Below are 72,089 nucleotides of genomic sequence, written 5' to 3' on the forward strand. Positions count from 1 at the left end.
CCAAATGTGTCTAGCACAAAACTAAAACAAGAAACCATTAACTGTACCTGCACTAAATAGACGACTGGCCCTCTTGGCCTAATGAAATAAAGCACTTCACTACAAAACTTGATCGGCCCTCACGGCCTAATGAAATAAAACATTCAAAACCTTGCAAAACGGGCCCTCTTAGCCTAATGAGATCAAACAGAATAGCACCTACACATCCTTCCCTGGAATAGCACAGATATACAATAACAAGCTCCTTTCCAAGGAGGAAAACCACAAGGCTCCCAGCCCTAAACTAAATGCATAAGGTTATGACTCATCCCTCCTGCATATACAACAAGAGGCGTATGCATAACATGTTGTCTAATCAACCTATGGGTCTAGGATAATAACGATAGATTGGTCTCGGCTACTCTTTGCATCACCCATATCAACCATCGTCTGCCATATATTGCATGCTCTGATAACATTCCCCACAAGCGATTGGGTCATGTTTCATCATTGATAACGATATCCAGACTAGGACCACAGTTAAAGAAAAGGTCTTCTTCATAAGCAAGATTTGCCAGTGAATCCGCAAACAGATTCCAATAACATGGAATCAGCTGAAAATACACTCTCTCAAAATATTCAAGTAGGGTCATCGCAGTTCGATGATACATACAAAGAATGGGATTCCGCACTGTGTATGTCCCATCTAGTTGATTCAGGATCAACTGGGAATCCCCTTTTACTAACAACTGACGAATACCACCTTGTTTGGCAATATACAGTCCCATAATCAAGGCTTTATACTCTGCCATATTGTTAGTGAATCCTACCCCCAGATAAACAGCTAACTTTATCATCACTCTACGTCGGGGATCTCGGATTACTACTCCAATACTCCCTTTTTTATTAGGGCCCCTGGACACTCCATCAAAATATAATGTATACGTCCACAATGGGTTTACACAGCCTGCCAATCACGAACTCCTCTATTTGTAATTATGGTACTCAAAGTTTAGCATGTTGAGAGGATGAACTGACGGCTCCATCCCACCTTCTTCATTGAACTCAACAAGGATACTTGTCAACAGTCGTAAGCAGTGATGGTAGAAGACTTTAATCTCCCACACAAAGGTTCCGTCTTCTTGCTCAATCACTTTATATCCTTTACTCCACCAGATAAGTTTCCCCTGATGGTATCTTTGCTCTAGATATGGGTGCTCCAAATAAGGGATTAACCGACCCATCAACCAGCTTGTAAGCTCTTTTTTGCAGGTCTCAAATCATCCCCAGCATGGACTTGCAATGCATTTTCTTTGTATTAGTATACTAATTAGAAATAATAAGGTTTAATCTTATTAAGATTAACCTTATTCTTAAACTCTACTTCTTGTAGATCAGCTAATAGAGCCGTAGACCTATTTTTCCCTAATCTGACAATCTTGTAGGGGCCATCCCATTTAGGTTCCAGCTTCCCTAGAAACAGCTCCCTACACGCATCATAATATAGAACTAATTGCCCTTTTTTAAAGGTATATTTCTTTGCTCTAAGGTCATGCAACTGCTTCATCCAAAGCTTGGCTACCTCTCCTGGTGTAATAAGCTCTGCAAATTCAGCTCATCCAAGAGGGCTATGGTCGTGAAACGTTTAAAAAGGGAATCCTCATCGCCCAAAGAGTGGTTAATTGCAAACTGTATGGTTGGCAACTCGATTTCTAGGGGTAATACACACTCTTCTCCATAAACTAATTTAAATGGAGTATAGCCAGTAGCTCGCTTGAACGTTGTATTGTACGCCCATACTGCCACATACAACTTCCTGTCCCAGTCTCGTTTCTTCTCAGAGACTATCTTAGACAAGATACCCACAAGCTGCTTATTAGTACTTTCGACTTGTCCGTTTGCTTGCTAATTATAAGGAGTCATTTTATTATGCTTGATTTGCCAAGCTTCTGTCAGGCTTTTGATCACTTTGTTCAAAAAATGGGTTCTACGGTCCGACACTAATTCTTTCGGTGGACCGAAATGGTAGATAATCTACTCTAAAAGGAAACTTGCAGTCTCTTTTGCGTTGTCCTGCCTAGTCGCCCGCGCTTCTGACCATTTTGTAAAATAATCAGTGGCTACTATAATGTATCTCTTCTGGGTAGTAGATGACGGGGTAATAGGACCCACAAAGTCAATGCCCCACTTCTCAAATGGAAGGATAGCCATGATAGGCGTAAGTGGACGTTTCCTATTCTCTCTATTGTCGTGTCTTTGATAGGTATCACATTTCTTTACATACTCAAAGGAAACTTGGAAGATGGACAGCCACCAATATCCAGCTCTTGACACTTTCTGCGCCGTCAATTGTCTAGTGAAGTGCCCTCCACATACAGAGTCATGACACTCCTCCAAGATGAAAGGAACCTCTTCAGGTATCACACATCAGCGATAGATATCATCAACACCCTGCCGATATAGTGTTCATGCGATCAAGGAAAACTTCAAAGCCTGTTGTTTGATTTTCCTCTTTTCAGCTTTTGATAGACCAGCTCCCATCTCTCGTGTTGATAGATAATGCATAATAGTAGCATACCAAGATGGAACAGAAGCTGTATCAATTTTAAACATTTCTTCAATATCACTTCCTTCAGCCAAAATCTCTTTCGGCTCCCCGAAATCCACAAGGCATTCCACAATACCCTGCAACCTCGATGGCTTACTCTTAATCTCATAATCAAACTCCTGAAAAGTGATTAACCACTTTGCCAACCGATCAGGCGGCTGTAGCTTGTTGATAAGCAATCTAAGCCCTTACGCCTTCGTATAGTACACTACCTTTTCATAGAGGATGTAGTGCCTAAATTTCTTACTCCCAAAGACCATCGCAAGACACAACTTCTCCATGTAGGTATAGTTAATCTCTTAAATGCCCAATCTGTGACTAGTAAAAGCTATCAGATGATACCACTTTCCCTCCCAGATTTGGGCTAAACAGAGCTGATACTATGCATGGTGGCTGCTGAAAATATATAGAACACCTCACCTCTTTTAGGTGCTTTTAAAATGGGTGCTTTTACTAGCTCCTGTTTCACATCCTCGAAAGCTACCTTACAAGGGTCGCTCCATTCAAATAGATAGCTAAAGGATAATAAGTTCGTTAATGGCAACGTCCTTTCTGCCAAGGCATTTATAAACCTCCGATACTACCCTATCAATGACAGAAAGCTATGAACCTCTTCGGAGTGCGTGATGGACTCGTAGCAACTATAACCTTGATCTTTTCAGGGTCAATTGCTATTCCTACTGAACTGACCACATGGCCTAGCAATAGCCCATAAGGTACTCCAAGGACACACTTTTGTGGATTAAGAGCGATACAAAATTGTCTGCAATGCTCAAAGCACTTTCTTAAAATAACCAATATCATTTCCCTTACAATGGCTGCCCCCAAGTCATCAATAAATACTTTCAACTCATCTGGGAAAATGCCACCAAAGGTCTTGTCTGTTGTTCGTTGCCACGATCCAGGTGCATTGCATAAACCAAAGGCCATCACATGGTATGCAAAAGTACCAAAGATAGTAATAAAAGTTATTTTCAACTTGTCTTCTTCTGAAATTGCCATCCGGTTGTATCCCACAAAGCAATCCATGAATGAATATATCTCCCTACCCGCTAATTGATCCAAAATCTGGTCAATAAATGGCAACGGGTAGTAAGCTTTAACCGTCTGCTTATTCAGCTCTCTAAAATCCACACATAATCAGATCTGGTTATTTTTATTCTTCCTGATAACAACTGGTGAACACCATTCTGTGTGTTGTATAGGGAAGATTAAACCAACTTTCCTTAACTTCTGTAACTCCTCAAATTCAAAAGGCGTACGCCTTACTTTGTGACGCACAGGACGACTGCCTTCTTTTACAGGAATAGTATGAACAGTCAGGCTGGGAGGAATATCTCTCAGCTCATCATAGCTCCAAGTAAAGATGTTGCGGAATTCTTGAATCAAGGACACATAGTCCTCCCTTTCTGCTAAACTAATCGTGGAACCTAATTTTATTGGCCGCGAATCATTCGGCGTGCCAAGGTCTAACTCAATCACATCCCCATCTCTTGTCCTATCTTGCGGCTCTATCGGTTCATTTAGAGTTATCTGATAAATATCCTCTGTGGTGGACTCCTCTTTAGATTCATCACTAGATGATGTCTCACTACCAGATGGATCCTCTGCTATTTCTAATTCAGTAGAGGATAAAGGAGCTCTCTCACTTTGAGGAGACTTGGGATAAGCATCGACTATTATTCGATTAGCACCTCTACCTAGAACCACTCAGCCGGCGGGTATATCAACTTGACAATCTTTTCGTAAGTTCCAAGGCCTACCTAGCAAAACTCGATAGCTAGGACGTCCTACAAATCTGATCACCCTAAAGTCCAAGAACCATTCTACACTCGCAACTATAACATGGACCTTAGTAACGAAACCTTCTGGTTGTCTTAGACTATCATCAGCCATTCTCAGAAGGGTAGAGCTGTCTTTCTGGATGCCTAGACCCAACCTCTCTATCAATTCTGAACTCATGATATTGACGGAGGATCCAGTGTCTACAATGGCATGTTCCACTAATATTCCATCCACATATGCTGGAACCCTAGGGCAATTCTTTTTAGCATGGTCAAACCAATCTTTCCCTACTCGCACTATGCCCAAGGGTTCTACAATATACCCAATACACAGGATCTTCTTAAATTCCTTGCGTACTCCTGGAGATAATTTGATCAATTGCAAGAGGTTCACATCTGGTTTAACTTCGCAAAGGGAACTTGCTAAATCAAAATCATGATAGGTAGCCAAAGCTCTCTTTTCTCGCCAAACCATCCTCTCGTTGGGTCTTTGGACCGGTTTTGATGCTTCTTTCTTGGCACTTCCTCATCCTTCTTAGGGTCGCCTTTCCTATCAGCCGGCCTTAGCGGTCCCCCTTTCATGCTAGGACTCTGGACTTGCGTCCCCTTAGCCCCTTGTTTAGGGTTTGCCTCAACCGGTTTTTCCTTGTCTTTGTCAACCTCTTTAGCCTTTTGGCCTTTTGTCACAGCTCTTAAGTTAGAGGTTTCAGCATCATGGACTCGTACAGCCTCAATAAGGCTGACTCCATTGCCTTGTGGCAACTCTTCTATAGTTTTTTTCCCCTCTGTAATATTTGTCTTGGTGCATCATTCTGTTGCAAGTTAATTCCTTGCGCTTTATGATTCATTGGGCCCGGCTGTTTACTCCCTTGTTAGAGGGAACTAATCTTACTCCAACAGGTAGCAGCTAAATGGCCCGACTTCCCACAAATGTCACATTTCACATTTGGACAGTTTTTGGGGAAATCCTGTCCACCACACCACTTACAACTGAATCTAGAGGGTCCACCCTCTTCAGGGCATCGACTCCCTATCAGATTTTGTTGCTTCTTTAAGAAATTAACATTGATAGCTACTTGTCGATATTTTTCAGAAATCATGTCGGTATAATGCTTCATCATGTCCTTAACTTCGCCAAGGACATTAGATGCACTCGACTCATAGCCTCGATCGTCAACCCATCATTCCATTGGCCTAACAATCTGATTTGGTATTGGCTATTGACCCACAGGAACAATATTAGAATTTGAAACTTGGCCTCCAACATTTGGTGGAGCCAATTGACTTGCCATAGGCATAGTCACACTAGGAGGAGCTGGCAGCAAATGTACATTCTGAACCACGCTCCCTCTCCCATTAGGGTTAGTCATACGCATCCCTTGACTTCCATTCGTCAATGGTAGGTTGCCTCTAGATACTAAACCCCCATTAACATTCATTTGAGAGGAGTAGGCCGTTTGTAATCATGCTTCTACTCCCTCTGCCCACGTAATAACAGTGTCTATATCTACCAAGGTCACATTGCTCAATTGTACTTGGATATTAAAATCCAACCCATGCAAAAAGTATTGCAATTGGGCAGCCGGCGGAATAGGAATGTAAGTTTGTAACTTTTGAAATACTTCCTTCAGCTTCTTGGCATATGCTTTCACATTCTCATGAGGGTCTTGGCGCGTTACATTCGGGACACGCAACCAATATTGGCCACCTCTTTCAGGGGCATATTCTCCTTGGAAAGCTGCATAAAATTGATCAATTGTGGTTATGGTTCCAGACTCTATGCTGTGATATCATACCGCATCCCTTCCTTTTAACGTCATATTAAAGAACATCATGAGATGTCCCTCGTCTTGGATGCGATAATTGAACATCAATCTTTGAAATTCACAAATGTGAAATTCTGCATCCTCTTCTGCTAACCCATTAAAAATGGGTAAGGGAACTCCTAAGGATGGTAAATTCAGCGTCCCTGCAGGAATTGCAATAGGCTGTGCCATGGTGATAGTTGGATTAGCAATAGGAGTTTGACGGGTGAATTCACCCACCCACTTGAAGTGGGTAGACTTGGTGCAGGAGAGGAAGAACTTACTCTTCCTTCTGCACCTGACGAACTATGTAGAGTAGTTGGGTTACTAAGACCACTGCCTCTTATACGTACCAGGCTACTCCTTTGAGGAGAGTAATGACTTACTAACTCTAACCGCCGCCTAGGCCTCTCAGCACGTTCTGCTTTTTGGATTTCAGCTTGACGGTCCTTGTCAGAGGACATAAACCAACTTCCTTTTGGTCCCTAGAAACCCTAGATCTGAAAACCACCACTTATAGGTGGCTCTGGGCAGACGCACCACTCATGGGACCTGAAATGGGCCGGCATTGGCTATAGCACTAGCCAGACCTCATCCTCATGCTCATGACACACAAACACCCTCACGGCCTCGCGGACTAGGAGCGTCAATCTAATGCTGAAGGACAAATTGCCCTAAAGCTTAATTCCTGCGTTTATAGTTTATAGTCCAACGTTTCCCTTAAACTCCTCAGAGGGAGATCCCAAAGTGCTTAGTCATAATGCCTCATCACACACATATAGGAGGCACTCCAACGACTAATAGTCCGAGCCCCACTGCAGCTCTCCTACATCGCAGGGATTGGCCCCTTGATGCGCTGCTAAACATATAACACAAACGAGCACAAACTCCTCTCAAGGTACCAATATTTTACATTCCAAGATGTACCATTCCTCACAACAATTTCCCTTTAGGACCCAACGACTAACCTACGGCTTGGGACGTCCTCTCACGCTCATCGTTGGTCACAACCTAAGGAAGACAGGTGCCATGCATCCAGGAGGTTTTTTTTATACATTTTAATTATTATGCTTAATGAAAATCGTGTATGGCTATGTGATCAGACAAAAGAAAGATCAGCACCGTGCATGGTGCATAAAGCATTATTTCCATGAATTTTACTAGCGCATGCTGCGTTGAAAGGAGGCACCGAGCCATATGCTCATGCTACCATACTCTTTATTTAAATCGTTTCCTATTTGCCAAGTATAATTCATAAATCAAATCTTTTTTTATCTTTCAATGTTTCAACTCCTTTTCATCCAACTCTTAGCATTTTGCATCATTGATCAGTTAGATAGGGTTTCTATGCATTTCTCCCTTTTAAAAAACCCAATAAGTACACACGAAACATAGAAACGAGGACAAACTGAGGCCAACCTCATACTTTGCCATCGTTATACATTGCACAAACATAGATATGATTTTTCGTAATTTTTCTCAATCCTTTTCCATTTTTTCCTAATGTTAAACCCATTTTTTCCATTTTTAGGCATTTTTTCCTATTTTTCTTTAATAAATAATGATTGAAAATTAAAATTAATTGTGGGCTGTGGCCCTTAGGTTCATTGACAGTAAAAACTCAAATTTACTTGGTGTGACATATCATATTTCTCATTTATATAGAAAAAACCCCAATTTTACCCTTAAAACGCGTGTTTTTCATGTATTTTAATACTAATTCCAGCCATGTAGCCTTATAATTTCTGATTTTTAGAGCATAAACTGATCAAAATCATGGCAAACAATGTCATAAAGAACTTTCATCCCATATGAACAAGGTTTCATAAATAAATCAAAATATCATTTTTCTTCAAAAAAATAGCATTACCGCTCATTTTCAGGTCTCGGTTTCTTGGTCTTGATTACGGGACTGATTTCCAGCATGCATTTAATTCTCAACATCTTTAAGAACATCACTCTTCATGTGTTTCCCTTGGTTCAAAGATAATGAAAAATGAGAGGGATGGGCCGCTCAACCTCTCTACTGCCGATAGGGCATAGCCCCATTCTGGTCCCTTAAAATGGCATGGATTGTATTCTAACCTATGGATTCTAACCTAACAATACCTAAAGGTTGTACGAATGTAGAACCTTGTGAGAAGCGTGTAGAGCCTATGCGGAAAACCTTTGACTAGCTCACCCTAACCATATTTGTCAATGGGGAGTTTACAATGCTACAAACAATCTCAAGTTAGTGCAAGGATTACTTCCTGAGTTTCACTCACACTTACCACATTTTCCCCTAGCATCTAATCATTGGAAGAATCCCCTTGATTGCTATGTGGTGAGAGATTGAATCGAACATATCAACCTTGATTATTAAGTACAAGAGTTGCAAAAGTATGATTTCTTTTTACGATGATTATGCTTTACTTTTCCGTTCATTAGACGTCGTAATAGTACATGGTTTTGGAGTGTCAAATTAGCATTAAAACCTTCAAACCCATTCATATTAGTGATGACATCCTTGCCCGATTCTCCTTCCATGGTTGTGGCCTTTCTAGTTACTTGGGAGAGTTTGCGATTCGGGGCCATTTGGGAGCTTTGAATATGGCCTTCACTTTTCTCGGAGTGCTCCTTTGTCCTAGAGTTCCCTATATCTTGCTTTGACTTTTGTGATCTTTTTATCAACTAGAGGCAGTTGGAGAGATCTCAACAAATGGCGATGGGAAGAGAGGGTACTCGAGGCTTCGTCCAAGTAAGGAATTGTCATTGGGCCTCTTCTCTCTCTCTCTTTCTCTCTCGCTCTCTCTCCTTCACTTCCTCTCCCTCTCCTTCTCTCCTTCACAAGTTGGCAGCAAGGGGAGATAAAAGAGGAGAATAGTGTGTCCGTTGCTTAAGGAGGGTGAAGGGGGGGTTTATAGGGAAAATATGGGTGTTAGTTTGGGGGAGTGGGACAGGGAAAACCTTGTGCTAAGGTGTTCTTAACTTCATAGTACCCCCGGATTATCTGTCACCCTGTGGCTATTAAGGTGAAGAAAGGAATAGTGGGGGAGGGGGGGTTAGAGATGGCACATGTGTGCCCCTCCCCCCATCAAAATTGTTGTCTTCGTCGTCTCCATGCCTTGTGATCCTTGGAAGCTCCACCACCACCACGTCAACTCCCTCTTGCTATCACAATCTCCTCCTTTACCTTCATCAACTACCTATTTTTCTCCCCCCTCCCTCTGCCTGGTGGTGGCATGGCCAAGGAGGGGGTTGTTAAAAAAATATTTTTTTATTTGATCTTAAGGGGGGTTCTTATAGTGAAATATTACATCCTTCCCCCCTGAAGGAATCGAGATGTCCTCATCTTGAAAGAAATTGGCGGTATTGTTGATTGAGAGTACTCTCATCAATCCAGGTGGCACCCTCTTTTGGAAAGTTCTTCCATTAGATGAGGTACTCTTTCATGGTTCTACTCCTCAATCTATTTTCCCGAATGTCTAGGATTCTATCTAGCTAGAGCTCAAGGACTCGTTGGCTTGGCATTACAACATGTTGATCATTGAGTATATGGATAGGATTGGATACATATTTCCTTAGTAGGCTAACATGAAATACATTGCAAACCTTTACATTCTCAATGAAGTTTGTAGGCACTAGGCCTTTGCCCTGATCTCAAAGTCATATTCTTGCAAAACCTCAATCCAACGATGTTGCCTCATATTGAGGCTAGTTTGGGTGAAGAGAACTTGTTGCCAAGCAAATAGTGTCACCAAAGTTTGAGAGCATAAATAACTGCTAGTAGCTCTAGGTCATGGGTAGCATACTTCCTTTAATGGGTTTTTAGATTTCTTGAAGAATATGTTATAGGATGACCTTCTTGCATTAGTACACAACCTAGTGCAAGTGAGCTGGCATCGGTGACAACTTCAAATTCCTTACTCAAGTTAGGGAGTTTTAGAATTGGCGCTATCACTAAGCTATGCTTGAATTGATCAAAACTTGATTATTCCATGGGTGTCCACACTATGGCAACCTGCTTTTTTAGCAAATTTGTGAGGGGTCTTGCGATTAAGGCATAATCCTTAATGAAGATCCTATATCAACATGTTAATCCAAGAAAGCTACGCACTTCTTTAATAGTAGTTGGTGGAGACCACTCTTGGACATCTTTAACCTTTGTAGGATCTACAAAGATTCCTTCATTTGACACAATAAATCCAAGATATTCGATCTGCCTCTTGAGGAAGGCACACTTTTTCTTCTTAGCATAGAGCTTATTAGTCCTCATGGTCTCAAGGACGATGCAAACTTGGGATTCATGATCCTCCTCTTCCTTGGAATAAACCAAGGTGTCATCAAAGAAGACAAGTACAAAATCATCAAGATATGGTCTAAAAATGTCCTGCATTAGCTTGCTAAAGCTGGTAAGGGCATTAGTCAATCCAAAAGACATTACTATGAGCTCAAAATGACCATATCTAGTATTGAATGCCGTCTTAGAAATATCCTCTTCCTTGACGTGGATCTGGTAGTATCTTGACCTCAAGTCAATCTTGGAGAAGTAATCCATCAAGTAACTGATCTATCCTTGGGATAGGATATTTATTCTTGATGGTTACTTGGTTTACGCCTCTATATTCGATGCAAAGGCAAAATGTACCATCATTCTTTTTCTGGAATAAGATTGGAGCCCCCTAAGGAGAACTGCTAGGGCATATGTATCCTTGGTCTTCTAATAGCTGTTTGAGTTGTTCCTTTCATAGCTTCAGGAATGGATGCCTTGTAGGGTCTTTTTGTGACTGGTGCAGCTCCTGGTATTAGCTTAATCTCATGATCAACTTCCCTTGGTAGTGGTAATTCGTTCAACTCTTCTAGAAACACATTCGCAAACTCTTTCAACCATGATAGTTATTTATTGGATTCCTCTACCTATTCTAGTTTGTTTAGCTTGATCAAATAGATGAGTAATTCTTTCCTTATTCCTTAAGCTATTCACATTGTCTTAGCTAGCTAGATCTTTGGTTTATCTTCTTCTCCTTGTGTTGTAACTAGCTCACCTTTAGGATTTCAAAAGGAGACTTGTCCTTTCCCACCATGGATGTGAGCATAGTTGGGGATTAGTCAATCCATCCCGAGTAGGCAATCATGGACTCCTAGGTTCATTACCCTGAACTTAATGGATGAGGCCTCCTTTTCTGAGAAGGAATTCCACCTTAGCAGTTTGTCTAATGCAAGTGATTTCTTGCCCATTTTCTAGTTCGACAAGCAAAGTAGGTGCAGCTACAGTGGCTATCCCTAATCTTCTTGCACAAGCTCGTGAAATGAAAGAATGAGTGGCGCCAGAATTAATCAGGGTTTTGAATTTCTTACCTTGGTAATTCGATGGTGTTTGGATCACCGAGAACTCGCAGTTTGGCCCCTTTTTCTAGCGAGGGGTATGAATGGATGCCCTCTCAATATCGGTTTCCATGGACAGCGGGCCTTCTTCTTTGTTGATTCCCTTAGTGGAGATATTGGAAGTTTTTGCCCTTCCCATTGTTGCACGACCACGGCCATGGGTAGCTTTAGCTTGGCCACTAAATTTTCTTTGACAACAATCTTTGCCGAGTTTTGGGCATTTTCTTTTCAAGTGCCCGGGCTCATTGGAGTGAAAACATCGCACGCTTTGGTCACTCCTTTGGGTGGGGACAAAGTTAATGATTGCATTTGCCCTCCGCTTCTTCCCTTGGCTTTGAATTTGTCCTTGTGCCCTTTAAAATTGAGTGTTCAACATCCTTTGATTATGGTCTTTGTGAGACCACGACTTGTTATTTTTACACTTTGGCTCGAGTTCTTGCGCGATGGGTCCCCTTCTTATCAATGTATGTTGTAAATCCAAAGGACCCATTGATTCCAACCGAGTATTCATTGGTGGGTTAAGCCCATCACAGAACTTTGAGACTTGTTGGGGAATACTCATTTTCGGAGTGTATTTCAATAAGGAGACAAATCTCTAGTGGTATGCCTCTAGAGAAAGGCCCAATTGATTCAATTTGAACAACTCATTCATCTTCTGAGTTGTATGCAAGTGCAATTGATGGACCTAAAAACGGGCCGGCACTGGCTCATGTACTAGCCGGGCCTCGTCACTACGCACAAGACAACCCCTCGGCCTCGCGGCCAGGAGTGTCTATCAAAATCTCTGCCTTCCTAAACATTGCGTTTGTAATACGTTGTAGTCCAACTGATCCTAACCCAATATTACTCCTCAGAGGGAGTCCCTTTCACATAGCCAAAAGGCTCGAATCACATACACATGGGGTTTCTCCTATGGCTGAATGCCGTCAACCCTGTGCGACTCTCCTACACCTTGGGGATTGGCCCCTCGATGCGTCGCTCAACATTTAGACATTTAGCACAAACATCACTCAAGGTACCCAATAAACGTGTCCAGGAATGTACCATTGTCCTCACTTGTTTTCCCCTTTAGGATCCCACGACTATCCTACGGTTTAGGGTATCTCACTGCCTCTCAACATAGGTCATGTCCTCATAAACCAATTGCAATGCATGTCCAGGAGTTGATCACTGATACTTTTAAATCTTTTTCCATGCTCCATGCATTTGGTAGATGTCTAGTGCTCAAACATTTAGCAAACAGTATTGTGCACAAGTGCAAAAACATTCTTTTAATGGTTTCCAAGTACCGTTCGTGCTTCGTTGCATGGGCTTAGCACCGAGGTGTTCCTCGTGCTACTAAGCTCTTAATTTTAATTATCATCCGTCCTAAAATTCTATGCATAGAAATCATCAACTTTTCCATCATCTCACACGGCATTTAGACATATTTCAACTTCTCTACCCTTCCCCGTTTAAGTATTACATCGTTGGATAGGTTTATAGGGTATTTTGACATCACTTTATGTATAAAAAACGGGAAAAACCACACTAGAACAAGAAGGTGGGGTTGAACTGAGGCAAATCCTCATGCTTCAGTCCCCACAAACATTCACAAACATTGTTCTTATTTATCCTTATTTTTCGGAACCCAAAATGCATTTTTTCCCTATTTTTTAGGGTTTTTTCACCATTTTCTTGTATTTTCCCTTATTTTCCTGCATTATTTAATTACTAAAAATTAAGAACAGGTTGTGGGCTATGGCCCTTAGTTCCTTCTTGCAGAAAAATGAAAGTTTAGTTGATGTTCCTATTCACTTTCCCATTTTTATGCCAAAAACCCTCATTTTTCCTTGTTTTTTCATGTTTGACGTGTTTTAGCATATTATTTTGAACCACAAAATGCATATTTTTCTGATTTTTTTATTATGACCAGCAAGAACTCATAGAAAACAACAACATGAACAATTATTATCCCACATGAACAACATTTCATCAAACAAAAGCCATTAAAGCTCAAATTTCCTTTGAAAATTTTAAATTACTGCTTATTTGCATGTTTCCGGTTTCATGTCCATGGCTGTAGATTTGGAAAACAGCAGCACTTCATGTCCAGCACCATCACCAATCACCATTTCCAGCCCATGGAGCAATCCGATCCATGCCGGACAAGCCTCCATCATTCTTTCTTCTTCCTTCTTCTTCCCACATGAACTTGCCTTTAGAAGAAAGAAAGGGAGGAGAGAGAAAGACTGAAATCAGAATTCTTCATAGAGACCACCATTTCTCGGGCGAGAGGCGGCGATAGAGTCCACAGACAGAGGGGAATGAAGCCCCATAATCCATTGGGGGGGTTGTTTGCAGCAGCCATGATGCCCTCTCTCCATCCATGGCTAAAAAAATGGCGCCCTCTGTTGATCACGGTTTTTCATCCCTCTTCATTCTCTCTCCACGTTTTTTGCTTCATAAGATGCATAAAATTTTTGGGGGGGGTCCAAACTCAAAAGGCATGCTCAAATTTGGCCTCCCAAGTGTCCATCTTTTCATATCTTGACCGTTTCCTTGGCCATTTCCCCGTCCGGACTCCGAATTGAGCTCTAAAAAATCCTGGGCATCCAGCTTAGCATCCCGCATTGGCCAGTAGCTCGTGTCAACCAGCACGACTATCTGAAAAATTATGAAAAATCAACAAGTGTCGCTCGGGCGCCTTTAAAGCACTTTGACGCTTAAAATCGTCCTAGATCGAGTTGCCGCCTTTGACATTGAATATTTTTCCCTTGATATTCATAATTTTTAGCTATTTTTAAGCACTTCCCGTCACCTAAATTCCGCTCTCATTGGCGACCACGGGATAGGGCAACTCAGCCCGTCGAATCCACGAACATATCTGCACATAAACAACCAAAGAAGCATCAAACTGATACAAAACAATTATATACTAAAACTCAGCACAATGCTTCCCCTACCCCTGGACAAAACCAAGGCATGACATCCATAAGGAGAAGGCCTAGCATCATCTAATAGAAGATCTGAAGTGAGTCTCTAACCAGCTGCGCCAACACAGCCAAACTAAAAAAACCTATCAAAGAGGTTGCCCTAAGTGGTAGTCTACGCTACTTACCAACTAACGACAACACAACTAGGAGCTCCTACAAGGCGAGGACTCCTATAGCCTGATCAAGGAATATTTTCGTTCAGTACATGTCTTCTTTTAGGGTTTTTATTGGATGAACAGACTTGGGCATGTAAAAAGGAGGGAGCTGAGCGTAGTGACCCAAGGAGAACAGGGCATCGGCCTCAGGACATGTCTCGGCACCCAAGAACCTACCAAGCCCTCGCAAGGCGACACTTAATCCTTTTCTAACGCTCACTTTTATTTTCGCTCCAACCTTCCTTGTTTTGGTATTATTTTTCCAGTAAGAAGCCACCCATAGGAAGACAAGGTATCGGCCCCGGGTCTGACTCGTCCCCAGGAACCTACCAGGCCTTCGCAAGGCAATGATCAACTGCTTATATATTTTCATTTCATTTCTTTTCTTTGCTTTTCTTTGAGAGGGGTTAGAACCCCTTTTTACACACCTTCGTATTTATATTCATCTTTTAGGATGTACAGAGTTTCTGGGCATCATCATTATTATCTTCTGGCAGACTTCTCTAACTGCCTCACTACTAACAAGAACTCCTAGAACGGCTGCCTAGCAGGTTAGCAGAACAGAGCCACTAGGACGTCCTTCTAAAACAGGTCTTTCAATGTCTAACAATGTCGTTGCAGGAGGCAATGACTACTCCGATCTCCCTCAAACATACTTAGCCTAAACTTGGGACTTCATGTCTTGGTTGCCGATCCCTAACAAAAATAGATCCCCTCGACAAGTACAGATACACATATAACAGAAAAGAAAGGTAGTCGTAAAGGAGAAATATCACCTGGATTGGCCACAAGAAATTTCCATCGCAGCAAAGGCTACCCCAGGCTCCATCAAATTCCACGAAACACAAAACCTGTCCAGCACAACACTAAAACAAAAACCCAATTAAACGCACCTGCACTAGACAGGGAAATGGCCCTCTTGGCCTAATGAAATCGAACACTTCACTACAAAACTGCATCGGCCCTCTTGGCCTAATGAAATCAAACATGACTATGCAGAACATCCTCCTAGAAACAACTATGATAGACAGCAAAGCATACCATTCCCAGGGGAACAAAGGCTCGTAGCCCTAGACTAGGTGCATTAGATTATGACCTATCCCTCCTGCGTATATTGCAAGAGGTGTTCGCATCATATGTCGTCTAATCAGTCTATGGGTCCAAGATAATAAAGGCAGATGAGTCTCGCTTACCCTCTGCATCACCCAAATCAACCATCGTCTGCCAAAGAGGGCATGTTCAGAAAGCATACCCCACAAACGACCAGGTCCTGTCTCACCATCAATAGATATATCGGGACAAGGGCCACAATTAAAGAAGAGGTATTCTTCATACGCGAAATTAGCCAATGAATCGGCAAACTGATTCCAATTCCGTGGAATCAGCTGAAAAGACACTCTATCGAATTCGTCTAGCAAGGCTATGGTAGTATGATGGTACATACAAAGGATGGGATTCCGTACCATGTATGTCCCATTGAGTTGATTTAAAACCAACTGAGAGTCCCCTTTCACCAATAACTGGCGGATACCACCCTTCTTCGCAATATTCAAACCCATAATCAGGGCTTTGTATTCTGCCATATTATTGGTAAAATTCACCCTGAGATAAGCAGCTAACTTCATGACAATGCGTCGTTGGGGGTCTCGGATGACAACTCCTACACTTCCTTTTTTGCATGCACCCCTGGACGCCCCATCAAAGTACAAGGTGTACGTCCATAAAGGGCTTACATATCCCACCATCCGGAACTCTACTCGTAATTATGGTAATCGAAATTCAGCATATTCAACGGGTGGATTGTAGGCTCCATCCCTCCATCATCATTGAATTCAACAGGGATGCTCGTCAAAATTTGTAGGCAGTGATGGCAGAAGACTTTGATCTCCCAAATAAATGTCCCGCCTTCTTGCTCAATCACCTTGTATCCTTTGCTCCACCAAATGAGCTTTCCCTGATGATACCTCTGTTCCAAATATGGGTGTTCTAAATAAGGGATCAGACGACCCATCAACCTCTATCACGATTTCCTTGCAGATGTTTGATCGATCTCGCCTAGACCTGCAAGGCAGTCATAGCATTAGTACAATCAGAAGTAATAAGGTTTAATCTTATTAAGATTAACCTTATTTTTAAATTCTACCCCCTCAAGGTCAGCTAACAAAACTGTGGATTTATTCTTTCCTATTCTAACGATCCTATAGGGCCCATCCCATTTGGGCTCTAGCTTGCCTGGAAATAATTCACGTCGTGCATCATAATACAGAACAAGCTGTCCTTTCTTGAAGGTGTATTTCTTGGCTTTGAGGTCGTGTAACTGCTTCATTCGGCGCTTCGCCACTTCTTGGTGCAATAAGCTCTACAGCTTAAGCTCATCTAAATGTGCCAGTGTCGTCAAACGCTCAAAAAGTGTGTCTTCATCACTCAAAGAATGATTGATGGCAAACTGAATAGTCGATAGCTCAATTTCTAAAGGCAAGACACACTCCTCCCCATATACTAACTTGAACGGAGTATGGCCAGTGGCTCGTTTGAAAGTTGTATTATAAGCCCACACTGCCACGTATAACTTTTTATCCCAATCCCGTTTCTTTTCCGACACAATTTTGGACAGGATGCCCACAAGCTGCTTGTTGGTGCTTTCAACTTGCCCATTTGCTTGCGGGTTATATGGGATTGTCTTGTTATGCTTGATTTGCCACATCTCTGTCAAACCTTTAATCATCTTATTCACGAAATGGGTTCCGCGATCCGACACTAATTCTTTCGGTGGACCAAACCGGTGTCGTGTTGCTGCGCATCTAAGCCGTGAACACCTCCATTTTTGTTGTGCATTTGTGTTAATTTCTGCGTGTGATTCATTGTTTGTGTGATGCTTTTTAGTAATTCGCATCCAATGTATATATTCCCTTAGAGCATGCACATGATTTTGTTTGGATGCATGATGTGTCATCATTGCTCCTTTCTCACTGAAATCCTCATGAGAGATTGATAATATATACACTGTCAGAGGCCGTCATAGTGGCTGAACAGGTTGCGAGGAGGATGAATTCCGTCAATAGGACTGAAATGCTGATTGCAAAGAGATGTCAGACATCAGATGTTGTGGAAAATCACTACGTCAGAAGCAAGGAGATGAACAGAGGGTAATATGTGAAAGCTTTTACATTGTAAAGTCTTATGGATACATCCATTGCTTGTTATGAATCAAGCTAACAGAAGAAGCAATTGATCTTTTGGTTATCTGACAAGAATGTATGGGGTCGAAAACCGTGAAAGCTTTATGCAGAACATGATCCAAAATGAATGCCCTTATTACGAGATTAAGTGGATGATGATGCTGTGTCTTAGTGGGGGGGTAAAAAGGAAGGTCGCTTGCCTAATTCTGACATGTGAATAAGAGAAAGAAAAACTAAAGATAGAGGAGAAAAGGAAGGGAAAAAGGAGACTAATTGGGGAAAAGAGTATTCGAATGGCAAACGGGAGGGAAAAAGACAGATTGTCATGCGCTTGAATTGGAGGAGAGGTTCCTTCTTTTTGGGCTCTCTGTGGCGAAAGGAGAGGGAGCAATGCTAAAGGGGAAGGAGAAAGCTCTAATTTGGGAAAACCGTGTGTGGAGAAAAACCTTGAGCAGGAGAGGTTCAGAAGGGGAGAAATAACTTAGCGCAGCACGGAAGATTCGTTTTTGGGATGCAGAGTGTGGGTTTGCAGATTGCTATCGTTGATGAAGAAGAGAGGATGGCTAGCAAAGACAGAGAGATGGTGGTGAACGTGAGCGAATACGAGGCCATCGCCTAGCAGAGGCTGCATGAGGTTGACGTCACGAGGAGGGTTGATCCTGGACAGAAGGAGAAGATGAAATAGAGAAGAGTGAAGGGGAGATTGATCAATTTGGGGAGTACCACCATAAAGACAGGACTGCCTGGAGAATTCGGGTGAGAGTTACGCATGGCCAACAGTTATTGCTTGTTTTCAATTTGGGGCTGAGGATGAGGGTCATGGGAAGCCCCTCGACGATGACCAGGCATGGCCGCACTCGGTGGAAGATCGAATGTGGAACCTGGTGGCTAGTAAGTTGGCATTCGATGACCAAATGCGCACTAAAATTGACAGAGAGGTTACGGGCAGCGAAGTGAGGAGGGGTCTTTCTGACATGCAACCCAAGATCGCTCGAGGACGACAGAACAAGCTGAAGTCTGATGCGGCCAAAGACGAGCTCGTGTTCAAGCTTCTGAGCATGGACTTGAAACTCAATGGAGCTGTGCAGAAACCAGGGTTGCTTAATGTTGTTCCCATTCTAGCGTTTCTCCTATTTCTGCAAACAGCACTGAGAAGAGATTCAAATCCCTGCCATCCTCTGAAACGCTGCCTCGCAATGAAACACTCGGTGGCTATATCTTTGTTTGCAACAATGATACCATGCAAGAGGATTTGAAAAGGCAGCTTTTTGGCTTACCACAGAGATATCGCGATTCAGTGCGAGCTATCCAGCCTGGTCTACCCTTGTTTTTATACAATTACACAACTCATCAGCTTCATGGATTTTTTTGAGGCAGCTAGCTTTGGAGGTTCAAATATTGATCCTACTTGCTTGGGAGGATAAAAAAATGCAAAGGAGAATCGAGATTTCCAGCACAGGTGCGGATTCGAGTCAGGAAAATTTGCAAACCCTTGGAGGAAGACTCTTTCAGGCCAGTGTTGTATCACTATGATGGGCCAAAATTCCGTTTGCAGCTCTCAGTCCCTGAGTCTTTGGAGTTGCTGGATTTGTTCACGGAGGGTGGCTCTGCATAGGGACTGGAAATGTGATATGCTAGCCAAGTGTTAACATGCCAAAGCTGTACTTGAAACAAAGCTAGTAGTCCTGGTTACAAATACAGGCTGATACTGTGGTGCTGAACAACAGGCATATGATAAAGGCTCTTTCCCAGCAAGCTAAGATGATGTCCTAATGAGTAGTTACAATTCCCATTCTCACTGTTCTTCAACTCCTATGTGTGAAGTTACAGTGGACAGAACTACAATTGGTGGAGTTTTGAGGGTCTTAACACATAGCATCTGATTACAGGGCAGATTCATACATGGATGCATATGTACATGTGATATACATCGTTTGGATAGACATGCAGTTGAGTCATAGACAGCCAGAATAATGAGCAGTGAGAGCAGGGAGTGGATGGCTGCATGGCCACAGCACAAAGCTTGAAAGACCAGCAGAGTAGCAACATGTCTGTGGCTTAAATTGTTCCTCATTTGTGCTTGACTGAGCATACTTCTTTTGATGCCTACTAGACTCCTACTTTGTATGGAATCCTGAAAACTAGTTCATACACTTATTGAAAAACAGAGGACAGATTGACATGCTTTGTCATTTATTTTTGACTCTTCTTTTGTAAAAGATTGGATAAACAATATAATGAACTTGGCATCAAATATTGTGTTATCGAGATCTTCTTGATAGTCTTTATTTCTTGCTGTACCTTGAACCCCGTGTTCTGCAGCCCTTGCACGATCTCTTTGACATTTCTGGTGAACCCGACGTGAAAGTGCTGCGTCATCAGCAAGATGGGAGACTCGCAAGAAGAGATGACAGATGATAATGTCATGAAGAACCTGTTTCAGTCATTTACCATGTATATGCAGCAGCAAGTTCATGCAAAACGAGACAGTGATGCTATGGATGCCTTGAAAGCTGTCCAACAGGAGATGAAGCAGTTTAATGGCCAGCAAGTGTAAACTTACCTGCATTTGTATGAAGAAAAGATGAAGTTTTTTTGTGTTTCTCAAGATGTTTGGAGCCGCTACTTCTTGCGGATTGTGGTTCGAGCTCTTGAAGGTCGAATTGCAGAAATTCAAGAGGCACATGCAGGTTGGGCTGAATTTAAAAAGGCATTAAAAGATGAATATTTCCTGGAGGATACAGGTCTTATGAATCGCAGGAATTTTTTAGCATGGGTTTCTATGCCTAATAAGGGACTTTCTGTTACCGCTCTTCTGCGAGAGTTTGAAAGCCGTTATGATCAGTTGGATGGGACTGAACAACAAGCTTTGGAGATGCAGAAAGTGGAGTTGTTTTTGCAAGCTGCAGATGCTGATTTACAGGAAAAATTGGATGATCTTTTGGAAGATCAAGCTACTGATTCAGGTTTAAAGACTGAGTGGAGACATGTTATTGATGCTGTGAATGCCCTTGTCAAGAAGCAGCGCAGGAGAGTCAGATTGCATCGTAATACAGGATTAGTTCCTGAAAAATCCTTGGAGACTTCTTCTTCTACCCCTGCTACTTCTTTGCCTAAGCCTACTCCTCCTGTTGTGAATCCACCACTACCTGCTGCTCCAGTGCCCTTATCTGTAGATGATGTTATTAAAGGCTTGGCGGATTTGACGATTGAAGCAGTCAAAGCTGAAGTTGGTAAGTTAAAGGAGCAACTTATGTCAGTACCTGCTGTAGCACCTGCTCCAGTGACTGCTTTTCCAGCTGGTCAAAGAAAAGGGTGACGATGTATTTGGTGTGATAGTACAGAGCACCAACATTGCAGAGATTGTGATGCTTTTCAGGAAGCACGTAAGAAGAATGTAGTGTTCTGGGGACAAGATGGGAAGATATGGTTGACAGAGACTGGCGCTCCTCTTGACACGAACTTCGGTAAGGGAGGTATGAAGAAGCTTGTTGATGATATGGCTGCGCGATCAGCTTATGTGAGTGTTAGAGGAGATGCTTCAGCTTTTGGAGTCTAGCTTGAGCAGAAATCTGATGGAGACTCTGCTTTATGGTCTTCTGCCTTGGAGATAGCGAGAAGAGGGAAAGTTCAAACTTCTACTATGACTTGTGTGGGCTCTAGCATCCGAGGAGAAACAGGATGGGATTCTCCTGTTGACAGGTATTCTATTTTTGCTTATATGGCTAAAATGCAGGGTTTAGATGCCATGGTTGAAGAAAAGAGAAGAAGAGATGAGGAGGGTCCTAGCTCCTCCAAAAAGACTAGAGGGGGTGACTTTGTTTCACCACCTGTTACAGCTCCACCTATGTCAAATTCTCCAGCTCAAACAGGTTCTGAACAACCAATGGGAGACAAGCAGAAAGAAAAGAAGCAACCAAGAAAAGAGCCAGGATTCAAGCTCTTGTCAGACCTTGAAATGTAAACAGATATGAGTAAGATTTTTCATGAAAGAATTTTGAATACTGAAGTCACTTTTACTGTTGGAGAGGCTCTTGGGATTGCTAGAAGAGAAATACAGGATCAGATGCAGGATCTTTTGCGGAGGAAACGACATGCGATGGAAGGACCTGCTTTACAGGGATTGTGGCATGGAGCTCTTGGGAAAGAGCATGATGATGCAGTGATGGTTGAGAATGCTTCTGTTAATCCGCAATTGGAGAAAATAGTGCAGCCTATGCAGTATGAAGATGATGAGACCCCTATTCTCATTCCTTGTAGCCATTTTTCACGAAGTCATTGGGCTAGAGCGACCACTGAGACAGTGGTAAGGATTGGAGAGAAACAAATTCCCTTGATTGCTTTAGTTGATCATGGTTCTGAAATTAATCTTATTGCTCGAGGTGTTTATGAGAGTGGCAAGTGGCCTATGGATGCAGAGCATGGTTGGCGCATGAGAGCCGCCAATAATACTTCTGGTGATATGTATGCTGCTTGTCCGAGTATCAGAATTTCTATTGGTAATGTTGAAGAGGATTATCATTGCTTTGTTCAGGATTCATGCTCTTATCCGATTATTCTTGGACAGCCTTTCATTACAGAAGTAAGAATGGAAACAAAAGTGATGGATGATGGATCAGCTTATGCACGGATACGCAGTAAAGATGGTATGCGAGCTGTTCAGTTTATGACTGTTGGGGTAAATCATCCGAGAAACAGGGACTCCTTGCGTGAGGCACCACTACCTGCGAAGGAGTTGGATTTTCATTAGGTACCGCTGTCTTGCGAGACGCCAGTGGTACGGAGCGGAGAAAAGAGGAGATCTCGCCTCCTGGCAGTCAGTCTTTCTCCAATAACTTTGTTGGGTTTACTTCAGATAGTTCGATAAGTTATCAGAAAATTTCAGATTTGCCTAGAGCTGCCAGGCAGTACATTGGTCGTAAGGAGAAAGAGTTGAAGAATACAGGTATTTTGCAAGCAGAAGAGCATGTGGATGGATTGTATGAAGGGATGTCTTATGCAGATACATTGTTTGAGATGAGAGCAATGCTGAAAACTGATGTATGCAAGGGTTCAAAGATCATACCTGTGCAAACCTTGGATATGTTTCAAGAAATTTCTGGTTTTATGCTGCAAACAGAGTTAGAGGCTGAGAAAACTCAACAAACTGAATTTATGGCTGATCTTGATCAGCTAATAGAAGTGCAGAGGGCTGAATCCATTCAGCCAACAGAGTTGAATGCAGAAAAATTTCTGCATACAGAGTTTCAGGATGCGTCTATGCAGTCCATTGAGTCGAGGGCTGAATTCATTCAGCCAACAGAGTTGAATGCAGAAAAATTTCTGCATACAGAGTTTCAGGCTGCACCCATGCAGTCCATAGAGCTAAAGGCTGAAATTTTTCAGCCAACAGAGTTGACAGATGCTGAAAATTTACAGAAATTGCAGCAAAGGAAAGAGTGCTTGAATGATGCCAAGGTTGACACAAAATATAAAACAGTTGATAAGAAGGTTAAGCCGGTTGCAGGCCCGCTTCCTTCTGATAGTGATGAGCAGATTGAAAAAGCTATGAAGCAGCCTATGTTGAGGGATCCTGCAAATATTGGACATAAGTTTACAGCTGAAACACTTGCAGAATTGAAGATTGGAAATGAAGATTTTTTGCTTCCAGTGGAAAAAGAATGTTTTAGAGAGATGCTTGGACGTCATGGCAAGGCATTTACTTTCTTTCCCCATGAAATTGGCTGCATTAGTCCCGAATTGGTAGCACCTATGGTCATCTTCACTGTTCCTCATGTACCATGGAATATACGTCCTATACCTGTGCCTAAAGCACACTTGCCAAAGCTGATAGAGTTGCTGAATGAGAAGATTAAAATGGGGATTTTGGAGCCCTCTTCAGCACCCTATTCTAACAGGTGGTTTACTGTACCAAAGAAGAATGGTACTTTGAGATTTATTCAGGATATGCAGCCCGTGAACAAGGTGACAATCAGAAATGTGGGTACAGGTCCAGTTGTGGATGAATTTGCTGAGGCTTTTGCAGGACGAGCCATCTATTCACTAGGTGACTTGTATTCAGGTTATGATCAGTTTCAGCTTGCCTTGGAAAGTAGGGATATTACTACTATGCGGACACCTATTGGTCTTGTGAGGATGTGTACCTTGCCTCAAGGTGCTACAAACTCAGTTGCTCATATGATGAATGCTATGCATAGAGTTCTTCGAGACTATATTCCGCAGTATACCATGCCATTTCTAGATGATGTGCCTATTAAGGGTTGTGCAGAAGAAGAAAAGAATGAAAGTCTTGATTTGCGTGGATGTAGACAGTTTGTGGCTGATCACTTGAATGCTTGTGAGCAAATTTTGACACGATTAGAGGAGGTAAATTTGACACTTTCAGGGCTGAAATCTGTCTTTGCTGTTAATGAAGTCATCATAGTTGGGCATATGGTTGGATATTATGGCAGAAAGCCTTCTCCTGCAAAGGTGGATGCCATAAACAGGATTGCAGAGTATTGCTCAACTACTTCAGAGGTGCGGAGATTTGTGGGAGCTTGTGTATTTTACATGATTTGGATTCCTCATTTTGCTCATATTGCAGATGTTCTCTATCAGCTGCTTCGAAAGGGGCAGAAATTTCATTGGGATGAGAAGCATTCAAAAGCCATGCGTAAGCTTAAGAAGCTGTTGCAATCAGCTCCTACTCTACGCAAGGCGGATTATCAGTGTGGACGGCCGATCATGTTGACAGTTGATACTAGCCCTATTGGTATAGGTTGGGCTGTGGGACAGGATGATGCTGATGGAAATAGGTATGCTATCCGCTTTGGAGCTAAAGTTCTTAATGAACGACAAAGGAGATATCCGCAGATCAAAAGAGAGTTGTGGGGAGTAGTCACTGCATTGAAGTGTGATAAAGGGTATTTCATTGGAGCTTCAGTTATTGTGGAAACAGATTGCTTACCTTTGCTTGGCATGATAACTAGTTGCTCAACTCCAGATATAGCGATGCTTCGGTGGATTGCCTATATCAAATCATTGAATCCAGAATTTCGACACATAGCAGGGAAAGATAATCCAGTTGCTGACATGCTTTCTAGAGCGAGATATGAGGATGAGGAGTCAATGCTTGCAGAAGATGATGAGACAGAGTTTGCTACTTCTGTCCTTACTCATGATTGTCATGTATCTACTGTTGAAGCTTTTATTGAAGAGCTTTATGTTGATGAGTGGCTGCAAATTGGACAGTATCTAAGTTCATTGACTCGAAGAGCTGATTGGACAGATGATGAATTCAAGAAAATCAGAAGGAAGGCTTATGGGTATTTCTTGAAAGATGGTTTTCTTTGGAAGCATCCAAGAAAGAGACGAGGCTTGCCCTTGAGAGTAGTTTGTGATGTAGTGATGCAAATACAGATTATGCGAGAGTTTCATGAGAGCTCATGGGCAGGACATAGAGGTGTATGGGCTACCTATGAGAAAATCAAAGAAAGATAGTGGTGGAAAGGGATGTATAAAGATGTTTCTCACTTTGTGGAGACTTGCAGGGATTGCCAGCTTTACTCATTAGTGCGACATCGTGATGAGTTGCATCCAACTTATCCACTATGTATGCATTACAAGTGGGTGGTAGACTTGGTTACTTTGCCAGTGGGACTTTGGCAGATGAGATATCTTGTCTTGGCTAGGGAGGATCTTACAAACTATGTTGAAGGTAGACCACTGAGGACGAAGACCACCGCTACAGTATGTAAATTCTTGTTGGAAGAAATATTTTGCAGGTATGGATGTATAGGCAAGATTACAGCTGATCGTGGAGAGCTAGATGCTGATGAAGCTAGAGAATTCTTCTCACGGCTTGGGATTAAATTGGCTCTTACTACTGCCTATAATCCAGAGGGAAATGGCAAAAGTGAAAGAGGACATCCGCCAATAGTTAAAGCATTGGCAAAAGCTTGTAGAGGACGGATTGGAGATTGGCCGAGGTTACTATCTTTTGCATTGTGGGCTGATCGCTCTACACATAGTGTGACTACTGGATACATGCCTGCGGAGTTGATGTATGGGCAAAAACCTGTCATGCCTACTGAAATTTGTGCTCTCACTTGGAGTGTTCTTCCTTGGCATGAGAATTTATCAAGGGAAGAGCTGTTAGCCCTTCGGATTCGTCAACTAGAGAGAAGAACAGAAGATGTGCAGCTAGCTGTTGACCGTTTGAAGGCAGCCCGTCTCAGAAATAAGGACAGGTTTGATTTAAGGCATCGCTTGAGGCCTAGAGCCATAAAAGAAGGAGATTGGGTTCTAGTCTACGACAGTAGTCTAGAAAATCAGCATAGTAGCATGAGAAAAATAATTCAAGGATGGTTTGGACCGTATGAAGTGAAAAAGGTTTTTGACAATGGTACCTATGAGCTGGCTGAATTAGATGGAACATTATTGAGGGTGCCTATTGCTGGAAAATGAGTCAAGATTTTCAAGAGAAGAGAGGATGAAGAATATGCACTTGAAGCATTGACAGAAGAAGAGCAAGTAGAAGAAAGACAAGCAGAAGAGACAGAAAACATAGATGATGAAGTTGATGTGGAAATAGGTCCACTAGAATCAGAAGATGGACTTGACCTGTTTGTGGACTTGAATGATCCTGGATAGTTGGCACATCCGGAGGATGCGCAGGTTTAGAGGGGGTGGATGTCGTGTTGCTGCGCATCTAAGCCATGAACACCTCCATTTTTGTTGTGCATTTGTGTTAATTTCTGCGTGTGATTCATTGTTTGTGTGATGCTTTTTAGTAATTCGCATCCAATGTATATATTCCCTTAGAGCATGCACATGATTTTGTTTGGATGCATGATGTGTCATCATTGCTCCTTTCTCACTGAAATCCTCATGAGAGATTGATAATATATACACTGTCAGAGGCCGTCATAGTGGCTGAACAGGTTGCGAGGAGGATGAATTCCGTCAATAGGACTGAAATGCTGATTGCAAAGAGATGTCAGACATCAGATGTTGTGGAAAATCACTACGTCAGAAGCAAGGAGATGAACAGAGGGTAATATGTGAAAGCTTTTACATTGTAAAGTCTTATGGATACATCCATTGCTTGTTATGAATCAAGCTAACAGAAGAAGCAATTGATCTTTTGGTTATCTGACAAGAATGTATGGGGTCGAAAACCGTGAAAGCTTTATGCAGAACATGATCCAAAATGAATGCCCTTATTACGAGATTAAGTGGATGATGATGCTGTGTCTTAGTGGGGGGGTAAAAAGGAAGGTCGCTTGCCTAATTCTGACATGTGAATAAGAGAAAGAAAAACTAAAGATAGAGGAGAAAAGGAAGGGAAAAAGGAGACTAATTGGGGAAAAGAGTATTCGAATGGCAAAAGGGAGGGAAAAAGACGGATTGTCATGCGCTTGAATTGGAGGAGAGGTTCCTTCTTTTTGGGCTCTCTGTGGCGAAAGGAGAGGGAGCAATGCTAAAGGGGAAGGAGAAAGCTCTAATTTGGGAAAACCGTGTGTGGAGAAAAACCTTGAGCAGGAGAGGTTCAGAAGGGGAGAAATAACTTAGCGCAGCACGGAAGATTCGTTTTTGGGATGCAGAGTGTGGGTTTGCAGATTGCTATCGTTGATGAAGAAGAGAGGATGGCTAGCAAAGACAGAGAGATGGTGGTGAACGTGAGCGAATACGAGGCCATCGCCTAGCAGAGGCTGCATGAGGTTGACGTCACGAGGAGGGTTGATCCTGGACAGAAGGAGAAGATGAAATAGAGAAGAGTGAAGGGGAGATTGATCAATTTGGGGAGTACCACCATAAAGACAGGACTGCCTGGAGAATTCGGGTGAGAGTTACGCATGGCCAACAGTTATTGCTTGTTTTCAATTTGGGGCTGAGGATGAGGGTCATGGGAAGCCCCTCGACGATGACCAGGCATGGCCGCACTCGGTGGAAGATCGAATGTGGAACCTGGTGGCTAGTAAGTTGGCATTCGATGACCAAATGCGCACTAAAATTGACAGAGAGGTTACGGGCAGCGAAGTGAGGAGGGGTCTTTCTGACATGCAACCCAAGATCGCTCGAGGACGACAGAACAAGCTGAAGTCTGATGCGGCCAAAGACGAGCTCGTGTTCAAGCTTCTGAGCATGGACTTGAAACTCAATGGAGCTGTGCAGAAACCAGGGTTGCTTAATGTTGTTCCCATTCTAGCGTTTCTCCTATTTCTGCAAACAGCACTGAGAAGAGATTCAAATCCCTGCCATCCTCTGAAACGCTGCCTCGCAATGAAACACTCGGTGGCTATATCTTTGTTTGCAACAATGATACCATGCAAGAGGATTTGAAAAGGCAGCTTTTTGGCTTACCACAGAGATATCGCGATTCAGTGCGAGCTATCCAGCCTGGTCTACCCTTGTTTTTATACAATTACACAACTCATCAGCTTCATGGATTTTTTTGAGGCAGCTAGCTTTGGAGGTTCAAATATTGATCCTACTTGCTTGGGAGGATAAAAAAATGCAAAGGAGAATCGAGATTTCCAGCACAGGTGCGGATTCGAGTCAGGAAAATTTGCAAACCCTTGGAGGAAGACTCTTTCAGGCCAGTGTTGTATCACTATGATGGGCCAAAATTCCGTTTGCAGCTCTCAGTCCCTGAGTCTTTGGAGTTGCTGGATTTGTTCACGAAGGGTGGCTCTGCATAGGGACTGGAAATGTGATATGCTAGCCAAGTGTTAACATGCCAAAGCTGTACTTGAAACAAAGCTAGTAGTCCTGGTTACAAATACAGGCTGATACTGTGGTGCTGAACAACAGGCATATGATAAAGGCTCTTTCCCAGCAAGCTAAGATGATGTCCTAATGAGTAGTTACAATTCCCATTCTCACTGTTCTTCAACTCCTATGTGTGAAGTTACAGTGGACAGAACTACAATTGGTGGAGTTTTGAGGGTCTTAACACATAGCATCTGATTACAGGGCAGATTCATACATGGATGCATATGTACATGTGATATACATCGTTTGGATAGACATGCAGTTGAGTCATAGACAGCCAGAATAATGAGCAGTGAGAGCAGGGAGTGGATGGCTGCATGGCCACAGCACAAAGCTTGAAAGACCAGCAGAGTAGCAACATGTCTGTGGCTTAAATTGTTCCTCATTTGTGCTTGACTGAGCATACTTCTTTTGATGCCTACTAGACTCCTACTTTGTATGGAATCCTGAAAACTAGTTCATACACTTATTGAAAAACAGAGGACAGATTGACATGCTTTGTCATTTATTTTTGACTCTTCTTTTGTAAAAGATTGGATAAACAATATAATGAACTTGGCATCAAATATTGTGTTATCGAGATCTTCTTGATAGTCTTTATTTCTTGCTGTACCTTGAACCCCGTGTTCTGCAGCCCTTGCACGATCTCTTTGACACCGGCATATTATCTGCTCTAAAAGGAAACTAGCAGTTTCTTTAGCATCATCTTTCCTTGTTGCACGTGCTTCTAACCACTTTGTGAAGTAGTCAGTTGCTACAATGATGTACCGCTTTTGTGCAGTCGACGACGGAGTAATAGGACCCACAAAGTCTATTCCCCACTTCTCAAATGGAAGTATCGCCATAATAGGGGTGAGTGGTCGTTTCCTATTCTCTCGACTATCGTGTCGTTGACAAATATCGCATCTCTTAACATACGCAAACGCATCCTGGAAGATGGCAAGCCACCAATAACCTGCTCTTAAAGCCTTTTGTGCTGTAAGCCGTCCAGCAAAATGGCCACCGCAAGCAGAATCATGGCACTCTTCCAAAATGAATGGCACCTCATCAGGCATCACACATCGGCGATAGATGTCATCAACCCCTTGCCGATATAATGTACCTGCAATCAAAGCAAACTTTAACGCTTGCTGCTTAATTTTCCTTCTCTCAGCTTTAGATAATTCGGATCCCACCTCTCCTGTTGATAAATAATGTGTTATTGTAGCATACTAGGAGGGAATAGATGCCGTATCTATTTTAAATAACATCTCCATGTCACTACCTTCAGCCACAGATTCTTTCGGCTCCCCAAAGTCCACTAGACATTCCACGATGCCTTGCAACCTTGGTGGCTTACTCTTGATTTCATAATCAAATTCCTACAAAGTGATTAACCACTTCGTTAGACGGTCAGGCGGCTGTAGCTTATTCATCAATAGTCGAAGTCCCTCCGCCTTCGTATAAAGCACGACTTTCTCATAGAGAATGTAATGCCTGAACTTCTTGGTCCCAAAGACCATCGCTAGACACAATTTCTCCATGTAAGTATAGTTGATTTCGGATACCCCTAGCTTCCGACTAGCAAAAGCAATCGGGTGGTACCACTTCTCTTCCCAAAATTGGGCTAAACAGTAGCTGATACTATACATGGTGGCTGCTGAAAATATATAGAACATCTCACCTCTTTTAGGTGCTTTTAAAACGAGCGCTCTTGCTAGCTCTTGTTTCACATCCTCGAATGCTACCTTACAAGGGTCACCCCATACAAACGAACATCTAAAGGACAATAAATTTGTAAGCGGCAACGTTCTTTCTGCCAAGGCGTTTATGAATCTACGATAGTAACCAACCGAAGACAGAAAGCTATGAACCTCCTTCGGAGTGCGTGGTGGACCCATGGCAACTATAACTTTGACCTTCTCGGGGTCTGTCGCAATTCCTACCGAACTGACCACATGACCCAGCAACAGCCCATAAGGTACTCCAAAAACACACTTCCATGGGTTTAAGGCGATGCAGAATTGTCTACAGTGCTCAAAGCATTTTCTTAGAATGATCAACTGCCTTTCTCTCACGGTGGCAGCCCCTAAATCATCAATAAACACCTTCAACTCTTCAAGGGATATGTCACCGAATGTCTTATCTGCTGTTCGTTGCCACGAACCAGGCGCATTGCATAAACCAAAGGCCATCACATAGTACGCAAAAGTACCAAATACAGTGATAAAAGTTGTTTTCAACTTGTCCTCTTCTGCAATTGCCATTTGGTTGTATCCTGCAAAGCAATCCATAAACGAATATATCTCCCTACCCGCTAAGTGATCCAAAATCTGGTCAATAAGTGGCAATGGGTAGTAGTCCTTAACTGTCTGCTTATTCAGCTCCCTAAAGTCTACACATAAACGGATTTGATTATTCTTCTTCTTTCTAATCACAACTGGCGAACACCATTCCGTGTGTTGCACAGGAAAAATCAAACCCGCTTTTCAAAGCTTCTGTAACTCTTCAAACAGCCCGTCCCTCAATTCGAAAGGCATACGCCTTACTTTCTGCCGTACAGGACGACTACCCTCTTTCAACGGAATTGTATGAACAGCAAGGCTAGGAGGGATGCCTCTCAACTCATCATAACTCCAGGAAAAGATATCACGGAATTCCTGGATCAAGGCCACATAGTCCTCCCTTTCTGCTGTACTGAGCATAGAACCTAATTTGATTGGCCACGAATCATCAGGCGTACCAAGGTCTAGCTCGATAACATCTGCATCTCTTATACGATCTTGGGCCTCTATCGGCTCATTCAAAGTGATCTGATAGATGTCCTCTGTGGTGGATCCCTCTTTGGACTCATCACTCGATGATGTCTCACTGCCAGATAAATCTTCTAATGTCTCCAATTCTGTAGAAGATAGAGGAGCTCTCTCACTCTAAGGGGACTCAGGATAAGCATCAACCACCACACGCTGGGCACCTCTGCCGAATATTAGTCGACCGGCAGGTATATCTACTTGGCAATCCGCTTGCAAGATCCAAGGTCGTCCGAGTAATACTTGGTAACTTGGCCGGCCTGCAAAATGAATCACCCTAAAGTCCATTAGGCATTCTACATTTGCAACAGTGACATGGACCTTAGTAATGCAGCCTTCCGGCTGTCTCAAACTATCATTTGCCATTCTGAGAATTGTGGAGGTATCTTTCTCGATCGCAAGGCCCAACCTTTCCATCAGTTCAGAACTCATAATGTTGACCGATGATCCCGTGTCGACAATGGCATAATCTACTAATATCCCATCGACATAGGCTGCAACCCTTGGGCAATGCTTCTCAGCATGCTCGAACCAGTCATCACCAACTCGCGCAATACCCAAAGGTTCTACGATATACCCGGTACGTAGGATCTTTCTAAATTCCTTACGTACTCCTGGGGAAAGCTTAATAAGCTGTAAAAGATTCACATCTAGTTTGACTTCGTAAAGAGAGCTCGCCAAATCGAATTCATGATAGTTCGATAGAGCTCGCTTTTCACGCCAAACCATCCGCTCTTTAGGTCGTTGCACCGGCTTTATTGCCTCTTTCTTAACTTTCACCTTCTTCTTTGGTGGTTCCTTACCGGCTTTACTTTCTACGAGCTTCAAAGGTCCCCCTTCCATGGCAGGATCCAAAACTTGCGTTCCTTTGTCACCTTGTTTAGGGTTTCCGTCGACAGGCTTATCCTTGTCGGCTTCTCTACCCTTTTGACCTCTTGTAAGAACAGCTCGTAAATTAGAGGTTTCAGCATCGTTAACACGTACAGCCTCAATCAAACTAACCCCACTACCACTTGGTAGCTCCTCCACTGTAGTCTTTGGTCGTTGAAGTATTTGTTTAGGCCCGTCCTCTCGCTGGGAATCATTTCCTGGGGCACGATGATTAACAGGCCCTGGTTGCCGACTTCCTCGCTGGAGGAAACTGATCTTACTCCAGCAAGTAGCTGCTAAATGGCCGGATTTTCCACAAATGTCGCACTTAACATTCGGGCAATTCCTTGGATAGTGCTACCCACCACACCATTTGCAACTAAACCTCGAAGGTGCACCCTCCTCTGGGTATCTACTTCCTATCAAATTTTTTTGTTTTTTAAGGAAGTTGACATCAACGGCTATTTGTCGATACTGCTCTGTAATCATATCGGTATAATGCTTCATCATGTCCTTAACCTTGCCAAGAACATTGGAAGAACTCGACTCATAGCCTTGGTCATTACCATGTCGTTCCATCGGCCTAACAATTCGATTAGGCACTGGTTGTTGAGTCACAGGCATGGTGTTAGAATTGACTGCCTGGCCTCCACCATTTGGAGCCATTTGACTGCCCGTAGGCATCGACATGCTAGGGGGAGCTGGTAATAAAGGCACATTCTATATCATGTTCCCTCTCCCATTAGGGTTAGCCATCGCTATCCCTTGGCCACTACTGCCATTGGCCATTGACACATTATTTCCCAATACTAAACCCATGTTCGAATTGCCTCGAGAAGCATAGGCTGCTTGTAGTCGGGATTCCACCTCTTGTGCTCGTGTAATGGCAGTATCTATATCCCCCAAGGGGACACTAATCAACTGCAATTGGATATTAAAGTCCAAACCATGTAGAAAATATTGCAATTGGGCAGCTGTGGGGATAGGAATAGAGGTGTCCAACTTACGGAAAACCTCTTTTATCTTCTTCGCATAAGCACGAATATCTTCATGTGGTTCTTGGCGGGTCACGTTGAGTACACGCAACCAATATTGCCCACCCCTTTCAGGGGCAAACTCCCTTTGAAAAGCTCCATAGAATGCATCAATGTTCAATATGGTTCCGGCTTCTAAACCATGATACCATATAGCGGCTCTTCCTTTGAGAGTCATGTTGAAGAACATCATTAAATGTCCTTCTTCTTGGATGCAACAATTAAACATCAGCTTTTGAAACTCCCTAATGTGGAGTTCCGCATCTTCCTCAACTAGCCCATTAAAAATGGGTAGCGGGTAACCTAGAGCCGGCAAATCCGTCGTCCCTGCTGGAATTGCAATAGGCTGCCCCATGACGAGGATTGGATTTGCACTAGGAATAGGGGACGGTGGGGTTACGCCTCCCGCACTTGATATAGACTAGCTTATAGAAGGAAGGGGAGCACTAGAGCTTCCACCTTCTCCTAACTTACTGCTTGTGGTACTAAGACCACTAGATCCACTCCCTCGTAAGGGTTCAGCACCGCTACGCTTAGGGGAATATCTCCTAAAAATTTCAGCACGTCGCCTAGCTCTTTCGTCTCTTTCTTGCTTTTGGATTTCTGCTAGACGATGCTTATCAATAAATAACGGATCAGTCTCAGTATCCTTTGGCATAAACTGCTAGTTGGTCCCTAAACAACCAAGATTCGAGAACCGCCACTTTTAAGCGGCTCCCGGCAGACGCACCACTCATGGACCTAAAAATGGGCCGGCACTGGCTCATGCACTAGCCGGGCCTCATCACTACGCAGAAGACAACCCCTCGGCCTCGCGGCCAGGAGCGTCTATCAAAATCTCTGCCTTCCTAAACATTGCGTTTGTAATACGTTGTAGTCCAATTGATCCTAACCCAATATTACTCCTTAGAGGGAGTCCCTTTCACATAGCCAAAAGGCTCGAATCACATACACATGGGGTTTCTCCTACGGCTGAATGCCGTCAACCCTGTGCGACTCTCCTACACCTTGGGGATTGGCCCCTCGATGCGTCCCTCAACATTTAGACATTTAGCACAAACGTCGCTCAAGGTACCCAATAAACGTGTCCAGGAATGTACCATTGTCCTCACTTGTTTTCCCCTTTAGGATCCCACGACTATCCTACGGTTTAGGGTATCTCACTGCCTCTCAACGTAGGCCATGTCCTCATAAACCAATTGCAATGCATGTCCAGGAGTTGATCACTGATACTTTTAAATCTTTTTCCATGCTCCATGCATTTGGTAGATGTCTAGTGCTCAAACATTTAGCAAGCAGTATTGTGCACAAGTGCAAAAACATTCTTTTAATGGTTTCCAACTACCGTTCGTGCTTCGTTGCATGGGCTTAGCACCGAGGTGATCCTCATGCTACTAAGCTCTTAATTTTAATTATCATCCGTCCTAAAATTCTATGCATAGAAATCATCAACTTTTCCATCATCTCACACGGCATTTAGACATATTTCAACTTCTCTACCCTTCCCCATTTAAGTATTACATCGTTGGATAGGTTTATAGGGTATTTTGACATCACTTTATGTATAAAAAACGGGAAAAACCACACTAGAACAAGAAGGTGGGGTTGAACTAAGGCAAATCCTCATGCTTCAGTCCCCACAAACATTCACAAACATTGTTCTTATTTATCCTTATTTTTCAGAACCCAAAATGCATTTTTTTCCTATTTTTTAGGGGTTTTTCACTATTTTCTTGTATTTTCCCTTATTTTCCTGCATTATTTAATTACTGAAAATTAAGAACAGGTTGTGGGCTATGGCCCTTAGTTTCTTCTTGCAGAAAAATGAAAGTTTAGTTGATGTTCCTATTCACTTTCCCATTTTTATGCCAAAAACCCTCATTTTTCCTTGTTTTTTCATGTTTGACGTGTTTTAGCATATTATTTTGAACCACAAAATGCATATTTTTCTGATTTTTTTATTATGACTAGCAAGAACTCATAGAAAACAGCAACATGAACAATTATTATCCCACATGAACAACATTTCATCAAACAAAAGCCATAAAAGCTCAAATTTCCTTTGAAAATGTTAAATTACCGCTTATTTGCGTGTTTCGGGTTTCATGTCCATGGCTGTAGATTTGGAAAACAGCAGCACTTCATGTCCAGCACCATCACCAATCACCATTTCCAGCCCATGGAGCAATCCGATCCATGGCGAACAAGCCTCCATCATTCTTTCTTCTTCCTTCTTCTTCCCACATGAACTTGCATTTAGAAGAGAGAGAGGGAGGAGAGAGAAAGACTGAAATCAGAATTCTTCATAGAGACCACCATTTCTCGGGTGAGAGGTGGCGATAGAGTCCACAGACAGAGGGGAATGAAGCCCCATAATCCATTGGGGGGGTTGTTTGCAGCAGCCATGATGCCCTCTCTCCATCCATGGCGAAAAAAATGGCGCCCTCTGTTGATCACGTTTTTTCATCCCTCTTCATTCTCTCTCCACGTTTTTTGCTTCATAAGATGCATAATTTTTTTGGGGGGGTCCAAACTCAAAAGGCATGCTCAAATTTGGCCTCCCAAGTGTCCACATTTTCATATCTTGACCGTTTCCTTGGCCATTTCCCCGTCCGGACTCCGAATTGAGCTCTGAAAAATCCTGGGCGTCCCGCTTAGCATCCCGCATTGGCCAGTAGCTTGTGTCAACCCGCACGACTGTCTGAAAAATTATGAAAAATCAACAAGTGTCGCTCGGACGCCTTTAAAACACTTTGACGCTTAAAATCGTCCTAGATCGAGCTACCGCCTTTGACATTGAATATTTTTCCCTTGATATTCATAATTTTTAGCTATTTTTAAGCACTTCCTGTCACCTAAATTCCGCTCTCAGCAATGTAGCTTCCCTGCGCTGCTTCCTTTAGCTTATCCCAAGTTTTATGCTTTCTGTGATTGCTTGGTCGTTACACCATTGCTTGCGCCAAAGCCTAGCTTCGCCACTAAGTTTGAGCTTGGAAATCATATCCCGATTTACATGCACTGTTCTTGCTCCACTTGTAACGTGTCCACTTGTTCGCTTGCAAGACACGTCTTAGCAGCCCATCGAAAACAGGTTCTAAAAGGCTCCGCCTGGCACTCCCATGGAATGTTACGGGGTTTGCGATCTAGGTATTTCCAAGTCTGCCAGGTAGCGGAAGTATTCCGGCCGTTCCCATGTAAGACCGGCCTGAATCAGGGTTTCCCTAATGGTCAAGTTCCTAGAGAGTAACTAGCGTCGAACCCCAGGTGAACTACTTTACGCAGAAATGTCAGGGTCGAAGCGGATTCATGTTGCACTTGGTTCAAGGAGAATGGAAAATGAGAGGGATGCAAAGCTCAACCTCTCTGTCCATAAGGCATAGTCCCATTATGTTCCCCTAAAACAACATAAATCGGGATTCTAGTAATCTAGACTCTAGGTCAACATTCCTTGTTGTTCATTTCCCTCGAGAAAAGATCCGTGTTGTCGATTTCGTTTGAGAAAAGTTCTCGGCCAACCGAAACCACCCATCGGTAGGACAGACACATGGCCACATCCACACACTTTCCTCAGGGTTGTTTTAGTTGTCTAATTACCTACCACAATTAGTTGGACACACAAAAATAGCTTCCTTAATTAGCCAATTAGACATCGGTTCCTTCATGTAATCTTAGCACTTGACATAGAAAAACAGTTTCAAACAAGTTCCTTTACATCAATTGATCTTATTTATCTTTGGAATACATCCAGCCCCAAGGCTAATCCATAATCCGCCCGAAGGCAATCCATAGTCCGCCCAAAGGCAATCCAGCAATCCACAGGGATTGCTAATCCAAGATTCCGCACGTAGACTAGTATGCGGGCCTCGAGATTCAATCCCGAGTTGCATTGGCCTCTTGTGCAGGGTCCGAAAGGCAAGGGATTTACGGCCAGAGCCCCCCCTGGCACCCAAGTGTCCTCCTGCTTCAAGTAGTGCACAATGGGAGACCTCTCGCGAGGGGTTCGGTCCAGTTCCCAGCGTGGCTAACAACCTCCCTGGTAAGGGTCAGGCAGACAGTCGGGGGTAACTAATGTTGCCTCTCCCTTCAGGCCTTCAACCTGAAGCATTAATTATCTTTCCATCTTTAGTTCCTTGAGCAAACAATGCATACAATGCTCCTAAACTGTTACAAACACAATCAATCTAGTGGTCGTTTATTTGGCCAATTGCTAAGGAGTGAATCTTTCTCTCCGAATGCATCCAGCATTCGATCCGAGATCAATTGTGACTTGGCAAGATCCCCAAGGGTTTGTTTGTTTACCCTTTTGTCCTTGGGTTAGGGTCATACCTTGTCAACCCAAATTAATCAACACCTTAGGTTTCTTAAGTTCAGACAGTAAATCCTAGAACCATGTCGCTCTAACTTGATTGATCCTTTGCTTACCAAGCAATACATAACTTCCCTTAACTTGGCAAATTAGCCCAAGAAAGGTGATGTAGTAGGATGATTACTCATCCTCTTGCAAGTTAGACTTGCGCTAGAATCTGCCAACCTTGTTCCAAGGAGTGGCAAACCTCTCTTGTGATTAAAGCACAAGCCATGCGATGTTGCAACTTGTTGCACAAGTGTCGCACCTAACTCATGGGATCATTTCACTCATTGAACAGTGTTTCTTGGTTAAGGAATTATGTTTAGCTAAGATGTAGGGTTTCATTCATTGAACGGTGTTTCCTGGTCAAGGAATTATGTCTAGCCAAGATGTAGGGTTTGGGGTGTCTTCTTACCCAACCCAACCCTATTGTACTAGCCCGACCACGTTTGGTCCTAGGATTTCCAAACTCAATCCGAGTTTTAGCATTAGGTCGATCGATCCTTAGGGTAGAAACCCTAAATCCTTGTTTGCATGGGCGTCCAATTAACCCAACATTCCGTGAATGTGGGTAGAGCCTTTGGGTTTGAGGGTCTCCACTTGGCAACCAAGTGCAATACTAGGCAGAATTTCTAATGCTCTAAACCCTAGCTAGCACTTTGAGGTGTTCGTTGTACTAACTAGTTATGCTTATACGAATCCCTTGAGGGTTATACCCTTACAAGTGATCTAATCAAATCGGTCTACTGTTCATCATATAAATCGTGGGATTCTTATGAACATAGAAGAACTTCAGTGGGAGTTATATGAGGAATTTGCATACAAAATTCAGACATTGCTACCCAATAACCAACTTAGTTACATAAGTTCTTTTGTATTTAGCATATAATTTTTAGTTGTACCATGTATATTGATGAAAAATAAGTCTATGGGAACCTACAACTTGGTCAACTGGAAGTAATTGACAATTTGCAGGATAAATCACATTGATTCAAGTGCAAAAAAAAAGCCAAAAGTTGCCAAAAGTCCACTAGGTTCACAGGGGACCTGAAGTAATAGACTAAAGTGACCAGCAAGTGACCTGAGTAGGTCAAAAAGTGACCTGGGCCTGAGCAGGGAGCAGCTCGCATTTTTTGGCGCAGAATGTGGGCTGCACAGCCTGTCTACAACAAACTGGAGAAAGCTGAAGCTATGATGCATGCTTTGGATCATGCAAACTGAAGATCAATAGGACCTGAAGATGAAGATGTAAACACGGTGAGAGCTCCACTTATCTGTCCATTTGGTCTGATGAAAATGCATGATATGACAGTCTATAAAAGGGGGAAATCTGAGAGAAAAGTATTAAGCCTGCTCTTATGCACGACTTCTCTCATTTTGTCTACCTTATTCTTGATCCAATGAAGCCCGACTTGTACCCAAGTACTTGAGTGACTTTGGGGCAAGCAAAGGGTGAGGATTTTGAAGGTGTATGGGCTGTTATGGGCTGAAATAACCAATCATAAACAGGGCAGCCCACTGTTCTTGTCCATTTTTTATGAGCAAATAAGAGATTTATGTGGTTATAATAGAAGAAAATGTCATCTTTTCATCAGGACTTTTCTCATTAATGATTAGAGAAGCTTCTTCATGAGTTTATGCACTCATTTTGAGCTTGATTATGGGCTGGAATTTTCTATTTTAAAATAGGGTTGAAGCTAAAATTATGCTCCTTCAATGCAATCATGTATCATTAGCCCAAATCTTGAATGTATTTGAAGTCTATCAACATAATACTTGCTCCATAGAGTTGAAATCCGTCTATGAACTTGAAATAAAATCCATTAGAACTTGCATTTGAAATTCATGTTTGGATTGAGAATCTGAAAATATCCTTTATGTTATGGTGTATGTATCCAGAGGCATTTGATGTAATCAAGATAGAGTTATTTATTCCATTCATGTATGCTAAAAACATAGAGAAAAAGCTTGAATTATTCTTCCACATCTAAATCATTTCTAAATCCTAGATCTTGTTAAACCCCAATCTGTTTCCCTTTCCTGAACTTTGAATCCCATACTCCTCTTCTGCACTAAACCTCGGTGGTAGACCTTCAACCCTTAACACGACGACAACATGTAAACATACGATTCATTACTCCTATGTATTATAAGGTTTGCAATTACTCTTTTCTTTTCTTGCTAAATTCATTACGCATGATAATTTGGAGAATAACTTGCATAAAACCTACAAGGATTTACATCAAGGAACTATGCCTACAACCTTTAGTTTAATGCAATTGAATTTCATGCTTTAATATGACATGCAACTTCGATGAAATTTACGCATGATGAATATGTACCATGCAACCTTAATCCATTCTACAAGTGTCTTCACATGCAACATGCAATGTCCATGGTTTCATTTTCCTGTTATGTAATTTTTTGGATAACATCTAACGGATGTTAATGATTTTTCCTCATGAAAATCACAACAAGGGATTTATTGCCTAAATGCAATATACGCTTATTCTTTCCACGGCAAAAAAAAATGCATTTAATAATTTCATCTTTTAATCCTAAGCAATATGTGTTTAGGCTTGTCACTTTCGAAATGCACGAAAAGGCAACATGCGACTAGCTCGTAAGATGAATAAGTGGTTTATATTCATAGCTTTCCTATGAATTTTAAGCATGCCCAACGTAGAATTTAACTTCCAAGAACTTGGTTGTGAGGGCTTGCGATGATGTCCACGTGCAAGCTTGGGTCCGAGACTTCCGCGCATGCACCTTACGACTTGGGCTTTGAAGCCATCATTGATGATTTGAACTCCGTGAATTGCTCTTGCTTTTACGCGATCTCCAAACAGCCTCAAGATTTTCTTTCTCCCTCGTGCGTAGGAAATTCCTTTACCGAAACGTGGTTTTGAAAAAACAAACCCGGGAAGGCTTATAGGAACGAGGCTAATGGGAGCCCACCCTTATAAGCTTCTCAAGAAGCTTCTGCCTTATCCAGAAAACGTGGAGGGGGATAACGATGGTGGAGAGGGGATGACGAAGAAGGGGGGAAAGTTTATTGATGAGATGGGGGGAAAATGGGCGGCAGCAACAATACACACTGTAGGCGGCTACGTGGCATGGACGTGACGGCAGCGGCGGCATGCGACGGCACAGCAGCATAGGTGGACATGCGGCCTCCTCTTCCCTCCTCATTCATGTCCCTCAGCACAGCAGCCTCTGGCTCCTCCTTCTCCCCCTTGTGCCAGAGAGGGGGGGGTCTCATATAGCCTAAGGGGGGGGGGGGGGGGAAGAGACTCCACACACGTGGAGCCCTCATGCTTCTCTCTTCTCCCCATGCACTCCACCTCTACGCATCCTTCTCCCACTCCCTCTCCTCTAGCCATGCATCGGCTGGGGGGAAGGGATAATTAGGGAAATAAAATTTGCCTAAATTTTCACCATTATCCATTTTCTCTTTATCCAAGAAGGGTGTTCTTGTGCGGCTTGTAGTCTTGTGCCCCGGCCTTAATTGCACATCACAGATGGGGATTTTTATCGCATGCCCGGGGTAACCACTTAGTCACCGTCATTAGTCGACACGGGTGATGACTTTGTAGAGCTTTTACGCGAGCATGCAGGGGTCAAGTTCTATAATATTTTTAGGCGGAAATATTACATTCTCTCCCCCTTGGAAGAATTGAGATGTCCTCATCGTGAGAAGAACTGGGGGTATTGTTGGTTTGAGAGTACTTTCATCCATTCAAGTGGCATCCTCCTCGAGATAATCTTTCCACTAGACGAGACATTCTCTCAAAGTTTTGGATCTCAATTGTCTCTCCCTAACATCTAAGATCCTGTCAGGTCGTAGCTCAAGGACTCCTTGGCTAGCCATTACAACTTGTTGATCATCAAGTACATGGCTAGGATTAGGTACATACTTCTTCAGTAGACTGATGTGGAATACATTATGAACCTTTAGGGGTTGAAGTCTATAAGCACTAGGCCCTAAGCACTTGAGAATCTTTTAGGTTCCACAATACCTTGGACTTAGCTTCTTGCATTCACATAAGGAGAGGGAACTCTTCTTTGGGTGTATGCGAATGAAGTCCATATCTCCTTCAGCGAAGGTTCTATCCAGACATTTCAAATCCACGTATGCCTTCTGCCTATCCTTGGTGGCTTGGATGTCCTGTCTTATTGACTTCATTTGGTCATCCATATCTTCCAACATTTGCTTTGAAGCTTCAACCCTTAAGGTTGGATCTAAGAAGTTTAAAAGACTTCGACAGTCGTGCCCGTACAGTGCTTGAAAAGGGGTCATCTAAATGCTTTGTTGATAGGAAGCATTGTAGGCAAACTCAACCAGTGGCAAGTATTGAATCCACGTTTTTGGTTCACGGCAGTAGTGTGCCCTTAGCATATCCTCAATGACTTGGTTGACTCACTCCATTTGACCATCGGTTTGAGGATGGTAAGCTATACTAAAACACAGTTGAGTCCCAATGGCTTCGAAGATAGCTCTCCAAAAGTGTGATGTGAAGAGTGAGTCACGATCACTAATGATTCTTTCGGGCAACCCATGTAGTTTGAATATCTCCTTGATAAATAACCTCGCAATGTATGAGGCTTTATAGTTTGTCTTAACAGGAATAAGATGTGCAACCTTGGTTAGCATATCTACCACAACCATAATGGAGTTGGATCCTCCCTGAACTTGGGGTAGGCCAACAACAAAGTCCATACTGATGAATTCCCATTTCATTTGGGGAATGACAAGTGGTTGCAACTTCCTTGGCATTTTGACATGTTTGACCTTAATGCATTGACAAGACAAACACTGAGTGACATATTTAAGAATGTCACCTTTAAGTGTCTCCCAATAATAGCTCTTTCTAATTGCATTGAGGGTCTTGGCATAGCCAGGATGTCCTGAAAAAGGGGAATCCCATGAGCTTCCCAAAGTATCTTTTGCTTGAGTGACTGGCTTGCTGGTATACATAATCTCGTTCTATAGTAGACAAGTCCACTGTTGATAGAGAATTCTAGATACTTAGCTTGTAGCTTTGGGTCTTGATCCTTGATAGGGATCTCCCTTAGCATCTTTTGATAGGTTGGGTCATGGCATGCTTCTTCTCGTTCTATAGTAGACAAGTCCACTGTTGATAGAGAATTCTAGATACTTAGCCTGTAGCTTCGGGTCTTGATCCTTGATAGGGATCTCTCTTAGCATCTTTTGATAGGTTGGGTCATGGCATGCTTCTTCTCTAGCTAGCTCAAGTATGGGGTTGTTTGGCATGGATACCTTTGTGGCTAGAGAGCTGGCCGTTGATGGATCTTGCAAGATCAGAGAATTTAGAAATTCCTTGCGCACGGAGTGCATCGGCAACTACATCCTCCTTTCCAGGCCAGTATTTGATTTCAAATTCATATTCATCCAGCATTTCAATCCATCGACGTTGCCTCATGTTGAGCTCATTCTGGGTAAAGATCCACTTGAGACTTTTATGATCCGTCACTAAGGTAAACCTGTTACCCAATAAGTAGTGTCTCCAAAGCTTGAGAGCATGGATGACAGCTAACAACTCCGGATCGAGGATAGCATAATTCCTCTCATGGCTCTTCAGTTTCGTTGAAGAGTATGCTACAAGATGACCCTCTTGCATAAGCACACATCCTAAGGCAACTATGCTAGCATCAGTTACTACTTCGAACTCCTTACTAAGGTCCGGAAGTTTCGAGATAGGTGTTGATACCAAAATTTTCTTTAGTTTATCAAAGCTAGATTGTTCAGCGGTTGACCATACAATTGATGTTTGCTTCTTCAATAGATCGGTCAGAGGCGCTACAATCAAAGTATAGATTTGATAAAGACCTTGTACCATCCTGTCAATCCAAGAAAACTGTGTATTTCTTTGATAGTTGTTTGTATTGGCCACTCCAGAACATCTCTGACTTTGCCCGGGTCTACTGAGATTCCTTCCGCTGATACAATGAATCCTAGGTATTCAATATGTTGTTTGAAGAATGCACACTTATTCTTTTTGACATAAAGCTTGTGTGCCCTCGTTGTCTTGAGGACAATGCGAAGCTGGGGTTCATGATCTTCTTCCTATTTGGAGTAGACTAAGGTATCGTCGAAGAAGACGAGTACAAAGTCGTCAAGATATGGCCTAAAGATATCCTACATTAACCTATTGAAGGTGGCAGGTGCATTCGTCAGCTCGAATGACATGACTAGGAACTCAAAATGTCCATATCTTGTGTTGAATGCCGTCTTTGGAATATCCTCTTTCTTGATCCTTATCTAATAGTATCCAGACCTGAGATCAATCTTGGAGAAGATCTTCACACCTTGAAGATGGTCAAGAAGTTCATCTATTCTTGGAATATGATATTTGTTCTTAATCGATACATAACCGAAGCGTTCCATCCTTCTTCTTCTGGAACAGCATTGGAGCTCCCCATGGTGAACTGCTAGGACGGATATAGCCTTGATCTAACAGTTTCTTGAGTTGCTCCTTAAGCTCAATCGCTTCCGAAATGGACATTCTATAAAGCCTATTTGCAATTGGCACAACTCCTGGCACTTGCTTGATTTCATGATCAACTTCCCTTTGGGGTGGAAGTTCTGTCAGCTCTTCAGGAAATATGTCTGCGTACTCCTTTAGCCATGAAGGTTCTTCACTAGACTCCTGATTCTGATCTAGCTTATTGAGCTTAATCAAATAGATAGGTAGTCCCTTTATTATCTGAGATGCTTTGGCCAATTGAATTTTTGGCTTTCTTGCCTCTCCTTGAGTTGTGACTAATTGAATTTTTGGCTTTCCAGCCTCTCCTTGAGTTGTGACCAATTGAATTTTTGGCTTTCCAGCCTCTCCTTGAGTTGTGACCAATTCCCTTTCAGATTTTCAAAAGGAAACTTGACCCTTTCCACAATGAATGTGGGCATCATTGGGTTTAAGCCAATCCATTCCAAGCAAACACTCACGGATACCTAGGTTCATGACCCTGAATTTGACTGAAGTCGATTTTCCTCCCAGTAAGAATTCCACCTGAGGATGCGCTTGGGAAATAAGCTTCTTTATGTTAAAACTTGCTAAGCGTTCCTCACATTACATTTCATTCCCAATTTAGCTTTCATCCAAGAGACCTAATCACTTAAATTTTTATCAATACCCATAGTCAAGACAATCATTGATAAAAAGAGTCTTATTTCATTCATATGGGCATAGCCCTTTCAGGGTACAATATTTCTTGGGGATATGGAACAAGTTTATATATCAATTTGAGGAGAATAAGATTGTGTTACATTTAGCACAAGAACTGAGTAATAGTATGGATTGGGGTCATGGATCTTCAGGAATCGATAAGTCATTGGAAGATTAGGGTATCCTTTCCTTTGATACCCATTCTTTTCATCACTCCCAACACCTTAATCCTGTCGGTAGGGATTATTCAGGTCACTTCCTTGTACACATACTTATTTTGCTTAACCCTTCGATCGCCGACATGTAGGGTTGCGTTTTCGTGAGCCTCAACAAAGATGAAGAGCTTCACGATCTTAAAGTCCTCCATCCACTTTATTCTCTTTTAAGTTGAAATTCGAAGGTACGCAAATCGGTGGGCAGCTATGTCATAGATCCCTGAAACACCCATCCATCTTTGTTCCATGTACAAGGGTGATGGATTGTAGATGTAGTCTAGGATACTCATCATACTGATCCTCCGTCGATAATCCGAGACACGTATTGCGGTCATAACATGACCTGGAACACCAAGAATCTGTTCCATGCTTCACAACTCTGCAAGATAGCATCAATAAGTAAGGAAATGTTCTTAACAACAACATTTGCTCTACTTTTCCTTATTAAGCTCTCTTGTAAAGACAGATCCTTCGTTGGTTCCCTTTGATACCAATTGTAACGTGTCCACTTGTTTGCTTGCAGGACACGTTTTAGCAGCCCATCCGGAAGAGGGTCCAGAAAGCTCCACCCAGCACTCACATGGAATGTTACGGGGTTTGCAATCTAGGTCTTTCCGAGTCTGCCACGTAGTGGAAGTATTCCGGCCGTTCCCACTTAGGACCAACCTGAATTAGGGTTTCCCCAATGGTCAAGTTTCTAGAGAGTAACTAGCGTCAAACCCTAGGTGAACTACTTTACGCAGAAATGTCAAGGTTGAAGCAGATTCATACTGCACTTGGTTCAAGGAGAATGGGAAACGAGAGGGATGTAAAGCTTGAACCTCCTTGCCCATAAGGCATAGTCCCATTCTGTTCCCCTAAAATAGCATAAATCGAGATTCTAGTAATCTAGACTCTAGTTCAACGTTCCTTACTGTTGGCCAATCGGGACAACCCATCCATAGGACGGATCCATGGCCACATCCACCACACTTTCCTCAGGGTTGTTTTAGTTGTCTAATTACCTACCACAATTAGTTGGACACGCAAAAATAGCTTCCTTAATTAGCCAATTAGACACCGATTCCTTCATGTAATCTTAGCACTTGACATAGAAAAACAATTTCAAACAAGTTCCGTTACATCAATTGATCTTATTTATCTTTGGAATACATCTAGCCTGAAGGAGAATCCATAATCGCCCAAATCGCCCGAAGGCAATCCAGCAATCCACAGGGATTACTAATCCAAGATTCTGCCCATAGACTAGTATGCGGCCTCAAGATCCAATCCCGAGTCGCATCGGCCTCTTGTGTGGGGTCTGGAAGGCAAGGGATTTACGGTCCGAGCCCCCTAGCACCCAAGCGTCCTCGTGCTCCAAGTAGTGCCCAATGGAGAGACCTCTTGCGGGGGGTTCGGTCCATGTTCCCAGTGTGGCTAACAACCCCCTTGGTAAGGGTCAGGTAGACAGTTGGGGGTAATTGATGCTGCCTCTCCCTTCACGCCTTCAACCTGAAGCATTAATTATATTTCCATATTTAGAGAAAACAATGCATACAGTGCTCCTAAAGTGTTACAAACACAATCAATCCAGTGGTCATTTATTTGGTCAACTGCTAAAGGAGTGAATCCTTCTCTCTGAATGCATCCAGCATTCAATCCGAGATCAATTGCGACTTGGCAAGATTCCCAAGGGTTTGTTTGTTTACCCTTTTGCCCTTGGGTTAGGGTCATACACTGTCAGCCCAAATTAATCAACACCTTAGGTTTCTTAAGTTAAGACAATAAATACTGGCGACCATGTCGCTTTAACTTGATTGATCCTTTGCTTACCAGGCAATACATAACTTACCTTAACTTGGCAAATCAGCCCAAGAAAGGTGATGTAGCAGGATGACTACTCATCCTCATGCAAGTTAGACTTGTGCTAGAACCTGCCAACCTCATTTCAAGGAGTGGCAAACCTCTCTTGTGATTAAACCACAAGCCATGCGATGTTGCAACTTGTTGCACAAGTGTTGTACCTAACTCATGGTATCATTTCATCCATTGAACGGTGTTTCCTAGTCAAGGAATTATGTTTAGTCAAGATGTAGGGTTTGGGGTGTCTTCTTACCCAACCCAACCTTAATTGTACTCGGTTGACAACATTCGGTCCTAGAGTTTTCAAACTCAATCCAAGTTTTAGCATTAGGTCGATTGATCCTTAGGGTAGAAACCCTAGATTTTTGTTTGCATGGGCGTCCAATTAACCCATCATTCCGTGAATGTGGGTAGGGCCTTTGGGTTTGAGGGTCTCGACTTGGCGACCAAGTGCAATACTAGTGTGGGAGCTTTTGCTCAACCGCCAAGACCCACGGACCGCTTATTGATTCAAGCGTTTCAAGCGAGCTCCAATGGCTATCTCTCACCTAGCTGACGCGTTGTCGATCCTACGAGTGTAGTGAGCTTACCTTGATGCTCGATCGAGTGCCCTCCTCCCTCTTGCACTCCGGTAGCTCCACGATCCTAGATGCTAGCTCGAGCATCCTCAAGCCTCCTCCATCTCCAAGCTCCATCCTCCATAGCCGCGCGCGCAAGAGAAGAGAAGAGAAGAAGGGGGGAGGAGATGGTGAAGAGCTTCACCCTCTTGATCCCTCACTCTCTCACACACGCTCACTCCCTCACACTCTCACACTCCCTCTCTCAAGAGCACACACAAGCAAGAAGGAGATAAGAAGAGAGGAAGAAGAAGACTTCTTTTGCCACACACCAAAGAATGAGCTTCTCATTCACTTTTCAACTTTATATACAAAACCCTAAATCCCTTTTTGGGCGGGCATTCCCTTTTCCCCTTTTTACATGGCCGGCCATAGCCTAGGCCTTTTTCCCCATTGTCCTTCTATCTTTCTAGCTTCCTTTTTACCGCCCATCTACATTTACAAATTGCACGGCTCTCCGGCACTCTTTTACAAGATTTTAGGGTGCGTCTTTTTATTTAAAAATGCGCCTTTCCCCTTTTGTATTTGCCTTGGACTTTTAAGGTTGCCATTTTCTCCTTTTCTTTCTTCAGTCAGGCTACCTTTTTTTCGCCTTTGCCCTGCGTCTTTTTTCCACTTCCTTTTGCTTTCTTCATGTTGGGGTTAACATTACCCCCTCCTAGACGAGTGCCAGTCCCATGGCACTCATTGTCGTAGGTAGCAGGTGGTAGCATGCACCGAAGACGTGGGTGACAAGGACGCTTGTGGTGTTTGTGGGGTTTGCATTGGTGGCCGGCACACGTGTTGGTTTGTTGGGGATTCCGCATAGGACTATTCTTTCCGGGCTTGTCGGATGGTGAGGGGTAAGCAGTCAGAGTTGGGTGTTGATGAAGAACGAATGGCACTTCCGTTGTGGTCTTCAATACGTGCAATTGAAAACCTCTCAGGTGGTCTCTCCCTAAGGGTAGTGCTAGTTTTCTCGATTGTGCACAAGACATATTTAATTAGTTTGGGAGACATGTCGAACTCTAAGCAAGCTGAGAGTATTGTCCTGCACTTGAGGACCCAAACTGTGAATATACTTCAGTGCAGGCATTATGTGAGTGCTTGTGCATACTTAGATATTACTTAGTTAGAATATTGTCGGCCTAGTTCCTTATATAGCGAGGGGTCGGTGAAGCAAGGGGCTAAGTTGATGGAAAAATGTGTCAATGAAGACGGGGAGTACACTTGAAGATTGCTGGAGACGTGATTATGGTCTTTCCATTGTCTTTCAAGCCTTGCTTACCACGGTGGGTTGTAATGGCATTGAGATGAGTGCAAAAGACTATCATGGGCGAGGCGAGCTCCCTAGGTATGTCCTGCCCTTAATGTGCCCTCGACAATTGTGGGGCATGTATGAAAGGGCTAGGGGATTAGGGATGGAGCCATCCGACCAAGGTTGCTAGACGTACCTAATTTGAGGACCCCTAGGTGCGGTGCTGTGATCGTGTGTGCTTTTTCTTTCTTTCTTTCTTTCTTTCTTTCCTTCTTTCTTTCTCCCTTTTTTTTTTTTGGTAGCATGAGAAGGCGTATACATGAAGGAAACAGTACAAGAGAGGAGTTTACTCCTCATCATCTGAATAGTGGGTAGGGGTTGGTGGAGGACGGGGGCCCTTGTTAAGGAATTTTCGACTCAACAAGTAGCCTTTAATGTGGAGGCAGGTTTTGAGAGTGGTGGTAGAAAGAAAGGCAGGTTCATGTCTTCGAGTAGTGCACCACAAAAAGAGGGAAAAAGAGAAGCACGCATCATGAGGCGAGTCATGGTGTTGCTGTCTATGGCATTGGGGTCAAAATAGAGGGGTGGGAGGTGGCATTCTTGGGGTGCAGGCTCTTGGTGGACTAGGATCCTAATTAACCTAAGATAATTACAAGTGGTGATGAATGCGAGGTCGGGGAAAGAGGTGAATTCGCTAAGAAATGTGTCTATAGAGCTATACAAGTCGGGGAGGGTGAAAAGGAGGGCGTTTCTATGGGAGGTGCTATTGGTATTATAGATGATGGGGAAATCGAACCTGCTGTGGATGGACGGATTGAAGTCCACTCCTACCCTTCGAGGATACGGCATGAAAGTGGGGTCGTTTCTCTCTGAAGGGAGGGTGTTGCAAAATGCCATCCACGCTTCCAGGTTGATGTCAAAAATGCGTCTCCTCCAAGTGGGTTGGCAATTATAGCCTTCCACTGATCTAGGCACCTGGAGGACTTTATCTTGCCAAAACTCGTGGTCCTCGACTCCCCAAGCTGTTGGGTGAGCCTCATGCTCCACTAACCATTTGGCTTTGAGCCTTGCACCCATGGTAATGACATCCTCCACCAGTTGAATGGGCAGTACCCTATTCAAGGCAGGGGGAAACTCAAAGTGCAAGTCGAAGGGGTCGCGGTTATACTCTTGTTGTTCCCAGATAATCAATTCGGCATGGAATTCGGCATGGAAATCTTGGGTGCGCAGTAGGAGAGGGGCAGGCTACCTCGGGACAAGTCTGGCATTCAGCTTTCTTCTTGCCTTCTCCACCATCTCTTTCCTACGGTTGGTTTGGGCCGCTCTTCGCTCGGCAGATGTGTCAGGCGGCTGTACTTCGACTTGTTGTGGTTGAGGGGGTGGTGGGACATATTCCTCCTCCTGAGGTCCCCCTGAGGTCCCACATCGAGCTCCGGTTCACCCCCTTCCGCTTGCTCATCTTCTTGTGTTTTTTCCTCTATGAAACCGAGGTTATCTATCTCCTGTGCCATCAGGCCTACCTATGCAAGATATCTTCTCTGCTCTTCTAGGCTCTGCGGTGGGCCTCCTAGTTGCAACGACATGTGCAGGCCTGCTATGAGAGCTCTGCGCGCAATGGTTAATTTTCTTTGCAGCTAATCATTGGCTTCATCTCCTTCTGGTCTGGTGGCGTGGAGCAGCGTATTGAGAAAGGTGTACTGTTGGGCTATCATGGAGAGCTGGGCTGCTTCTGCGTGGTTCTCAGCCAGCACCCTGTCTCCTTTGGCCTAGGCTAGCCGGCGTGCTAAGTCCCGTACTCTATGCTCGTTATGATCGGACCATTCTTTTGCCCTTCTTTCCATATCTTCCAGGCTCTCCCCCTGATGGAGGGTCATTTCTATGAGGTGTTGCTGCTAGGCCTCGAGCTCATGGTGTAGGCGGGACTGCTCCTGGTGTTCCTCTGCGATTTGTGCATTGAGCTGGTCCAGGTTTACCTGCAACATTCTCACTTGTTCTGCCCTTAATTGATCTAGCTCTGCACCCTCTTGTCTGATTTTGTCAGGCTGGCTTTGCGCTTCCAAGTTGGCTACAGATAACTGGTCATTCTTGCGCCGAAGGTGGGCATTCGTTTCCCTCTCCCCGTTGAGACACTCCATTAGGATTTTCCTTCTTCCCTCCCAGGCGGCGTCGCATTCCTTCAGGGCTCTTAGTTCTTCTGCCTCCTTAGTGCTGGCTTCCTCCCTGAGCACAGCGATTTCCCTTTGATATTCTGTTATCTACTTCACTCTGTCCAGCTGGAGGGCGACTTGTGATTCTCGTTCCGTTGGTAGCTCCTCCATGGCTATCCTCCTTTCCTGTCTGGCTCTTTGCAACTGTGCGAGCAGCTCCTTCACATATTCGTCGTAGTGGCCTGCTGGAGGTGGGGCATGGTTGTAGCAGTGGCAACCTCTTCTAATTTTTGTCTTTTCAATTCCGACCCTAGCTCCAGTTCGGCCATGGCTGCCCTTTTGGCTCCTGAAGCTGGGGTGGCCACGGCCGCTTCCCTTGCCAGTTCCCTTTCCACTAGAAACTACAGCCAGGTGACCACGTTTCTCTCATCGACTTTTGGGGTGTGCCCCCGGGTGGCGGTGGCAGGGGGTGTCACTATGATAGGGGTGGCTTGCATGGGTGGCATGAGGTGAGGGGAGGCTGGCCTGATTGGGTCCTTTCCTTTTCCTTCTCAGGGGGCAGGTGCACAATTTTCGACACACCAGTACTGGGACCGGGTGCCTTAGGTTGGTGTGGACCCCCTGCTCCTTCCACGTCTCTTCTTTGCTGTTCCTCGATGGAGCGACGGGTTGCCAGCTCCAAATCTTCCTCTTCCTTCCTTCTCAGCTCCTCCTCGGCCCTCTTTTTTCTTTCCTCCTCATCCCTTACCGACTCCCTTTGTGCCCATTCGAGCTCTTCCTTCTCTTTTCTCCTTCTCTCCTCTTCTCTTTTTCCATGTAGGGCCTTAGTCCGTTGTTTCGCCTTCCTTTTTGGTGTAGCCTGGGGTTCTCCCTCCTCATCGGTGTCCATTTCCGTTTCATCAGACTGCTCTTCCGCATGAGGCTGGGACTACGACGGCGATTCGCCACTTTTCTCGTCACCTCCTTGTTTGTCTTCTCCTGCTTGTCCCTGCCCTATCGCTTTGTGGATGATTGCGGTAAGGGCACCTCCAAACCCTATGGTGGAGGCCTTGGAGGATGAGGCTTTGCGGGTCGATCGGGGTGAAGGGGATTCTCTTGCCACGACTCTTCCTCCTGTCACTAGGGCCTTTGCCGAAGCCTGAATTGTCTTCCTTACAAACCCATTGAGGTTCACCTCGTCCAACGATTGCGCAGCGATGCTTTCGAGCAGAGGTACATTGATTCTGGACATAATGATGTTGTACCGCTGGCTCGAGAACAGGGCATGCATCATCTTCGCCTGCAGTTTCTGAATCTCTTGATTGGGGATGTCTGCCAGGCTAATTCCTTCGTTGGTGTGGATCTCCACTTTATCCATCCCCAACATGGCATAGACGTCTCTTTTTGGTTTCCTCTCCACCTTGTTTGGCAGCCCTAGTGCCCTTTCTACCAACTCGGGGGTTAGATACCTGCACTTGTCTGGTGGCTTCCCTGTCCTGCACTGTGATGGTGCCCCTGTTTCTGTTGAAGGTATGCAAGAACTCAGTGCACAGGGTGTAGTTTATCCTCTGGCCCACTGGGTCCAGGTACCTTTGTAGGTAGCATTGCTCTATAATTTGACGTACCACCGGTTCTTCGATGGCTACGTCTTCCAGGTTGGATATGTGGCGGAACTTCAGCTGGTTGAATGCTCTTCTTTCCACTGTGAGGCCGTACTTCACTTGTTCTTCCTCCAAGAAGGGGAGCTTGCCTGCTTTGTCTTGGCTTGCCATGGTCGCCACCTGCACATTTAGCCAATTCCCTTTTTAGTATTTTTTTGGCAACTAATTTGCTGGACGACCAAAAGCATAGCAGATTTTATTGCTCATAGCCCTAACTTTTCCTTTCAGACTTCTATCACTTCCTTTTATATGGCATTTCAATTTTGAGCCTTTCATACTTGGTTTACTTTTTAGATTTAACTCCGTTTATCCCCTTACTTATCCCCTTACTGCCCCTTCCCCCTTTTGGAAAAGAAGAATTTGTCCCAGGATTGGAGGTTGTGGAGCCAAGGCGTTCATGTTTATTTATGTAGGAGCCAAACATAGAAGTTGGGGTTATATTCCAGGTGCGCAGCGCAATCCATGTCACAGGGTCGAATGCCTACATGTGTGATGTACGTGAGGACATCTGTGAGCAAATCACCGGAGTCAACCCGACTTGCGATGTGGAGCTCTTCCTCTGTTAAGAGGCGGTCGAGATAGGGGTGCCCTGAGATATGATCGTCCATGGACCGACCCCGAAGAGTGGTTAACACTCTATACGAGGTAGGCGCGACGTAGGTGGGATTATACTCGGCCGTTTTGATGGCTCGGCATTGTTCGGTGTTGGTCATTATGCGGCATCCGTCGACTTCCCATTTCCACCTAAGAGCGTACCACTGCTTCAAGAAGGGTGATCCCGTATCCGCCAGGTGGGATAACCTTACGCTCTCTTGGGCAGTGATGGCAGACGTTGTCCGTGGGTCAGATGAGGTGATGAGGCATTGCTTAATGGCTTGCTCTTTGGAGACCTCGCTAGCGAGCAACTCGGCAGCAGAGCGAGAAGCCTGTGCAAAGGCGAGTTCAAAAGTCTCCCAAGAGCAAGGCATATTGTGCACGTCTGTTGCAAAGGGTTCTCCTAATAGTCCCAAGTCCAAGCGATCATAGCTGAGGGCTAGTGCAACAAAGGTGGCATCGAGCTGTTTGATGCAGTCCACCACATCAGCTCCAGTGTCCTCTGCAAGGTCAGCGGCCAGCGTTAGAAATGACTTTCGTTCATAGGAGGGCTTAAGGCCGGCGGGTGGTCTAGGTTTGCTGGAGCTGGAGGTTCTGACAATACAGAGTTGCAGCTGGGGGTCCGTTTGAGTCGGCAACTTGGGTGTTGGCAAGACGGATGGGTCGGGTTTGATCTCAGGGGCTATGCTGCTGCAATCAGCTAGGCTGCAGAGCGGCGGGTTGGGTTGGTTGGATGATGCCACTTGTGGTGATGGTCATTGTTTGGGCCGATAGGCGTGTGCGACACTCTTGGGTTGACACGTGGAGGGGTCGGATGAGTGGGGTGAGCCCTGCGATTCATAGTCTTGAGGCATCGGGGGACAAGGACTGATTAGACTTGAGGTCGATGTAGAACTAGTGCGTTTGACAGTCGCGATTTTAGGGATCCACAGTGAGGCATTCCCCTCATAGTAGCCTTGTGCACGCAGGAGGATTTTAGAGACCCATATTTGTTTAATCACGCGGCACTTGCGATGATGGCGTCTTGGCTTCCTAGGTTTAGATTTGTAGGTCTTCTACAGACATGCCCGTCTAGTTCTAGGCGGTTCTCAAGGTTGCTTAGGTACCCATTGCAAGTGAGGCTGTTGGGATTTTGCTTTGGGTGATGCAGGCTACGGTTTATGGGGATCTGGTTGTGGTAGATATGCATGGGCCCCCTCCTTAGTCCTATGTACGGCTGTTTCTATCGGTGGACCTATGAGCAGTGATAGGGTTGCGAGGCCCTTGCTGAAAGTCGTGACAATATGCACGTTGCCGATCGTTAAGTGGATGCGTTGCGACTCATAATCAACATTGCAGTGGGTCTGCTTTTTAAAGGTTTGCCCGAGCAATGCTTGCATCCACGATATTTGGCAATACGTAAAACAGCATGGGGATAGTTTCAGACTCGATAGAAATGGCGACTCAGCATGTGCCAAGAAGCGGGTAGGATTGAGCCCCATATGGGCTTAATTTGGCTTTTGTGGGATGAAGTATTGGCTTGGCGAGTTGGATCGAATGCTCGTGTGTTAACACGTTAAAATCCGCCCCCTTATCAATCAGGGCATCGAAGGAACACGCCTGCTTGGCAATGATCGTGACACGGAGGTAGGCGGGTTCTACAAGCTCCTCCTCATTCTCGCAGATTTTCGTAATTGTGGCTACTCGTATTTTGACGGGTGGTTCTACCATTGGTGGCTCATGCAAGGGATGAGTGGGCGGGTAGTACTTCTTGACCCGGCTACCATTAAAGAAGCCAATCCCTTCACCATCCAGTGTTTCAAGCTCGACATTACCAGTTCGGCTGATTGCCCGGACCTTGAAGGGTCCGAGACCTCTGAATTTCATCTTTTGCTTATGATCTTTAATTGAGTAGAGGAGCACTAGGTCACCCTGTTCAAACTCCTGTTGCTTGACATGTTTGTTAAACCAGATTTTGCGTCGGGCTTTCTTGCAGATAAGTGCATGGGTGGCTAGAAGATGAAGCATTCCAGCTCAACCAAATGTTGCGTCCATGCTTCCTTCCCTTCCTATCGTTCTTGGAGCACTATCCTCAGGCTAGGGATGAAGAATTCTAATGGGAGAATGGCTTCAGTCCCATAGGTTAGCCTAAAAGGTGTTTGATCGATGACCGTTTTATAAGTTGTTCGGTAGGCCCACAAGGCTGCCATCAACTTGTTATCCCAGTCGCTTCGTGAGGCTGAGACTACTTTAGTCAGGACATTGATGAGAATTTTGTTGGTTGATTCCGCGTGGCCATTAGCCTGAGGGTAGTATGGTGAGGATTTGCGATGGATGATGAGAAAGGTGGATAGGAGATGGGCTATCACTTCCTTGATGAAGTGCGTCCCCTGGTCGCTAACCAGTTCGATGGGGCAACCAAAACGCGAGATTACTTGCTCTTATAAGAACTTGGCAGTCGTCCTAGCATCGTTTCTCCGCGTGGCTCTCGCCTCCGCCCATTTGGTGAGGTAATCCGTGGCCACCACAATGTACCTGGCTTGTGAGTATTGCGCCGCGGGGCTGATGGGTCCTATAAAGTCAATCCCCCATTTTTCGAAGGGTTGGTGAGCAATGACAGGGGTTAACTCCATCTAATCTTTACGAATCGGGACTTTTGTCCATTGGCACTCGTCACAATGCTTGACGAATTGTGTAGCATCACGGAAAAGTGTGGGCCACCATAGCTGGGACTGCAGCACCTTCCATGCTATCGTGTCTCCGCTAAAGTGTCCTCCTGCAATACAATTGTGCGCCTCTGAGAGCACATCGTGCATCTCATGCTCACATATGCACCTACGTAGCAATCCGTCTTGCCCCAGTCTATAAAGCTGGCCTGCAATCAGCTGGTAGGGCTGGATTTTCAGGATTAAGCGCCTAAGCCGTGCCCGTTCTATTGGTCGTTCGGGCAGCCCATGCTCGAGCACTTGGACTATGTCGTCTGCCCAGTATGGTGTGAGATCGGCCGTGAATAGGTCTCCTTCGCTGGACAGATGGAATAAGTGGTTGTCTGGTAACTCTTGCATGATGCCTTGTCCAACGGCTTCTCCTGTGGGTATATGGGACAAATGATCAGCCATGTAATGTTGTTTTCCCTTCCGCACCACCACGGAGAAGTCAAACTCTAGGAGCAGGAGAAGCCATCAAGCTATACGTCCTGTAGCACAAGGTTTGTTCACTAAATAGAGCAGGGCTTGATGGTCTACAAAGAAGGTGAAGGGGGTGGCCAGTAGGTAATGCCGGAACTTCTTCACGGCAAACACCATGGCTAATCCCTCCCTTTCCGTTGTCGAATAATTCATCTCCATCTCAGTGAGTTGCCTGCTAGCAAACCTCACTGGGTAATCTAGGTTATGCTCACCAGGTTGGCACAACACTGCCCCCACGACAAACTTAGAGGCATCAATGTGTACGTGGAAAGTAATGGTCCAGTCTGGGGCTCGTAGAATAGGTGCCGTTATTAGAGCCTTTTTCAATTCTTTGTATGCCCGTTGGCATGCTTCGGTCCAGTTGAAGACAATTAGCAGTTTGTACAATGGCCTAGCGAGCAGCGCGTAGTTCAGTACAAACCGCCGATAGTATCCTGTGTGACCTAAGAAGCATTGAACTTTCCTGTAATTACCTAGGGGTGGAAGGTCAACGATAACTTTGACCTTCGAGAAGTCCGTGGCAATGCCGTTCTTTGACACCACGTATCCTAAGATGCATCCGTGCTTCACCCAAAACTGACATTTCAAGGGTTCAGGGAGAGACAGTACAAGCGACACCATTCAAAGACCGTGCGGAGTTTGTCTAGATGTTCGATCTAGGTCGAATGGACACATAGGTCATCGACAAAGACCTCTAACTCCTTGCGAAGCATGTCCTTGAATATGGTGCACATGAGGCTTTGGAAGGTGGCGGGGGCATTGGTCAACCCGAAGGGCATGACTATGTACGCAAAGATGCCCCACTCAGTGGTGAAGGCGGTCTTGTGCCTGTCTGGATGATGCACTTGCACCTGATTGTACCCCGAGAAGCCATCGAGGAAAATATAGGCTTCCTTACCTGCCACTCTCTCAAGCATGTGCTCGGTGTACGGTAAGGGGTAGTTGTCTCTCTTTGTAGCAGCGCTCACCTTCTTGTAATTGACGCACACTGGAATCTTGCCGTTTTTCTTCATCACAATGACTATGGGTGACACCCGATCTGTGTGCTCAATTTCGTAAATGAATCCAGCTCTCATCAGCTTGTCGATTTCCTCCTTGACAGCATGAGCGTGCTTTGGATTCATGGGGAACGGTCGCTGCTTGACTGGCATTGCATCCGTTGTCATGGGTATGTTGTGAGTCACAACACTCGGATCTACCCCTCGTAGCCCATCTAAGGACCAAGCAAATACGTCCATGTACTCCCGCAAAAGAGTGACAAGACTGGACTCTTCTTCAGTGGTCAAGTCCTCAGCAATGAACACTGGTCGGGGTACTTCCCCTTCCAGGGCTAGGTTTACCTCCTTGACCTTGGCTGCCCTTCGATTGGTTTGCTGGTTTGCCCTTGGCGCTTGGCACTTAGCAGAACCACTACCCTATCCCCTCTCTTGAATTTAGAAAAGCATTTAGGGAGGTCTTGCGGCTTCCTTTCTTCCTCTAATCGTGCATCCTTGGGACGCTTAGCCTCATCTTGCCGCAACCGTCTGTGCCTCAGGAGGACAGATAAGTCCCCCTTGGTGCGTATGGTCATGGGTGGCCTAGGGATTTCTGGGTCACTATCCGAAGTAACTTCTAACTCAGAGTTAAACCCCCCATTTTCACTAGAGGAGGTGGTCTCCCCTAGCGGCCGCAGTTCAGATGGCGATTCGGTTCTAAGCAGTGCTGCCGTTCCTGGTTGGGCTAGGCCGGCTTGCTCAAGGTCTACTGCTCCCATTCGTTCCAACCAAGCACGATCACATTTTGTACACATAACTCCTTGGTCCTCTCTAAGGGCCTGTCTCTTCTGTGGCTTAGCATCTGCCCGGATTTTCTCAATTTCTCGCCCTTCGGTGTCGTATTCTATGGTATCTACCTCACCCTCACTTTCATCATTGAAGGATTGGCAATCTTCGTATTCATCACAGGAATCTTTATCGCTCGATTGCTCATCGTCTCCCAAGGCTTGCTCTGCCTCGTCTTTTTGGTTGGGGATTAAAGCCCAGTTATACCTGAGGTTCAGTTCGTGTACCCTGGTTCACTTCCACTTGGACTCTTCCAAGAGGTCCTAGAGTGGCTTGAGGTTGGCAGCTGCGTTGCCTGCCAGTTGGTCCGTTAAGTGCTCCAGTACTCCCTGGAGTTCCCTCTTGTTGGTAGGCACTTGGAAGATGACAAGCTTCGGCCCTTCTTGGAGGCTTGCTGCCATCATGTAGACAGATGTAGGGAGTGTGTCTTTTGGCTTGCCAATGGTTTTGACCGCCTGCTCGTACACCTCATGGTCTGAGAACGGCAGGTCAACTGTAGCGAGAACGTGCATCCAATCCCGCTCGTCCTCTGGGCATGGGATATACTTAGTTAAGGACCCATAGGGTTCCTTGTCCTGAGTATTCCCCTTGAGCATAGTAGAGATGGCGTCTAGGTCGACTGGCAAGGTCTTCCAAGTGTCCATCTCTATTCTCACGGCGTCAGTTCGGTTGCCAAGGAAGATCAGGCTATTACCCCAATCTTCGATAACTCTAGCATTGCACATCCAGGGTCGACCCAATAGGATATCATAGTCCACTCCCTTCATGACTATAAAGTCGACAGAGAACTGGACTCCTCCAATCTTTACTAGCCAATTCTTCAAGACCCCGAATGGCTTCACTCGCATACCGTTTGCTAGCGTGACATTAAACCGCGCAGCTTTGACAGGCGGGTTTCCCCATGTCTGTAGCACTACGTGGCTAAGCACACTAACCCTAGCTCCTGTGTCTACAATTCCCTTCCTCGTTGTGTCTCCCAGGGCTAGGACCGCAGGACTGCGTGCATCTCCGAGCCCTCCCAGAAGGCGTTGACGTGCAAGGATTTAGGCATGGAGTGTAGCGTCAAACTTGGCAATTGTGTTTCCAGATCCTGGTCTTGAGGATCTGCCAGGGCCAGCTCTTGAGGTCCCTCGACCCATTGCTTGAGGTCTTGCCATAGGGTAGGGTGCTGCTTAGTTCACATTCTTCGCCATGGACAGGCAGATTGAGATCAGGAGAATCTTCTCAAAGCAATGCAGATAGTGGAATGCAGGTATCACGAAAAGGAAAAGAGAAGGTAGATCAACCCATGTTTGATGTGAATGCAGGTCACTCTTATGTGGATGGTGAATCCAGTGGCTCAGAACAGATCATTGATGATGAGTTGGGTATTCCTTCTATTGTTACACCTGGAGTAAGGAAGACGAGGGATGTTTTGAGAGCACCTGGGAGTGAACCTATTTTGCGCAGGTCTACGAGAGCTAGGTATCCTGTGGATAGGCTGAAATATGATGGATTTACAGCCATTCACTATGCATATATGGTCAAAGTGATACAGGAACTAGAATGTTAATAATCGTGATAGATGATCTGCTAGAACATGAGCTCTACCAGGACGAGTAACTACTTGAAAATCAAACTCTTGGAATAACAACATCCAACGAATCACACGTCCTGAAAGTTCTACTTTATTAAGCAAGTACTTTAACGCCTCATGATCAACATATATAGTAAATTTATTCCCTAACAAATAATGAAGAAATTTCTCCACCGCAAATACCATTGATAGGCATTCTTTCTCAGTGGTGGTATAATGCCTTTCTGCATCACTTAAATTTCGACTCGCATAATAAATTGGATGATCCACCTTATTATCAACTGCTTGGCACAAAACAGCTCCTACAACATACATAGATGCATTAGCATGAATATGGAATTCCTTTGTCCAATCTGGGGGTGCTAATACTGGTCCTTCAATTAACTTATGTTTAAGAAATTCAAATGCTTTCTGGCAAACATCATCCCAAGTAAAAGGAGTATCCTTTCGTAGTAGATTTGTCGAAGGTGATGCCACCCTTGCAAAATCAGAAATAAATATCCGATAATAATTTAGATGTCCTAAAAATCCACACAATTGCTTAAGATTTGTTGAAGGTGGAAGTGCAAAAATCTTAATAATTTTAGTTGGATCCATGGCAATACCTTCTTTAGAAACGATATGCCCCAATAAGGTTCCTTTTGGTACTCCAAAAACACATTTATCAGGATTCAAGGATATACCTACTTCATCATTACGTTCAAATACTTGCGTTAGTAGCTCAGGCATTTCTTTTGCCGTACCATAGACACAAAAATCATCTAAGAAAACTTCCATCCATTGACATAGAAAATCTTGATAAGCTGAAATCATAACTCTCTGAAATGTTGCGGGTGCATTGCACAAACCAAAAGGCATTACTCTATAAGCAAATGTACCCCATTCAGTAGTAAATGTAGTTTTGGATTGATCTTCAGGATGAATTAGTACTTGATTGTAACCGCTAAATCCATCCATGAAAGAATACAGCTCATGACCAGCAACCTTATCAAGTACCTGATCGGCAAATGGCAAAGGAAAATGATATTTACGTGTTTTGCTATTCAGCTTTCTATAATCGACACAAATGCGAATCTTCTTACTATTCTTCTTGGGTACTACCACAATAGGAGATACCCATTCACTGTATGCAACAGGATAAATGAATCCAGCATCTAAAAGCTTAGTAATTTCAGCTTTCACTAACTCTGCATACACAGGGTTTGTTCGTCGTTGACGTTGACATACAGGTTTTGTGCCTGGTTCTAGATCAATAAAATGCTGACATAATTCAGCTTTAATACCCTTAAGGTCCTTATATGACCAAGCAAAAGCGTCAACATGCACTCGTAAGACTTCTTCGAATCTTTCACGATGTGGCGATTCCAATTGATCTCCTAAATTTAAATATTTTCCTTCTGCCATTTTAAGCTTAACTACTTCAACTTCAGGCTCTTCAATAAATAGAGAGTCTATTCTTCGTGACTTAATTGTGGGCACATCTTCGGATATCTGCATCAATACATTTTCAAGCAGGTAATTCTTAGTACTTGATTCCGGTGCTTCTTCTCCCACATTCACAAAATTTACTAAGGGTAAAGCCCTATAAGGAATAATAGCCAGGTTATCTTGCGTAGCACCATCAACTTCTACTCCATAAACATTTACTAACTCAGGAAAGGATTTTTCAGTATATCCCTTCCCATATTTTATCTAAACAGCCATTATTGACATTTACATCTTTACGAGATTTCATGGTAAATGAGGTTCTTATAGAGTCAATTATGCTAGGTATCTGGTCTGAATTACATGGGTATTGAGCATGTAACCTATGGTGATATCGACGTAAAATTTCGTTATTCTTTTCTAGACATTCCTGATCATCTAAACTCCACAACCATTGATTATCTTTAAGCTTGAGAATTAATGAATGTAGATTCTCATCCTCCTTGCCCTGAATTCGACAGCCCAAATAATGTATGACTTGTTTCAGTTCCACAAAATTCCTAGGTGTTGCAGGTTCAAACCATCTAAGTTGTGGCTCTTGCCCATCCCCATAAATAGTAAAATCCATTACTCTTTCTTTTGGATGAGGCAACATCACCGCTTGCATATTGTGCAATTTAACCGTAGTAGGTTCAGATTGGACTCGTTAATAACCAATTATCGGTCCCCTAGAACAGCAATAAATCTTCTGCGCAATTCCGTTGGAACGCTTAAAGGAATGACACAACGAGGGAACATTTGTAGGGTTTTTCTCTTGAGTCTGGCTCAAAAGTACTCTTAGATTTATTTTTTTCCAAAAACCTATTAGTGTTTTCATGTTGTTCCCAATAATTCGTATCCATAGATAACGCTTGTTCCATCTGTAACTCACCCCTACTGAATTTAGATTTCTCTTCTTCTAAATAAAATTCTAAAAGTGAGATTTCATCTAGATATTGCCTTTCTCTAAACTGAAACTCTGCCTTTTCCTTTTACAACTCAGTAATCTTCTTCATTGCTTCATTTACAGCAGTCAACGCTGCCTCACGCTCTATGTCCAATGCCTCGTTCAATTCTCTAATAATCCTAACGTAATTACCATGATGTTCATGAGAAGTCTGTGAAAACCTATTAAAAGCCGAAGTTGAATCATCCTCATCCTCACGAGATAGTGGTCTTTGTAAGGGTTTGCACCTATGCCTACTTCTCCTTTCTCTTTCCTTCCTTTCTAGCTGGTAGTAATAAATCCTTTTAGCTCTATCTGGCAGTTGTCCAAATCCAAAGGGTAAAGCATTTTCCCCATAAGGAAGAGCTTCTAAGATCCTACTCTCAGGCATCCTATTATTATTATCAGTAACATCATCTTCTCCCATACTTTCTGAAGAGGTTAATGAAATGTCAGCCACATCAGATATCATTAACTCAGACATTTCTTTCTCCCCTAATTCATCCACAGAAATCGCTTCCGACCTGCTGTATGCAGAAAATACATCTTCTTGATTATTTCCTTCTTGCATAGATAATTGAAAACATGTTTCAAGCGAATCATCAAAATATTCTTCTTCCTCTGCTGAAAGCATTAAGCAGTCTAGGGTTGTATCTTCGGATGTAGATAACCACTGAGTAATATCACTATCCGAATCATTGTCAGATGAAAACGCTACAGCATACTCACCAATACCCATCTGTTCTACCTTGTGAGGCTGATGTACTATATTGACCTCTACTTTTTCTGTTGTTGCTGCGTGTGGTGTTTTAAATAACCAGGCATAAGGCCCTTCATGATCAGTCCCCTCTATATCCGAATCATAAAACTCACAGTTGGATTTCTCATCCATTTCACTAAGTGCTTCATCTCCTGACTCTTTCAAAAATCCTTTTGAAATAACTTGTATTTTAACCCTATCATTTCGAGGACCAATCACAATTGAACCTTTATACGAGTCTTGAATGCATCTTGCTTGGTATAACCAAGGTCTTCCCAGCAGCACAGAATATGATGAAATATTCGTTTGCGAATGAACGATCAAATAGTTCACATGAAATTCTAATCCAGCTACTACAGATTTCACATTTCGCAGTAACCCCAAAGGAGTTACTTTTCTTTGATCAGCCACCCGTAAAACAATATGAGTAGGTTCTAGATCCTTCAACCCTAATTCTTGCATTGCCTATTCTATCATCAAATTAACTGCTGAGCCACCATCTAACTGCACTTCATGTAGCAAGTGGCCATTAATAGTAGTATCGATAACTGGAGCTCCTAGGTCCACAAATAAATCTACTATTTTTAAATCCTTAGTTGTTTTACCTTTGGAAGAATTTTCACTGACTTTAGAAGCGTTTATCTCAATCCTCTTCCTTCGACGCCGAACTAATTTATGGTAAAGTTGTTTCCGACAAACAGGCGCTATTTCTAGCAATTGTCGAAGGTTAATAGTCAATGATATTTCTTCTAATGCAGCCCAAAGATCATAGGTCTTATTTACGGATTCTGCATAATCTTTACTCCCTTCCTTAGGAGGAACCAATCTTTCGGGAAAAGGAGCTACTCCCACTTGAATCTTAGGATTTGCTAAGGGCACAGGTAATAACGGATGGTCAGAGGAATGCTGCGGAGAATCTGATTCAGGTAGTTCTATATTAGGATCTATGTCCTTAGACTTATCCTTCACTGCTCCGTTTAATTGTGGACTCTCTTCCTCTAAACCTTGCTCCTTCTGTTGTTGCTTTTGTGCCCTCGTAATGACACCAATCATCGGGTCAGCTCTAAAGGTCACCTTGCGAGGTATAAATTTTGACTTAACTCCAGTATCTTTCCTTATTGTTTCTACTTCAACTAAATTTGCAGCAGGCGTTGAGGGTTCGTTAGAGGTTTGTTTCCCTTTGTCAGAAATTTTATTATCCTCTCGCTTAGGGCAATTCTCTTCATAGTGTCCTTCATCACTGCACCTCCTGTAAAGAGGAGTATAGTCTTGATTTTTACGCGCATTTGGACAATATGTGGCTATGTGACCTTCTTGTTGGCATCGATAACAAATTATTGGTCCCCTAGGTCTTTGTTGACCACCTTGTCCCATTGGATTACGAAAATTTCCATTATTTCTTATAAAAGGAGAATTTCTCCCTCGATTGCCATCACTGTTGTAATTGTTTCAAGGCACTGGAGGTCTACCCTGGGTGGGCAATCCTCGTGGCCTAAAAGGTTGATTGGGTGGTCCAATCTCATAAGTCCTATTATTACGATCCATGTAATTGTAATTCGTTTGCATTGAACGAGCTTGTTGTTGCTCTTGACCTAATTTATGCCAACAATTTGTATCTAAATGACCGGTCTTGTGGCAAAAAGAGCAAAACGGTGGATGATCAGGCATTAACCTTGAAGGCGTCGGACACTCTATAGCCACATGGCCGTAACCATGACACTTACCACACCAGATATTAGATCGAGGTGGGTTTGAAGTCGAATTTCCCGACGATTGTTGAGCACTAGATCCTTGTGTCGTTATCGAATAAATTTCCTTCAAAGGCGCTTGTACTGCAATCATAATTTCCTCCTTTAATTTTCCTAGAGATTTCATAATAATATCTGCTACTTTTGCTTCATCCAGAGGAGATTGAGATTGCGGCATAGAAGGCATTCCTGTCTGCATCATATAGGCTGGAATTGAAGTGTACGGATTTAGAGGTACACTCGACATGTTTGAACTTGCGGTTATCGAGGGATTTAAAGGAACGGTCACATAAGACACGTTCTTAGGTACCCCGCCTGAAGTGCTTGAATATTCTGTCCGAGATTCTTTGAATAGATCTCTCCATCGCTGTTGACTAAGCTGCACTTCTTCCCACCATCTAGCATGTGTTTTAGCATCTGCCAACGCAGCTGGTCGTTGTAAACTAGCATGCTGATGAACTTCAGGATTAAGTCCATCAATAAACTTACGTTTTTGCGTGGGATCGTCAGGAGCAGGATTCATCTTACGAATGATTGTCTCCATGCGCTCAATATAATGTTCAACACTTTCAGTTGCTCCTTGGGACAAATAATCCAGTTGAAGAGCCAATCTATCTTGAAAACCTTGTCGTCTAAATTTTTCTAGAAAAGCTCTTGATAAGGCAGCATAGGTCCCTTTATGTTGAGCATCTAAATTCCCATACCATTTCACTGCTTCATCTTCTAATGTAGCAGGGAAGATATGAAGCTTCTGGTCGTCATCTATTATCTCATTGGCGATGCAAGTCACCTCAAATCTTTGCGAATGGGCATCGGGATCTTCGTCCCATAGTCCCCCGAATTGCGTGAAATCAGCTAATCTAACTGGGTTGCGAGCCATTGTTTCTCTAAATAATAGCCCTAACCCTAAATCGTTGATAGTATCAAACCACGTAGGTTCCTGAGGCTTCTTAAATAATTGACGCAATCCGAAATTTGACTCTAAATCCCAGTCAAAGAGCAGTTCAATACTCCCGACCGTAGCATTAGCTTCACTCTCCCTATTTTCACTATTTTACCTACCTCTTTCCCCAGTGACACTGCTAGTACTGGAGACAACTTGATCCCATTGATATGAAGCTGCTTCACTTTCCTTTGATGGTGTTCTAACAGTTGATAAGCTAGGCTGAAGAGGTTCTACCGTTGAGTTAGACACAGCGTCTACTCCCAAGTTCAGCAATGCGTTGACCCTCTCTAGCCTTTCTAATAACCAAGCCTCTTGCCGCACTGTTCGTTCTCTAACTCGTTGATCCCTAGCTTCGTTTTACTGCTTCCGTCTCTCTTCGAAATTCATCCACAAGTACTAAACTAGCTCTTACTGTCATACTCCAAAATTACGCTCGTTTTATTTGAAGCTATAAAATTAGGTTGTCGCTTGTATGCGCGCTTAGAAGGTTCAAAATAGTCGGCAACTCTGGGTCTATCTCCCCAAAAGGTAACTTTTCTTCTTGCTCGGGGATTAAGCCTAGAATTTCAACAACCTCTCTAACGTCTTTCGTATCGAAAGCAACTTTTAAACCTCTGGATACACGTATCCAAGGCAACACATCATCCCACACTACTCTTCTAAACGTCCGATAAGCTGTGCGGTGATACCAATCAAAGTGGTACGATACACTGATTGTATTTATCTCTACCACATCTATTAGCCCAAAGTGTGCCGCTAGTAGAACTATGGTTTGCGCACAGTCATTATAACCCCAGCTCCAAGAGGACAATTGTTCAATGTCCACAGTTAATTGTGGCCCAAAATATGTGCCTCCCTCTACTAACTCTGTATCCCTCGCCCAATCTAGCACTTTTCTTTGGCACTCTTGGGGCAAATTAGGAAAATAGTCCCTTAGAAAAGAGACTGTGTATTCACTCATAAATAACACCTAGGATTTGAATACCCTAGGAAAATTGATCACCCGCTAGAGCGCACTTGGTTCCCGGCAGACGCACCAAAAAATGACTGGCCAAAAACCAAGCCACTTTTACCTAGGTCAACAAGCCAACTCCCAAGAGTTGTTGCACTAAACAGGTGATTGTTGCTACTAACAATGCTAATTTGATTTAGTCTTCCATTAATTGCATGACATTTTATTTGTAGTAGTCCAACTCTAAATATCTAAACTCCAGTAAACATACTTAATCTTTTCAACTTTTACAGCTAGATCTTGATATTGGGCACTAAAACGCTAAACCTAGGATAACTACAGTTTCCCTCCATCTTTCAGGAGCGGCTTCTCATAAATTTCTCCTGCCAACTAGTGGCGGTTTATCCAGGAAGTTTTAATATTTGGCTTTAAGAAGTTTGTTTCATATAACAGATCCCTTAGATCTATTCAAATATCTCCATTTAAATTCCTTTGTATATTTATCTTCTTCAACTTATTAAAATTAGTTCATTTTATTTATTTGATTAACAACAAACATTCAAATCAAAACAATCCAACGTTCTAAAAACCCATAACTTTTATCCCTTGGTAAACGTCTTCCCACTTCGTACCGCAATTTCGTCGTGCTTATTAGTATTTAAGTACTTAATTCATTTTGCGAATATAACGTCCTTTTCTTCTTTTTCTTCACTAAATACAAATCAGGACTAAACCAGGTACTTTCCACACTCTAACGAAATCACATACATAGTTTATTTTACATTCCCATATTCCCTATTAATTTATAAATAAGTCTTAGTAGCCCTTCACTCTTCCTTGCAATCATCAGATGATTTCTTTTTAATATGAACAAAATATAAATCTTAAATTTGGATGCGGAGGCTTTCCCTCATGCCATCAAACAATTATTTTATTACGTTTCCCAATATTTGTAATTTGAATTTAAAGTTATAATTTTATTATCATCAGCAAATATCATAAAATACTATTACATCTCTCAATTTTTTACCCATCCCCATGTTATTGAATAGTACATCACGTATCGTTTTATTTACTCAAATTAGAAACACCATGTTTATGAAAGAAAAATATTTTTCCGATAGAATATAATTAAACTGATGTTTCTTTTCATCTTAAAGCTTACAAAAATTCATCAGAAATCAAGAATTGTCTTTTCAGCTTTCCATGTAAAGATCCATATTTTTATTGATAGAGAACATTTTTTTATTTAAGTGAAAACTGCTATTTTACTTTGAACATAACTAGTTTTGAATTTTTTAAATATGTTAAACCATCTCTAAAAATTGTGATAAAAATTCAGTAAATTTCATGAGTCATAACCTTTGTAGAAAAAATGTCATAACTTATAAATTTTCAATTAGCCTTTTTATAAAAATTTATTTGAGTCATTTTTAAGTCATTTTTAAGCATTTTCGACTATTTTCTATTTCTAATAAATAAAACAAGTCCACATAAATGCAAACAATCATTCAACATAGAAAAATAAGTTTCAAAACATTTTCTAAATATACTAAACTAAACATTTACTAATAATATATCATTGATTTTAGATAAGCAGTTAGGGCACGTACTTGTAAATCCCACAGGTCGTTGTCACGTCCTTGAAGACCGTGTCCTCTTGCAGTCGAGCCAATGGTATCCTCAAGCCAATCGTATCAAATGCGAGCTCATCATTTTTTTTTGCTTCCCCACAGTTTCCCCATATGCTATTCCTATGATCTCTAATTATGTGGTTACATTAATACTCCATTTCCATGTTTAGAGGAAAGGCATGGCAATGATTATCATGTGCATTTATGCTTTAGAGGTAAAAGCTGGTAATTGAATATTGGGGCATAGCAATGATGATCAAGAAAGTGGTGAGGATGATCCAAAAGAAAATAGAGATTATAGACGAATAATGATTCAAAATCTCTCTCTCTCTACCAGTCAATAAATGAAATACGAAGGAAGGAAGTTATCTCATGGGACCTGGATATTGCCACGGAATTAAAGGGCAGAATTAAAATGGTAGGATTGTTAGGGGTCCCTCAGCCCTGCTGAAACATACATATATGCATAATGCAGCTATATTTGCAGAAAAGCAAATGATGGGTCTCTCTCTCGTCCTCTCAAAAGGACAAATTTGGGAAAGGAGAGGGAGCAAAAGTGGCGCCCCCTTTCGTCTCTCTCTCTATCGGCCTGAGCCTGCGCACTTGTCTCTATTGTGCTCCCAGATTGAATGAGATTGGGGGATAAAAACAAATTGTGTTGCTCACGAGGAACGAGGTGTGGACATGGCATTTCTCTCTCTCTCCAGTCAATCGTGTCTATCTCTGTATAGCGTATGATGACAGTTACACTATAGCATCAGAATGAATCCATACGACCACAGATATCTCTCTCTCTCCCGTCCAAGCTATGTTGCATATCCATGGCCTTCAGCGTGTCCTCCGCTGGCAAATCCTCCAGCAGCATATGGATGATGCTCTCCCTGTCCTCCTCTCTCCTCATGTACACCTCAACCATTCACACTCTTTCTCTCTGAGCCTGCAATCAAACGCCTAATATAAATATACTGGCAGTGTATGGAGTTGTCCAATTGTCCCATCGACCAAGATGCAATAAAAAAAACACTTAGACTATAATCTCGTGCCACTGCCCTGCTTCATAATCATCTTCCTTATATGGCACCTTATATCAGAAGCACACGCAACTGCAATTCAGCCTCCAAATCTTTCCTCGTAGTTTTTTTCAGAGATAGAGAGAGGTCACGAGAATGTAACTTCCCGTCTTGTATGAGAGAGCCCACATAGGGTAATATAGGCACCTTTGCACCCTTTGGAATGTCAATGTTTGAGGTATTACTACTAGTTGATGACCTCAATGACACAGGGACAACCCTTGCTTGTCTAGTCCAACCAACTTTACCCTATGTATGGTAGCCAACTCCTCCTCCATAACAAACTTTTATATTTCCTCGAGGGTTGCCGCAAAAGTCATTGACATGATCATGTCCATTAAAGGCCACACGAACATCTCTTGCTTCATGCAACGTGGACAAGAAGCCAGAGTTCACTTGTGCATGACCAATTCCCTCTTGCTTAACTCCAGTTATTGAGCAAAGACTTGCCATACGTGTCTCAACTAGAGAAATGTGAAAATAAGCCAAGGCAGGAATCTTATCCATTGATGTAAATGCATTGATTTTGTTTCGTTCCTGCAGTTCGATAGATAGCTCTTTAAACCATTTCTTTTGGATTTCTTGAATCCACCCATAACCATGTATCCTCTTCACCTTGGAGTAGTCCCCACTATCAAGCATGTAAAGATTTAGGACACTTCTTCTTTCATCCTCTGATCCCAATGGGCCTTGCACTTCTAAGTGGTAGTTACCAAATCCATCTATGTGAGTGACTAGTTTGTTGCTTGAATTCTCCATCCCCCTACTACCCTGTACATCATGGTGTTTAATTTCTTTTGGATATACTTGTGACAAGGTGTAATCCATGGTGGTAATTTTTAAAAAGAAAAAAAGAAAAAATAAGGATCGTTGAAATATGAAGAGACCACCACATGTGTTGTATAAGAGTGTTAGTTGATGAGGACCCCAATACTTGGTAATCAATCATAGATAGATCATGATCATCAAGTCGTTTCCAAGTAGAAATCTGCCCTACTCCTAACCACTGCATATCTTGGGTTGATGTTGCAAAATTTCCTTTGGCACCCTTTGGAACCACACAAGGATGAATTCACATATGACATACTGTGTCCTTATAACCTTTAACTCCTGGCACACACAAGGGACCAATTGTTTACAATTGAGAGCCCACTTACATCCTTGATTGAAGTCAAATGCCTTAGCACATGTCATATGATTACAAAGATTTGAGAATGAAACATGTCAAAAAAACATAATGATTTCATTTGTCATTGGTTCACCAAAAGACTCCTCCATAAGCTTGTCCAAAATCATGCTTGCCAAGAGTACATCCTCTTGAATCTAATATTCAACACCTCCCCAAAGAAATCTCCATAATAATCACCAATGATCTAATGATCACCCCTTGATCATCACTGCAGTATTACTGTAGACAATAATCACAATCATAATGCTATGTATTTTTCATAAAGAATCTCATCATTAGGAGGTAGCATAACTAATGAAATCCCCCATCCCTGAGATTAATACTAAGATATCCTATCAACTTGTCAAGACCTTGTGGCTTGTTTAAAATTCCCCCGAAAACTCCTAATTTATAACAAGGTCCTATCTCCTCTAAATAATACTAATCCCCACATGAAAATTTTAAACAGTCATAGCTGAGATTCACTAAATAAACCTATCAACTTTTTATCTAAAACTCCACCTCCCTCTCATACAAGAACTTTCTCGTACCAACATCTCCTAGCTAGACTACAAGGACACAGCCTCCAAAGACAACAACAACGAACACCGCATCTGCATTAAATTCATGTCAAAATTTAGTAATAAGGTGTCAATTGTATACAGTTGTGCCAAAAAATTATTGCAATAAATGGCATGTTTTTAGGTGTTGTCAACACTCTGAAAATCCAATTAGTGGGATGAGCATAGCTCAAGATCGGGTGTAGAAGGCTTATATATTTTTGTGTGGCTTTCACTGTCTTCGTCTTTGGTAATTACGGGATTTGAAATCTTTGAAAAATCTACATTTTGACCTTCTGTGTATGCTAAAACTAGTTCAGCAAGTCTGAGTATGCGAACAGAACCTTCCAAGAAACAACTTTGCAGTTTGGTACTTTTGCGCAGGGACAGTCCTTATAGGAGTTTTGAGCACAAGTCAGTTTTGACTTCAGGTTACTTCCCGGACTTGTAGAGTTGCAGACTTACAAAACTCGTAGAGTTTGTGGAGCTTTATGTGATTTAGTACTTAAGTAACTAAGCTTTAAGCTTAGTGATTGAAATCGTCGAATTGTAGGGGGGGCATTTTTTGACATCGCGAAAATCACGAAAAGGCCGCCCTGCTGCCGTCGATTGAAAATTTTGATGTGTATTGATGACTTGGAGAAGAGGATGTAGGAGTGATCCTCCGCTGCTACAGGCCGGTCCTTCGTGGATCAGAGGCTGCAAACAGAGGTTCTTGACTGCCAGGAATCCACCCGTATCAACCGTTTGCAATGAGACTGACCGTAGAGCTCGATCAATCCAGGAGCTCCACCTTCGCACAAGATGGGTAGCGATTGGAAGCTCTCGATCTCAGCTTCGCTCTGATACCATTGATGCACAGATCGAACATTGTATGCTCGCGTAGTGAATGCTGGAAGGTCCCCAAGAATAAAAGAACTCTACTTTTTGCACAAAACTCAAGGTAGAAAGCATGTACGCCATGAACAAGAGACCAATTGGGTGCAATCTTCCCCCATGCCTTGTGTGAGCACTCCACAAAGCATGTATTTTATGTATTAATCATCTTCAAGCTCAAATAATAGCCGAAATTACAAAATAGCACGCTTTTGGCTTTTGAGTTTGCTTTAGCACAAATAGAAATAAAGCTAGTGGGCGGGCGCCCAAAG

At 43.3% G+C, this 72,089-nt stretch overlaps 2 pseudogenes; both read left to right on the forward strand.

The window, feature by feature from the left end:
* The first annotated feature begins 18,363 nt into the window (after window positions 1-18,363).
* Window positions 18,364-19,569, forward strand: LOC148039069 (uncharacterized; annotated as a pseudogene).
* Window positions 19,570-27,433: 7,864 nt separating this feature from the next.
* LOC148039070 (uncharacterized) lies at window positions 27,434-28,639 on the forward strand (annotated as a pseudogene).
* Window positions 28,640-72,089: the final 43,450 nt, after the last annotated feature.

This window comes from Lygodium microphyllum, chromosome 3 (genome assembly GCF_053477565.2).
Source record: "Lygodium microphyllum isolate KBCC chromosome 3, Lygodium_microphyllum_v1.1.10, whole genome shotgun sequence".
In the NCBI taxonomy this organism is placed as follows: domain Eukaryota; kingdom Viridiplantae; phylum Streptophyta; class Polypodiopsida; order Schizaeales; family Lygodiaceae; genus Lygodium; species Lygodium microphyllum.